The following is a 70,476-nucleotide window of genomic DNA, read 5'->3' as shown; positions in this document are numbered from 1 at the left end:
CTTTTCATTACTTAAATCAATATTTTAGCACTTTAAGTGGGATTTAGAGATTTTACCCCCAAATATTTTCCTTAGTCTTTCTCCCCAGTTACCTTGTGTCTCTACATACATGAAAAATTTCATTGGGCAGCATTATAATTTTTGCTTTCAACCAGAAAATAGGTTTTAAGAAACTCAAAGAAGAGAAATAGTCTATTATATTTAACCCAGATATTTAACATTTTTGTTGCTCTTTCCTTTCTTTATTTCTGATGTCCCAAGTTTCCTTCTGGGGTCATTTCAGAGAAATGGTGACAGTGAATTATCTTAGTTTTTCTTCAGCTGAGAATGTCTTTATTTCACCTTCATTCTTGAAGGATATTTTCATTGGACAGAGAATTATGGGTTGAAAGTTCCTTATTTCAACACTTTAAAATATTGTTTCCCTTCCTGCCGTCTTATAATTTCTGATAAGAAAGTCACAGTCATGCAAATTGTTGATTCTCTATAGTAATGTATCTTTCTTTGGTTTCTTGCAAGATTTTTGTCTTTGTCCTTTATTTTCAGCAGTTTGACTGTGTTGAATATGGGTTCCTTTATGTTTATTTATGTTTATTCTATTTGGGGTTTGCTGAGCTTCTTGATTCTATAGATCTTTGCCAACTTTGGGGAGGTTGGCCAAATTTGAAGTTTTCTTCAAATATGTTTCTATACCACATTTTTCTCCCTCTCCTACTGAGACTTGGATGATGCAAATATTAGACCTTTCGGTATTATCCTACAGATTCTTTAAAGAATTGCTTTCCTGAGCCCCTCCCTTTCTGTCATCTCCCTGATGCATTCTGATTCCTTGAGATTCTTGATCCCTTGGCCAAAAAACTTATTTACCTTGAACTCTGTGATGTACTTCCTGTGACCATGCCTGCACTGGGGAGGGGCAATGGGAAGACAGAGAGAAGAAAGAGTATCAGAGATTCATTCTACCTTCCCGGGAGCATAGCTCCTCTGACTGGAGAGGAAGGTTGCCCTCCCTCAGAGTTCTAGGATCTCTCTGGCCCCTTCTCCTGCTGTTGCCGCTATTACCAAGGATTGCTTGGAACTGGGGTGCAAGATAATGGAGAAAAGAAAAAGATAAAAGTGAGACATCTCTGTACTCTCTGAACATTAGGAGATCTCTTTCCTGCGACTGAAGCCAGATCCAGAGAGTTTTCTCCTGGAGCCCCCCCTGTCCCCATAGATGCCCATATTGGGTTTTGGGCTGCACTGAATTCAGGTTGGGGGATACCTTAGGAAAAAATACAGTAAACTCACTGCTACTTGGGTGGTATGTTCAAATATATTATTCTTCTCCAATCTGCCTGCGTTGATTTACTTTTTTTTTTTTTTTTTTTTGAGGCGGAGTCTCGCTCTGTCGCCCAGGCTGGAGTGCAGTGGCCGGTTCTCAGCTCACTGCAAGCTCCGCCTCCCGGGTTTACGCCATTCTCCTGCCTCAGCCTCCCGAGTAGCTGGGACTACAGGCGCCCGCCACGTCGCCCGGCTAGTTTTTGTATTTTTTAGTAGAGACGGGGTTTCACCGTGTTAGCCAGGATGGTCTCGATCTCCTGACCTCGTGATCCGCCCGTCTCGGCCTCCCAAAGTGCTGGGATTACAGGCTTGAGCCACCGCGCCCGGCCGATTTACTTTCAGAGTCTTTATATAGTTGCTCCATGCTCTCTGTACAAAATTTATAGCTGCATTCATTGTGAGAGAGACAGACAGTGTGGAATGTGTTTATTCTATCTTACCTAGAACTGGAATTTCTTATTAATATCTTGATTGTGATTGCATTGAATTATAGATCAATTTGGGAATAATTGACATTTTCACAATATAGAGTCTGCTGACCTATCAAAAATCATATCCTTCCATTTATTTAGGTCTCCTTTAATTTCTCTTAGCAATGTTTTGTTGTTTTCAGTATCAATCTTGTATATCTTTTGTCAGATTTATCCCTGTTTCATATTTTTGATGCTGTTAAAAGTGGTATTATTATTTTTATTTCAGTTTCTGATTTTTTTTTTTTTTTGCTAGTATATAGAAGCACAGCTAATTTTTGTATTTTGGCCTTGTAGATTCCTTTACGTAGATTCCTCAGAATCATATATATATGTGTGTGTATCTCTGTGTGTGTATGTAGATATGTGATCATATTTTATATAAGCAAAGACAGATTTCAAATTCTGATCCCTTTAATTTCCTTTTCTTGTCTCATTGTACAGCACAGACTCTCCAATACAATGCTGAATAGAAATGGCAGAAGCAGACATCTTTGCTTCATTCCCAGTCTTAGGGAGAATGCATTCAGTCTTTCACCATTAAGTATCAAGCTAGTGATATCTTTGTTTGTAGATATCCTTTGTCAGACTTGAAGAAGTTCCTTTTCATCTTAGTTTGCAAAGAATGTTTTTGTTTGTTTTTGGTTTTGGGTTTTTGAGACAGAGTCTTACTCTGTCAACCAGGATAGAGTGCAGTGGTTCAATTTCGGCTCACTGCAACCTCTGCCTTCCAGGTTCAAGCAATTCTCATGCCTCAGCCTCCTGAGTAGCTGGGATTACAAGTGTGCGCCAGCATGCCAGGCTAATTTTTATATTTTTAGTAAAGACGGAGGTCCGGGCGTGGTAGCTCATGCCTGTAGACCCAGCACTTTGGGAGGCTGAGACGGACGGATCACCTGAGGCTGGGAGTTCGAGACCAGCCTGACCAACATGGTGAAACCCCACCTCTACTAAAAATAGAGAAAAATTAGCTGGGCGTGGTGGTGTGCGCCTGTAATCCCAGCTACTTGGGAGGCTGAGGCAGGAGAACCACTTGAACTCGGGAGGCGGACGTTGTGGTGAGCCGAGATTGCACCATTGCACTCCAGCATAGGCAACAAGAGTGAAACTCTGTCTCAAAAAAAAAAAAAAAAAAAAAAAAAAGGAGTTTGCCATGTTGACCAGCCTGGTCTCAAACTCCTGACCTCAAGTGATCCGCCTGCCTTGGCCTCCCAAAGTGCTGGGATTACAGGAGTGAGCCACCGCGCCTGGCCCAATGCTACCATTTCAATCTTTGTTAGTGTCTGGCTTCATATTAGTAAACCAATGTAAAAGTAATCCAAACCTATTGATTAAGTAAAACCAAAGTTTGCTACTTTGCGGGATTGTGGTGGAGGGAGAGATTTTTAGTTCTTTCATGATAAAATTATTTATATTTTCCTTGTAAAACTTTCGGAAGAGCACTGAGTATGAAGCAAAAGGCTCTTGTTCCTCAGCCCTTTCAGTTCATTCCCCAGATGTAACCACTGTTAATAGGCTTTTGTGCCTGCTCTCAGAATCTTTATGTGTATGTAAAAACTTATGTGTGCATGTGTGTGGTGCCTGTGCACATGTGTGTCGGTGTGTTTTGTATGAATCACAACATGCTGTATATAATGTTTTGTAACTAGTTATTTTCTTTTGGCAACATTTCTTGCCATTTTGTTCTTTTTCTTTTTTTCCAATCAGTTTTCTCAGCTTGAATCTTGCTATTTTGCTACAAATAGATCTCCCTTTGTTTTAAAACCTGCATAAAACACATTTACCAGGATATACCACAACCTGGCAAAACTTTTCTGATGGACATTTGGCTTGGTTCCAGTCTTTCGGTTGTTGCAAATGAGGCGGAAATGAACACACTTGGGTAGGTATCTTTATGCTTTCGTAAGAATGTGTCTGAAAGATAAATTCCTACCTGGAAGTAGAATTGCTGAGTCAGAGCATTTTGGAGTTTGACTGACATTGTCAGATTGCCATCCCATGGCATGGGGCTAAGCTACACTTATTTTTTTTTCACATCCTGACTGGCGCTGGGGTTTTCAGTCTTTTCTATTTTAACTAATCTTATTGGTGAAGACGCTATTTAATTCTTGTTCTTTGAGTTTAATGTTGCTTGTTTTTAGTGTCTTTTGTAGAACTTTGATTAATGGAAGCTTACCCCCTCCCCAAATAACCACAAATATAAAGGGTGGAATAACTGAAAAACCATTAAGCATTTGCAAAATCACAGAATTTAACTTGTCTTAACTTTTACAGTACTGACCTAAGCATATTTGAAAACCGAATTTGAAACTAAAAAATTTTGAAAATTCACTCTGTTTTTTCTTTTCTTTTTTAGATGGAGTCTTGCTCTGTCACCTAGGCTGGAGTGCAGTGGCACGATCTCAGCTCACTTCAACCTCCGCCTCCTGGGTTCAAGCAATCCTCCCTCCTCAGTCTCCCAAGTAGCTGGGATTACAGGTGTGCACCACTATGCCAGGCTAATTTTTGTATTTTTTCAATAGAAATGGGGTTTCGCCATGTTGGCCAGGCTGGTCTCGAACTCCTGACCTTGTGATCAGCCTGCCTCAGCCTCCCAAAGTGCTGGGATGACAGGTGTGAGCCAGCACACCTGGCCGAAAATTCACTCTTTAAAAAAAATATATCTTGGCCGGGCTCAGTGGCTTATGCCTGTAATCCCAGCACTTTGGGAGGCCGAGGCGGGTGGATCACGAGGTCAGGAGTTCAAGACCAGCCTGACCAACACGGTGAAACCATGCCTCTGCTAAAAATATGAAAATTAGCATGGTGTGGTGGCATATGCTTGTAATCGCAGCTACTTGGGAGGCTGAGGCAGAATAATTGCTTGAACCTGGGAGGTGGAGGTTGCAGTGAGCTGAAATTATGCCACTGCACTCCAGCCTAGGTGACAGAGCAAAACTCTGTCTCAAAATGAACAAACAAAACATTATATCTTCATCAAATAGAGAATCTAACCTTTCTGGAAAGGTCGGTTAGAAATGTACAGTGCTTTTCACATAAATGAATCTACCTTCTATATAAAACTAAAAGAATAGAATCCCATTGCATTTTGTTTTCTTTAAGAATACTTACCTTAGCTGGGAACAGTGCACACACCTGTAGTCTCAGCTACTCAGGAGGCTGAAGCAGGAAGATTGCTTGAGCTGAGGAGTTCAAGGTTGTAGTGTGCAATGGCTGTGCCTGCGAATAGCCTGGGCAACATAGTGAGATCTCGTCTCCATAAAAAAAAAAAAAAACAAGGGCCGGGCGTGGTGGCTCACGCCTGTAATCCCAGCACTTTGGGAGGCCAAGGTGGGTGGATCACGAAGTCAGGAGATCGAGACCATCCTGGCTAACATGGTGAAACACCATCTGTACTAAAAATACAAAAAATTAGCCAGGTGTGGTAGCGAGCACCTGTAGTCCCAGCTACTCGGGAGGCTGAGGCAGGAGAATGGCATGAACCTGGGAGGCGGAGCTTGCAGTGAGCCAAGATTGCACCACTACACTCCAGCCTGGGTGACAGAGTGAGACTCTATCTCAAAAAAAAAAAAAAAAAAAAAAAAGGTAAAGAAAGAAAAGAAAAAAGCTTCCTTTGAATGTTTTTAAGGTTAAACAAAAATACTTGTAAGATGTCACAAGTTCTGTAGAGAAACTTAATGACCAAATTTTCATTTTTCAAAAAGGAAGTGCTTAGGAACAAACCTAACAAGAAACAAGCAAGCCCTATATGGGTAAAACAATAACATTTAAAGGAAAGATACAAAAGAAGACAAATGGAATGATACATTGAACTACTCAAGAGTGTAAACTCCATGGGAGCAAGTAATTGGTTAACCGCTGTATCCCCAGGACCCAGAACAGTGCTGGTGCCTGGTAGGTGCTCAGTACATATATGTTGAGTAAATGAATGAATGTACAGGGATAAGAAGACAATATCACACAGATATCAATTGTTACCAAATTTATGTATAAATTGAATGCAATATCATTAAAAATCTCAACAGGATTTTTTATGGAACTAGACAAACATTCAGAAGTTTTTAAGCAAGAGTAAATATGTTAAAATGCTAAAGATTGTTTTTAAAAAGAATGAGGAAGGATAATTTATCTCACCAGTAATGAAAACATATTAGAAAGTTATAGTAATTGCAATGATTAGGTATTGACATAGGAATAGATAGACTACTAGGAAGGTAGAGTAGAACAATCAGAAATACACACACATTTATGGTCAGTGACAAAACTAGCATCTGAATTCAGTGGAGACATGACAGAGTATTCAATTAAACGCATTGGGACAACTGATTATCTGTTTGGCAGAAAAAAAAGAGATGGCTCCCTACCTCATACCATTCACACACACAAAATTCTGGATGGATTTCAGACCTGGGTGTAAAAAGCAAAGTGTTAAAGTATTATAAGGATGTACAGGAAAATATGTTTGTAATCTTGAAGAAAGGAAGAGCCCCTTTAAAAAAAAGCTGAAAGAGCGAAATACAAAATAAATAAATAAAACAAAAGCAAAATCCTTAAAAAAAGATTGATACATTTGACCACCTCAAAATTAAGACACTATAAAAAACATAAATGAAAAGCGACGTACTAAAAAGAAATTTAGAATATACGTAACAACTGAAGGATTTTAGTACTTACCCAGAATATGGAATACTTGTTACAAATCAATAAAAAGAGTGACAACACCATAGAAAAATTAACAAAACAAAACACAGGAAAGTTGCAGAAGATATAATTCAAATAAAAATATGCTCAACCTCACTATTAACCAAAGAAATAAAAATTGAACCAATAATATGATTCCATTCTTTGCCCATGAGATTTTTGCAAAGTTTCGAGGACAGTTTAGCAATATGTTTCTGTTTATATTTTATTTATTAGATACAGGATCTTGCTTTGTTGCCCAGGCTGGAGTGCATTGGTGTGATCATAGCTCACTGTAACCTTGAACTCCTGGGCTGAAGTGATCCTCCTGCCTCAACCGCCCAAGTCATTGGGGGAGCATCACCATGCCCAGCTAATTTTTTTTTTTTTTTTTTTAGAGACAGAGCCTCATTATATTGCTCAGGTTGATCCCAAACTCCTGGGTTCAAGTGATCCTCCCACCTCAGCCTCCCAAAATGTTGGGATTATAGGTGTGAGCTACTGTGCCAGGACTTAAATTTTTTTTTTGAGATGGAGTCTCACACTATTGCCCAAGCTGGGGTGCAGGGGTGCCATCTTAGCTCACTGCAACCTCCACCTTCCGAGTTCAAGCAATCTTTGTGCCTCAGCCTCCCAAGTAAGCTGAGATTACAGGTGTGCACCACCACACCTGGCTAATTTTTGTATTTTTAGTAGAGATGGGGTTTCATCATGTTGGCCAGACTGGTCTTGAACTTCCAACCTCAGGTGATCTGCCCACCTCGGCCCTCCAAAGTGCTGGGATTGTAGGAGTGAGCCACAGCGCCCAGTGTTTTTATTATTATTATTATTTTTGAGACAGAGTCTCACTCTGTCGCCCAGGCTGGAGTGCAGTCATTGCAATCTCAGCTCACTGCAGCCTTGACCTCCCAGATTCAAATGATTTTCCCACCTCAGCCCCATGAGTAGCTGGGACTACAGGTGCGCACCACCATGCCCGGCTAATTTTTGTATTTTTTGTAGAGATAGGGTTTTACCATGTTGGCCAGGCTGGTCTTGAACTCCTGACCTCAGGTGATCTGCCTGCCTTGGCCTCCCAAAGTGCTGGGGTTACAGGCATGAGCCACTGCATCTGGCCTTAAAAATTGTAAATAAACAAAACCTGTGGTCCACTTCTTCATTTTTACCACGGAGAACACTTGTGTATATGTACAAGGCCTCTCGAGGCATTGTTTTTTTTTGTTTTTTTTTTTTTTTTTTGAGACAGAGTTTCGCTCTTTGTTGCCCAGGCTGGAGTGCAGTGGCAGTGGCAGTGGCACGGTCTTGGCTCACTGCAACCTCTGCCTCCCAGGTTCAAGTGATTCTCCTGTCTCAGCTTCCCGAGTAGCTGGGATTACAGGTGCCCGCCACCATGCCTGGCTAATTTTTGTATTTTTAGTAGAGATGGGGTTTCACCATGTTGGCCAGGCTGGTCTCGAATGCCTGACCTCAGGTGATTTGCCCGCCTTGGCCTCCCGAAGTGTTGGGATTACAGGCGTGAGCCACCATGCCCAGCCAAGGGATTGTTTTTAATAGTGAAAAAAATAATGTTAAAATGTCAACTTCCATTAATAGAGCAATGGCCACAAAATGGAGAGACAGGCCAATATCATGCAAGTTAAAAAAGTGTGATCCTACTCACGAGGCTGAGTCAGGAGGATGGCTTGCGTCCAAGAGTTCCAGGCTGCAGTGTGCCACTGCACTCCAGCCTGGGCAACAGAGAGAGGCCCTGTCTTTAAAAAACACCAAAGACCAAAAAACTTAAAGAAAGTGAGATCACGCTCTAAGTGATACATGATAGATCTAAAGATGTACTGAGTGAAAGAAACACATAGCAAAACAATACGTATAATGTGATATCATTTATGGAGAAAAATCAGGAAAAAAATATTTCTCACAGATCCATAAATATGAATGAATGTAAAGTATTACTAAAAGATTGGGAAGGTCAAATACAAAAATGTCAACAGTGTTTACATCTAAAGAGTGGAGGAAGGGGACTGGAATTGGGAATGACGCAATAACCTAGTCTAAAAGGAGCTTTAGCCTGGTCTGTAACTTTACATTTTATTCCAAATATATCCAGGTATTAACTGTAGAATTCAAAATTAATTAAAACCGTTATAAAAAGAGATAAAACAAGATCTATGGGCTGGGTAAAACTGGTGTGTCTAAGCAGCCGCTGCCTCTCCCCTCTCCCCAGCTTCCATAGCCTTCTGGGGGTGCCTCTTTCTCTCCAACCACACACACAGGAAATCTGGCTGAAATCTCAACTGAATTGTTTCCTAAACAGCACTAAGAAGGAACAAGCTGTTTTGCAAGCAGTAGCAGAAGAGGGTCCGTTATCCCACCAGCAGTTGGGCTTCACCCTGGAGGTGGGGATATTTGGGAAATCTAAGTGGGCAGAAGAGAGGGCAGTGGGGTGTGTGTGTGTGTTGGATGCGGGGAGCTCTCTCAAATGACTATAGTCTTGAGATGTAGCAGTTCCAGCAGTACCCTCCAGAGGCTACCCCCAGGAAGGGGAGCTGGCAGGTAACTTACAGGGGGCAAGGCTTATTTGAAATCCCTCCCACCCCCTGGAGCTGCATTCTCCTGGTTACTCTGCATGCTGAGAAGCCCTTTGAGCCTCAAACACACCTGGCCCGACAAATAGGGCCTAGATGAGGGAATGACAGAGGTGCAGACAGGAGAGGCTGACCCCCTTGGGGTGACCTCAGGTGGGTCATTATCAATTGGTTGGAAACATGTCAAGTCACAGCACATCTCTAGCCCTGGCACACACTTGTGCACCCCCAGACCCACCCCCGGGCCAAAGGCAGGGGCTTTGGGGAATCTACATCTTGAGAGTGTTCTCACCTCTATATGTGGGTGGAGCACTCAGGGAGTTTAAATGTCATTGTTGGAAAAGTATTTTCAAACATCCCTGGCCTGATTGCTGCCTGTGAGGAAGCAGAGCAAGCCTCTTTACAGGTGAATCACTGACATGCTGCCTGCCAGGTCTCCGTGTCTGGGCCTGCCTTTCCAGTGCACTGTCCACACTGCAGCCCGAGCGGGTGAGCTCTCTAAAGTAACGTGGACCATGCACTCCTGCTTCACACACCTCATGACTCCTTGGGGCTTCGGGACAATAATTTCTCATTAGGTCTGCGAATATGTTGTATCCTGGGCCTCTGCCTGGCCCACCAGCCTCACCCTGTCCACCCTCTCCCTGTGTTGAAACTGAGTGAGGCCGACAGTGTCATTCTCTGGGCCCGGAATGCTCTTCCCTCTCTGTGTCTACTTGGTCAGCTTTGAGACATTCTTCAAGACAGTCTGCAGAATCACCTCCTCAAGAAAGCCTTCCTTGACCTCCCCCAGTTGATCCAAGGCTCTTTGCTGCTCCCTAAGATCCCTGCATGGGCTCTTGGGGTGCCATTTGTTTGCCTTTCTGCCCCCCTCTGTGAGCTCCTTGAGGATAAGGCTCATGCTCTGCCCAGTGCCCAGTGCAGCACCTGACAAGGGCTCAGTAAATACTTGTTGAAGAAATCATTGAATGAAAGGTCAGGAATAGGTGTCCAGGGGCTACTGGGTAAAGAGCACTGGTTTGGAAGTCAGGGGACCTGGCATGGAGGTTATTCTGAACTGTGCCACACTGTCGACCTTGGTCAAGTCATTTCCTTCCCTGGGCTCCTTCTTTCTCAGCTCTGCAATAAGGGGCTTGCATTAAATGTCTCTCCCCTCTTGAGACTTGACAATTCCCTTAGAAGAGGCAAAGGACACTCAAGGACACTCAAGGTTGACAAGGGTGACAGGGGACAGGCACTCTCATGCATGGCTGATGGGAGGATGAAGTATAATCTTCAGCAGGCCATTTGACTATCAATATTAAAAAGCCCTAAAACACACATACCCAAATATGCAGGAATTTTACTTCTTGCCTAAGGAAATAACTGAAGATGTGGTTACAGATTTAACTCCATGGATGCTTATCCTAGTACTACTTATAATAATGAGAATCAGAACCCTAAGAATCTAACAAGATAGAATTAGTGAATAAATCATATAAAATAGTTATATGAAATATTATACAGACATAATAATGAAGCAAACCTATGTTTATTGACACAGGGAGATGCCCAGACTAAAATTGTTAAGTACCAAAAGAAGATGGTAAAACAATATTTAAAGTTCTTCTTATCAATATTTAAAAATATATGTCTACATATAGGATATCAAAATCTTAAAAGAGGTATTGGTGAGTGGTGAGATTATGGGCAATTATTTTCCTTCCTACTGTTTATTTATGTGAAGACAATGATAAACCTTGAAAGAAAAAAAGTACCCACAATCTCACTTGATGTTAAGTAATTTTGATTTATTTTTATTTTTGCATACTCGTATTCTCAAACTTTTCATCAATGAAAATTATATTACTTAAAGGATTGAAAAATCATTTCCAAAAGCCCATAAAATTCTAGAGCCTGATTCACAAAGAGCCACTTGACCAACTGCACACACAGCAAGTCACTGGCAGGGCAAAAACTGGATTCCCCTTCCCAGCAGGGGACAGAATCCCTGGACACACTGGGAAGATGTTCTGGATGTTGCTGTCCCTTGTCCCTTGGCCAAGAGGTGGTCTGGGCATAGAAGACAAGAGTGGGCTGGTTGTGGTGGCTCATGCCTGTAATCCCAGCACTTTGGGAGGCCGAGGTGGGCAGATCACAAGGTCAGGAGTTTGAGACCAGCCTGGCCAACATGGTGAAACCCCATCTCTACTAAAAACACAAAATGTTAGCTGGGTGTGGTGGCAGGCACCTGTAATCCCAGCTACTTGGGAGGCTGAGACAGGAGAATTGCTTGAACCCGGGAGGCAGAGGTTGCAGTGAGCTGAGATCACATCACTGTACTCCAGCTCAGCTGACAGTACGAGACTCCGTCTCAAAAAAAAAAAAAAAAGAAGAAGAGTGGGTGGCATGTTGCAGGAAGCCAGGGACCCCAAACAGAGGGACTGGCTGAAGCCATGGCAGAAGAACTTAAATTGTGAAGATTTCATGGACATTTATTAGTCACCCAAATTAATACTTTTATAATTTCTTACACCTGTCTTTACTGCAATCTCTGAACATAAATTGTGAAGATTTCATGGACACTTATCACTTCCCCAGTCAATACCCTTGTGATTTCCTATGCCTGTTTTTACTTTAATCTCTTAATCCTGTCATCTTCTTTGTAAGCTGAGGAGGATATATGTTGCCTCAGGACTCTGTGATGATTGTGTTAACTGCACGAATTGTTTACAGGGCAGGTGTGTTTGAACAATATGAAATCTGGGCATCTTGCAAAAAGAACAGGATAAGAGCAATCTTCAGGGAACAAGGGAGATAAGACTTAGAGCCTGACTGCCAGTGAGCCAGGTGGAACAGAGCCATATTTCTCTTTTTTCAAAAGCAAGTAGGAGAAATATCTCTGAATTCTTTTTCTCAGCAAGGAACATCCCTGAGAAAGAGAATGCACCCTGAGGGTAGGTCTATAGATGGCCCCTTAAGGTGACCACCTTTTACGGTCGAAGCTGAAGGGATGAAATAAGCCCAGGTCTCCTGTAGTGCTCCCAGGCTTATTAGGACGAGGAAATTCCCGCATAATAAATTTTGGTCAGACAGGTTGTCTGCTCTCAAACCCTGTCTCCTGATAAGATGTTATCAATGACAATGCATGCCCAAAACTTCATTAGCAATTTTAATTTCGCCCCATCCTGTGGTTCAGTGATGTCTCCCTGCCTCCACTTGCTTGGTGATATTTTTACCTTGTGAAGTATGTGATTTCTGTGACCCACACCCTATTCGTGCACTCCCTCCCCTTTTGAAAATCGCTAATAAAAACTTGCTGGTTTTATGGCTCAGGGAGCATCACGGAACCTGCTGACAAGTGATGTCTCCTCCGGATGCCCAGCTTTAAATTTCTCTCTCTTGTACTCTTTCCCTTTATTTCTCAAACGAGCTGAGATGCTTAGGAAATAGAAAAGAACCCATGATAAATATTGGGCATGGGGTTTTCCCCAATAGTGGCAGGAAGGTGGCTGAAGGTAGGAGGGGGAACCTGAATGGGACATGGGAGGCATGGTTGGCACAAGCTCAGCCTGACCAGGACTCAGAGAGGTACATTGATTTGGTTGACAGTCGTAGTACTTTTCCTGCCTGAGATTGGTGGCCCTTTTGCTGGGCTTTCTCAAGCAAGAAATATCCTCTTCTATTTCAGAATGATTCTGAATCAGTAACCCAAGTCCTCCCAACTGCACTGATCTTGTCCCAGAGAGGCCCTGGGCTGCATTACCCAACTGATCACTAACCACAACCAGCTCTGCTCTCTCCTGGTTCGTGAAATTCAGGAACAGATGGTGGTGGGGAGGAGGAGTCTGGAGACAACCCTCTACCAGAAGCCAAGAAAAAAGGGGAGTGAGGAGGAATAGAGGAAGTTATCTTGGTCCTGCGCCCACAGCCCGGAGGGTCCTCTTTCCTGTGAAGTCCAACGGTCTCCAACCAAATTTCCTGTTCCCTTAGCCCCACCAAGAACCAGAGGCTGCCCACCAGGGTTGGCTGTAGAACGCAGGTTACTGTTGGAGTGGGGGATGGCCAACTGAGGCCAATTGGGTCATTTTTACTCCAGGTCTCCCTTTCATCCTCCTGTCTTCCCTGGGGGCACTCTATTCCCCGCAGTTCCTGGGCTACCAGTTCCTGACTTTTGTTCCTTTCAGAGGAACCCTGGATAACCAATGTAACCAGAATTTCAGAGGGGTTAGTTGTGTGTATCCCCTGGGGGCAGCACTGGTATAGGCACACAATGGTGAGCTGATAAACTTGGGTTGGAAGTGCTAAATTCAAAGGCTGGGGACAGGCTGGGCCCAGTGGCTCACATCTGTAATCCCAGCATTTTGGGAGGCTGAGGCGGGTGGATTGCTTGAGGTCAGGAGTTCAAGACCAGCCTGGCCAACATGGGGAAACCCTGTATCTTACTAAAAATACAAAAATTAGCTGGGCATGGTAGTGGGCACCTGTAATCCCAGCTACTCGGGAGGCTGAGGCAGAAGAATCGCTTGAACAATTGCACACCAGCCTGAGCAACAGACCAAGATAAGGTCTCAAAAAAAAAAAAAAAAAAAAAGACGGGGCAATGCTGGTCCCTCCTTTTCTGCCCCTTCCCCCCGTTTCAGGGGCCCCTCTGTGTGTACCTTCCAACCCCAGTGGGGGAGGAAAGAGAGTTCAGTCTCCAGGATCAGACCTTCCTCTGCCTCACCCCGCCCCCAGCTTACAGGACATAAAAGCGCAGATTGAGCTAAGAGGAGCTGCCAATATCAGGTGAGCTGTGGAGGTGGGGTCCTTGGAGACTGGATGACAGCAGCTGGAAGGGGATAAGGGTGCAGTGAGCCCCTCCCTCAAGGAGGTCTGGCTTTATCCAGAGACAGGGCCCTCTGAGGTGGGGCTGAGGTAAAAAGGGGGATTGAGCAGCCCAGGAGAAGAGAGATGGGGGTTCCCTTCTTCCCTTCTCTCAGATGCACAGTGGACTCAGGACCTTGCTGGGCTGGGGGTGTCACTGCAGAGATGAAGCTGCTTCTGGCCTTAGCAGGGCTCCTGGTCATTCTGGCCGTGCCCCAACCCTCTGAAAGTGCTTCTCCAGGTAACAGTTCCCAAGGTGGGAGAAGATGGTGTGTTGGGGTGGTTGTGTTCCAGAGGCCCCTTTTCTCAGAGCAGGCCTTCTTAGCTCTGGGGCCTGATAGGGGGTTGGGGCCCATTCCTGACTTTGTGATCCCTGCTCTGGGCAGCTGTCCTGGGGGAGGTGGATACCTCGTTGGTGCTGAGCTGCATGGAGCAGGCCAAGCAGCTGGTGGATAAGGCCTACAAGGAGCGGCGGGAAAGGTGGGGCACGAAGCACTGCCCAGCTCTGGGCAAGGCTGTCCCAGGCCTTGCAGAGAAGGAGCAGACAGCAGGGAGCTTGAAGGTGGGAGAGGGGCATTATGGGGACCCATGTGGACTCCCTTTCTGTATGTCTGTCCCTGTGTCTCTGGATGGGAGAAAAGTTTAAAAGCCATCCTTCCCAAAGCCTTGCCTGTCTGGACACCCAGGTCCATAACCTTTTTCTAAAAGGACGCCTTCCTCTCACCCGTGGACCCATCTGCATGGTCCTGCATGTCTGCCCCTGGGCTGGGGCTCTGCTGGGTGGGTCTGCACCCCTTCTCTGGCCCTCACTCCTCCTTTCTCCAAGCAGCATCAAGCAGCGGCTTCGCAGTGGCTCAGCCAGTCCCATGGAACTCCTATCCTACTTCAAGCAGCCTGTGGCAGCCACCAGGACAGCGGTGAGGGCTGCTGACTACCTGCACGTGGCTCTAGACCTGCTGGAGAGGAAACTGAGGTCCCTGTGGCGAGGGTCATTCAACGTCACTGGTACTGTTGCCCATCCCACCCCAGGCCCCTGCTCCACTAGTGACTCCTCCTAGGGACCACAGCCATCTCCCAGTGATCCCCTCAACTTCTTCCTCCAGGGAGTCTCAGGGGTCTCCAGGGCTCCTCAGCTTCAGGTTGCCTGGGATAGGAAGTGAGGCGGCTCAGCTTCCCCATTGCTCTTTCCTTCGGCAGATGTGCTGACGCCCGCCCAGCTGAATTTGTTGTCCAAGTCAAGCGGCTGCGCCTACCAGAAGGTGGGGGTGACTTGCCCGGAGCAGGACAAATACCGCACCATCACCGGGATGTGCAACAACAGGTGCGGCTGGCAGGGGGTGGCTGCAGGACCCGGGCTCAGAGAGGTGTCCCGGATGCCTCAGGCCTCCTGGTGTCAGCGCCCTGTCATCCCCTTGCAGACGCAGCCCCACGCTGGGGGCCTCCAACCTTGAGTTTGTGCGCTGGCTGCCGGCGGAGTATGAGGACGGCTTCTCGCTTCCCTACGGCTGGACGCCCGGGGTCAAGCGCAACGGCTTCCCGGTGCCTCTGGTGAGCGCAGGGAGGCAGAGGGGGCGAGGCCCAGCCACGCGGTGCGCGGACCCAGGCGCCAGCTGACTCCGTGTCCCGTAGGCTCGCGCTGTCTCCAATGCGATCGTGCGCTTCCCCACGGATCAGCTGACCCCGGACCAGGAGCGCTCACTCATGTTCATGCAGTGGGGCCAGCTGTTGGACCACGACCTGGACTTCACCCCTGAGCCGGCCGCCCGGGCCTCCTTCCTCACTGGCGTCAACTGCGAGACCAGTTGCGTGCAGCAGCCGCCCTGCTTCCCACTCAAGGTGGCCCTGCTTCCCGCCCACTGCCTGGGTGGGGAGAGGGGCGATTGTTTCTGGAAGGGGCCATCTCCTTTCTGTGCCCAGATTTCCTTTCCCAGCCGCTGAGGAAGGCTGGCCCTGCCTCCCCTCTGTCCAGAAGCACTGGCTGCTCAGCTGTGACCTGTCTCCTTCCTGTGCCTGGGTTCAGCCAGCTGGCAGCCAGGGCCGTCCATTTGCTCACTGCCTCTCGCAGGCCAAGGGAGAGACAGTTGTTCCCCCCTGGCTGACAGGAGTCCTGTTGGTGGAATCACTGGCTTTTTGTTAGGTTGGGAGAGGGTTCTGGGAGGAGGACCTTCCCAGTGCCCCCCAAGCCTCCATGCTCAGTCCTGTTTCCTCCCCACTGAGGGGGCAGCCCCAACCCCCATCACAAAGAAGGAGAGAGTCTGGGGGTCTGGTCGGTGCCGTGGGATAGGGCTGGGAGTGGGCAAGGTAGTCAAGTACCTTGCTGAGTACGCAAGGAGGAGGAGAGAAAGGAGAGAGTGCCTGAGAGAGGGAGAGAGACAGACAGGAGAATGTCAGGGCCAGAGGGAGAGCAGGCACAGCAGAGAGAAGGGGAGAGAGACAGGCGAGGCTTTAGAGAGGAAGGGTTGGAGGCCTGGCGGTGCCCAGACCCAGGGGCTGCCCAGGTTCCCAGTTCAGTGTTCTGCTCATTAACCCTGAAGGTCAGAGGCTGCTGCTGGTGGCGCCCTAGGCAGCGATCCCGTTCGGGCCTCCAGAGGCCTCTACAGCTTGAGGGTACCAGAGGTCCTGAGGGCAGGGGGAGAGCCACTTCTGCTGGGGCACCTTCCCTGCCCTCGGTGAGCCAGTCTAGCCTCTCTCTGTGCCTCAGATCCCGCCCAACGACCCCCGCATCAAGAACCAAGCCGACTGCATCCCGTTCTTCCGCTCCTGCCCGGCCTGCCCCCAGAGCAACATCACCATCCGCAACCAGATCAACGCGCTCACCTCCTTCGTGGACGCCAGCATGGTGTACGGCAGCGAGGAGCTCCTGGCCAGGAACCTGCGCAACATGTCCAACCAGCTGGGGCTGCTGGCCGTCAACCAGCGCTTCCAAGACAACGGCCGGGCCCTGCTGCCCTTTGACAACCTGCATGATGACCCCTGTCTCCTCACCAACCGCTCGGCGCACATCCCCTGCTTCCTGGCAGGTCAGCGTTGGGGTGGGGACCAGGGGTGGCATAGGAGGTGTTCCCTGTTGGAGCCACAGTGAGTCTGTTTGTGAACAGCTAGTGGGTTTGTTCTTAGAGAGACTGTCCTCACCAGCCATTACTATCAACTTCGTGATATTAATCCAGTTGCCTTGGTAACAAGTCAGATGGAGCCAGAAAAGCAGAAAAGCAAACAACCTCTCCAACCCTAAGATGGAGACCCAGGGATGGACGAGGAGCCTCTGTCCATCAGTCCATTGCTTTCTCCGTCCCTCTTTTCCCTTCTGGACTCTGGAAGAGAGGAGAGTTGAGTCCCTCAGGAGCGGGGAACTAAAGGACAGAGAGGGCTGTGGTGTCCTTGCCCTCTAGAGCGACACTATCCAATGTGGTAGCCACTAGCTGCATGTGGCTATTTTAATTTTAGTTATTTTAAGTTAAATAAACCCCGTTTCTCAGCAGTGCTAGCCACATTTCAAATGCTCAATTGCCTTACAGTCTAGTGGCTCCCCCTAATGTGTGGTAGAGATGTAAAATATTTTCATCATCTCAGAAGGTTGAGTTGGACCACACTGCTCCAAAATATCCCCTCCTGCGCATCTTAATTGCCCATAATAAGAGATGATGGAATTTTAAATGTAAACAATTGGCAGTTTTGGAGACATGATTGGGGCAATGATAGCAGCCATGACCAGACATTTTCCAGCGTTTTTTGTTTGTTTGTTTTTTCCCCTAAGACGGAGTCTCACTCTGTCACCCAGGCTGGAGTACAGTGGCACAATCTTGGCTCATTGCAACCTCTGCCTCCTGGGTTCAAGCGATTCTTCTGCCTCAGCCTCCTAAGTAGCTGGGACTACAGGCGCCTGCCACCATGCTTGGCTAATTTTTTGTATTTTTAGTAGAGACGTGATTTTACCATGTTGGCCAGGCTGGTCTCAAACTCCTGACCTCGTGATCCGCCCGCCTTGGCCTCCCAAAGTGCTGGGATTACAGGTGTGAGCCATTGTACCTGGCCATTTTCCAGTGTTTTAAAATGTAAGCCCAATAGTGGACCTCAGGCCCTTTCCTCTGGCCTCCCTCTGCCTCCTCCTAATGGTTCCTGCTGGTCTCTCCCTGGCTGGGACCCTGGGAGGAGGCTCCAGGTTGGACTTTCTATAAGAGAGGCCCGACCTCTTCTGGGCTAGTTAGGCAAGGGCAGCCCTCCTTAGCCAGACTCAGCTGCCCCCAGCCTGGCTTTGATGAGCCTCGTATCCCAAGCCTGGGTCATTATGACCTCTAGCTGCCCATGGATGGAGATGCTGCTCTCAGAGAATTTCCTTTCCACCAGCTTCTAGAGTTGGCAAGGACTGACCCTAGTGTCCTGACCCTAGCCCTCTGGGCCCTGCAGAGAAGAGTTATGGGAAGACTAGGGGAACCAAGGGGGATCTGCTTAGTTTTCTTGAACAGTCTCAGGTGTGGACGCCATACATCTCATGTCCTAGCCCCCTCCCCTGGAGCAGGCTGCACCATTGGCATGTAGTAAAGGGCAGGGCTGACAACTCTGTTGAAACGGTAGTGGCTTTCTGGAGTCCTGTGTTGAGAAGGATTCTGAGGTAGCATCCAATTTTAGCAGGAAAGAGTGCTGTGATCATTAGCTGCATCAGACATGGGCGTGGACGTAGGCTGTGCTGACAGGCATGCTTCTTCCCAGACACTCCTTGGAATCAAGAGAATCAATGAACCAAGCAGTGTTCATAAGTCTCATACTTTGTAGCAGGCACTGTGTTAAGCCACATGTATCCATATGTGTGCTAGGAGGGAGGGTAAAATATAAAAAGGCACAAGCCCTGGTCCTGTGCTCAAGGAGCTCCCCGTTTCAGGTGCAGGAAAGTGGCACATCATGTGTTGGAAGTGATGCCTACTGAATGAGCATCCCCAACCAGCAGTGCCCCTGAGCTGAGGCAGAAGCTATTATTGTGGACTGGGGCATCAGGGTAGGCCTCCTAGAGGAGTGTAAATTGGGGATGGTGTGAAAAGACGGATGGGGAGGAGGGTTGAGTAGGAGGCATTTCAGGCCTTGGCTGGGGAGGGGGTTTCAGTGGAGCAAATCTTTTCTGGGATGGAGGACTCAGGAATGACAGTGGCTTTTGCCTCCCTAAGGGGACACCCGTTCCAGTGAGATGCCTGAGCTCACCTCCATGCACACCCTCTTACTTCGGGAGCACAACCGGCTGGCCACAGAACTCAAGCGCCTGAACCCTAGGTGGGATGGGGAGAGGCTCTACCAGGAGGCCCGGAAGATTGTGGGGGCCATGGTCCAGGTAGGCTGTCTTGAGCACCGGGCACACGGGATCCAGATGTGCCCCTGCAACATCCTAGCTGTGTGACCTTGGGCAAGTTCCTAACCCTCCTGAGCCCTGCCTTCTTCATCCATGAGGCTATAAGGATTATAATACATATATGAAAACACCTTTCAGATAGTAAGTGCTTGACAAAGGCTCCTTCCCTTCCCTCTCCTTCGCAGGTTTGCTCCCTGCAGTCTTCTTTCCTGTGGGTCTGTGTTGGTGTTGAGAGGGTTGAATGTTTGACTTAGTGCCTGAGTAGCTGTTCAGTAAATTCTTCTTCCTTCCATCTCACTGTCGCTCTTAGCTCCTTTACCCACTCACATCTTCTTTTTAAAATTAAAAATATTACAGGGCCAGGCGCGGTGGCTCATGCCTGCAATCCCAGCACTTTGGGAGGCCAAGGCGGGTGGATCACGAGGTCAGGAGATTGAGACCATCCTGGCTAACACAGTGAAACCCGGTCTCTACTAAAAATACAAAAAATTAGCTGGGCGTGGTGGTAGGTGCCTGTAGTTCCAGCTACTTAGGAGGCTGAGGCAGGAGAATGGCATGAACCCGGGAGGCAGAGCTTGCAGTGAGCTGAGATGGTGCCACTGCACTCCAGCCTGGGCAACAGAGAGAGACTCTGTCTCAAAAATAAATAAATAAATAAAATTTAAAAATTATTATTATTATTTTATTTTTATTTTTTGATACAGGGTCTTACCCTGTTGCCCAGGTTGGAGTGCAGTGGTGCGATCTTGGCTCACTGCAATCTCCACCTTTCAGGCTCAAGCCATTCTCCCATCTCAGCTTCCTGAGTAGCTGGGATTTCAGGCACGCGCCACCATGCCCGGCTAATTTTTGTATTTTTTGTAGAGACGGGATTTCAACATGTTACCCAAGGTGGTCTCAAACTCCTAGGCTCAATTGATCTGCCCTCTTCGACCTCCCAAAGTGCTGGGATTACAGGCATGAGTCACTGTGTCCGGCCCACTCACCTCTTCTTTTCGGCTCTGTCATAATCCACCCAACATCCTTAGCCTCATTTACTCCTGGGGCAATGTTCCCGGTTCTGTCTCTCAACATCTGGTGCTTCATTGCTCCCACCCTCTCCCTCAGAGGCAGATGCAGACACACACACACACACACACACACACACACACACTCCTAGATTCTGGAGGAGAGAGTTTCCGGTGCTAAGGGTGAGTTTTGATTTACACTAAGAACGCAAGTGAAATTCATTTACACTCCAAAAGAACTTCTAGAATCTAGAATGTAGAGTGAGACTGTTCCATGTCTTCACTTTTCACAGGGAAAATCATGCCAGATGGTCCTTCGTTCCTTCCTGCCTCCCTGCTTTCCACAAACCTAAACTGAGCCCTACTGTGGGCAGGCACTTGGTGGGCACTGTGAAGTATTTCAACAACTTCAATTTCCCTTGTTCTCAAGGACTTTATAAGATAGTTGCAGAAATGACAGATTAATAACGTGAGGACAAGGAAGTTATCACAATGACTAAAAAAGTGATTTGCTATTTAGTCCTCTAAGGCAGAGGGCAATATAATTATCCTTAATGTACATTTGAGGAACTCATACTCAGAGAGGTTAATGACTGGTCCAAGGTCACCCAGCTAGCAAGCAGTAGAACTCTATTTATGCCTCTCAGTGCCACTCTGTTAGGCCCAGTTCCGGTATTGTGGGAGGTTATTCCCTGACCATAGAGGGATGGGAGGGATTCCCCAAGCCAAGAGCAGGCAGAGACTCTGGCCCTCCTGTGCTGCCAGGCAGCATTTGCAGTGGAGGAGTGGGTAGAGAGGCCATTCCAAATGACTTGTCTTTAGATCATCACTTACCGGGACTACCTGCCCCTGGTGTTGGGGCCAGCAGCCATGAGGAAGTACCTGCCCAGGTACCGTTCCTACAATGACTCAGTGGACCCACGCATCGCCAACGTCTTCACCAATGCCTTCCGCTACGGCCACACCCTCATCCAACCCTTCATGTTCCGCCTGGACAATCGGTACCAGCCCATGGAACCCAACTCCCGTGTCCCCCTCAGCAGGGTCTTTTTTGCCTCTTGGAGAGTAGTGCTGGAAGGTAAGCAGGACCTAGGCCAGGAGTGAGTGGGCTGGCAGCTAAAGGTGGGGTGGGGGTCACCTTGGCTCTAGGGAGCTAGGGTGGGGAGCAATCTGCTTTCCTCCCATCTTGGAGATCTGGTCTGACTCTCCAGCCTCAGTTCCCCTGACTCTACTTCCATATCTGATAATAAAGAGTGGGAGTGGGGATGGCTGTCAGAGGTAACTGGCTGCTTCCTATGTGTTGTGGCTTGCTGTGACCCAGGATGCCAGGGCCTGGGAGCATCGCAATCTTGCAAGTCTAAATGGCATAATCTCCTGAGACCTATATGTCCCTGGATCATGTAGTGACCGGTGAGGACCTGCTCACTGGAGCCACCTTGGTACCAGGCACTGCATGTGCCCAGCCCTCTTCTCGAATACTCTTGACCTTACCTGGACTTTTCCCTGACTCCAATCTGAGCTCTGATACTGATCCAGATACTTCCTTCCCCTGAGCTGGCTCCTCTGGTCCCCAGGTGGCATTGACCCCATCCTCCGGGGCCTCATGGCCACCCCTGCCAAGCTGAATCGTCAGAACCAAATTGTAGTGGATGAGATCCGGGAGCGATTGTTTGAACAGGTCATGAGGATTGGGCTGGACCTGCCTGCTTTGAACATGCAGCGCAGCAGGGATCACGGCCTTCCAGGTGAGGGGCTGCAAGAGTCTCCCCTGACACTCTCCTCCCCTGAGCTGCCTCCTAGGTAGCCCATCACTCCTCTTCCCACTCTACAGCCCCTGCCCACTCCAGAGCATATTAGAGGCACTTTGCTCTCAGGAAGTAGTCTGAGACCTGGCCCCTGCCTTTCCCTGGACCCATCTGATCAATTTCCAGCTCCTCTCAGCCTCCTTTTGCATGCTGTCATTCTCATCTTAGGGGCATCATCATCATAATGATAACCCACAGTCTGAAAATCTGTCTCTGTCATCATTTCATTTTGCTTCATTGTACGTTAACTCTGGGGGAGGAGATTATTGTTGCCTTCATTTTACTGATGAGGCAACTGAGGCTTGACGAGATTCAGAAGCTGGACAGGTTCTTTAGTCAAGTCAGTGGCAAAGCTGAAATTTGAAGCCAGATTAGCCTAACCCCAAAGCCCGTGCCTATGTTATGGGGTAGCCCATGTGGCTGAGGCTCCTAGACACATTTCACCTCTCATGGGTCAGAGACAGACACATTGTGCTGTTCTGGAGGGGGACAAGGAGATGTACCTATTCTTGGACCCAGCAGGAACTGTGGCAATTTAGGGTTTGCCTTACGGTAGGAGGGCAAGAGAAAGACAGAGATGGTCCCAGAGAGGCCCAGTTGTGCTCCTTGGTCGGAGCCAAAGGTTCAGGGTTCCCTGATGTGAGGTCCTTCCCTCCCTCTATGACCTTGGTTGTGTTGGGAAGGTGGGTTTTCTGGGCTGCTGGCAGATATGTGAATCTTCCCGGCTGTCTCCAACGACCTCCCCACCTTGAGGCAGAGGGACCTGCCCACAGCCACCTGTCCCCTCCCCTACGCAGGGTACAATGCCTGGAGGCGCTTCTGTGGGCTCCCGCAGCCCAACACGGTGGGCGAGCTGGGCACGGTGCTGAGGAACCTGGAATTGGCGAGGAAACTGATGGCGCAGTATGGCACGCCCAACAACATCGACATCTGGATGGGCGGCGTGTCTGAGCCCCTGGAGCGCAATGGCCGCGTGGGCCCACTCCTCGCCTGCATCATCGGCATCCAGTTCAGGAAGCTCCGGGATGGTGATCGGTGAGGAGGGGCAGGCGGCGTGGGCCGCTGGGTGGCTGTGGGCCTATCCCTGACTCTCTCAGAGCCCAAATTTCCTCCCGTCAGGTGAAGGACTGGAGGGAGTCAGTGATTTTCCAGTGTGTTCCAGGAATCCTCCAGATGCCCTGGAGTGCCTCTAATGTGCCCTGAACCTGTTGGGGGTGCAGCAAGGAGAGACCTGGACCCCTGGTTGTAAAGGGAGGAAGATAGAAAAATGCCACCCTTAGCTACTTATTCCCGTGGGTTTCACTGTGCAACCACGGGGGTGTCAGCCACCAGTGGGCAGTCCCCTCCCAGCTTTCCCACAGCTCCCCTTAGTGTCATTTCATCGTGGTCCTGACGTCTTCATGTCTAGTTCTTGCTTAGCCTGTACTGCACCTTTGAGAAAATTAGAAAAAGGTGGCCCTCTCTGGGTGAATGAATTATAAACCACCCCCAAGATTCTCTCCCACTCTTGTGGATGCAGCCCCTGGCCTGGGCACAGGGCTTCAGGAGTGTGTGTGGGCCCGGGTCCCCCTCCAGCGTGGCGCTCTGGAGGCTGCCGGGCTAGGGATAAGGGAAAGGCCACTGGGCAGCTGTGCTTTACTCTGCACAACGAGTGGAACATCACTTGTGTGAAGGCCCCTGAACTGCCCAAGGGCCTGGGGCCCTCCTGTGCTGCCAGGTGGCATTTGCTGTGGCCTTGTTATATCCAGGGAGCAGCACAAGCCCACCGATGCCCTGCCAGCCCAGAATATCCTCAGGCACAGTGTCCATGGGTGTTCCCCATGCAGGTTTTGGTGGGAGAACGAGGGTGTGTTCAGCATGCAGCAGCGACAGGCCCTAGCCCAGATCTCCTTGCCCCGGATCATCTGTGACAACACGGGCATCACCACTGTGTCTAAGAACAACATCTTCATGTCCAACTCGTATCCCCGGGACTTTGTCAACTGCAGTACACTTCCTGCATTGAACCTGGCTTCCTGGAGGGAAGCCTCCTAGAGGCTAAGTAAGGGGGTGCAGCAGTGAGGTGTATATCTGGGCTGGCCAATTGGAACCACGGCCAATTGGAACCATCTGGGCTGGCCAATCTCCTTGCCCTAGGTGAGCCCAGCCCTGTTCTGGGTGCAGCTGAGAAAATGAATGACTAGACATTCATTTGTGTGCTCATGTATCTGCAAAGTATATAAATTGGCATTTCATGTGTGTGTGTTGTCTGAACATGGGGAGTGTTTCATGGGTTATGTGTATGTGCCATTTATGTGAGTGTGTATTTGTGCCGATGAGAATACTGAGTATGTGGAAGGCAGCAGAACGGACTGGTGAGGCGCACAGCTCAGGAATTAGACTGCTTGGGTTCCCATCCTGACTCTGTGGCTTGCTAGCTTTGTGAACTTGAGCAAATTACCCTCATTAAACAAGAGTTTTCTTCCTTGTAAATTACATCTGTCATGGTTTCTTGGAGGGCCCACTTGTATCCTCTTGTTCTTCATTTATTGAGCACCTACTACATGCAAGGCACTGTACTGGGCATGAGAAACATATAGAGACAAGAAAGAGATACCAAAATGCCATCTGTGTCTCGGTTAGCAGAGCTGGACCAGTGGTGCCCTGGAGGGATGAGCCAGCCGCAGCTGGGCTCTGTGGTTGACTTATAGGCCCAGCCAGCCAGGCTCAGGCCATGGCTCCCCTTTTCCTTCCTCACCCTGATTTCTTGCTTATTCACTGGAGTCCTCCTGAAGAGGAACTGGGCCTGTTGTACTTTCTGTACCATTTATTTGCTCCCAACGTTTATGATAATAAAGGCACCACCGATGGGGACCTCCACTCTGTCCGTGTCTGAGGAGGAACTGGCGCTTTTGCAGAGATTTACTCTGGGCTTTGCACTTGAACCAGTGTGGTCTGTGCTCAGGGCCCTGTGTTTCTGAACTGAGGGTGAGGGTGTCAGGGAGTTTTCCCTTGAGAGCTGTACGTGCAGGGCAGTCATCTCTTGGAAACATGGAGGGCAGGGCACGCGGTGCAGACCCTCCTCCCTCACCTCCGCCCCTGCCAGCCTGCAGGGGACTGTGGTCACCAAGCCCTCATGTTTGTTAATTGCTCTAGCAAATGTTTGCTATGTGTTCACTCTGTGTCAGGCCTGTGCCAGGGGCTAGGAAGTGGAGGGGACAAAATGCTGTGTGGTAGGAGAGAAAGTGCAGGGACCTGGTGAGGAGGCAGGCCCTTTCCCGATGAGAGGGGCCTCTGCATCCTGCATCCCGGCAGCCTGGCACAGGGGTTCAGAGGCCCTCAAGACAGTAGACTCCTTCTCACTTATGGTGCACATGGCCCCTGGAGCAGTGAGAGCAGATGGCTGGGCCCAGAGAACAGGGCCAGCACTGAGGGAGGGGAAGGAGTATATTTCCCTAGTAGTCTTGCCTGGAGCTTGAACCCTGCATCTGACTGGAGGACTCCCTCCCTCTCTCCTTCCTTCTCAAATGTGGGGAGGGGCCGGAAGTGGTGTAGGATGGTGGAGTCTAATGTACTCATGGGGCCCTTGGTAACGTTAGGACCTCACTGTGGTAAGCAGCAGCATAAATACTGCTTGTCCTCATTTCCACGATGAGGAGAGGGCTGCTCAGAGGAGTGAAGCAACTCGTCCAAGGTCTGGCAGTGCCAGGCTGCAGCTGAGGTCATCTGGCTCCTGGGCTCTTCCCACAGGATGACTGGGTGTCTCCCACTCCCACCCCACCAGTCGGGGGATCTGGAGGCCCTGGCTGGAGGCCCTAATCTTTCCCAGGGGGTCATTTTAAAAGAAGAACATATGAATATGTATTGGGCAGAAGCTCAAGGAATGTTCTGGAAGTGCCCCTTCAGAGACATCACAGGATCCCAGGACCACTCTAGAAGACAGTATTTCTCAGAAGGGCCACTGGAAATGATATTAGCTTCAGCTGTGGGGGACCCAGGCTTGGTTTTCCTTCCTGTTTTATCCCTTGGTACCGCCACCTACCATCCCCCCCATGCCCTCTCTCTTGCTACTCCACAGCCAGTGCTTCTTTTCCCCAGGAGCCCCCGCCCCTCCCCTTTCTTTGAGAGCTCTTAGAAATCCCACCAAACCATCCCCTCTCACCCCAAGACCTATGTACACGCCATCTCAGTGGTAAGACATGTATGGCCTATAAACATTTAGTTACTTATTTGGCAGTGATTCCAAAGTCCGCTTTGCATCTTTAGTCAGTCATCAGATGTTTTTGAGCACTTCTAATGTGCTGTGCACTGTGCTAGGTGCCACGGGGAACCCTCGGAGGCAGGCTGACATCCTGGACTAGGGAGCTTACAATCTAGGTGAGAGGACAGGAGGAAAGATAAAGGTCAAGGGCCAAGACTTGTGGAGGGAAGAGGACAGGTAACATTCAGCAAGCTGGAGCAGAAGCGCACCTCAGAGGGGCTAAGTCTTGACAGAAAGGAGAAGCCACAGGAGCCGAGTGTAAGAGCTGGGAGGGGCCGGGCGCGGTGGCTCAAGCCTGTAATCCCAGCACTTTGGGAGGCCGAGACGGGCGGATCACGAGGTCAGGAGATCGAGACCATCCTGGCTAACACAGTGAAACCCCGTCTCTACTAAAAATACAAAAAAAACTAGCCGGGCGAGGTGGCGGGCGCCTGTAGTCCCAGCTACTCGGGAGGCTGAGGCAGGAGAATGGCGTAAACCCGGGAGGCGGAGCTTGCAGTGAGCTGAGATCCGGCCACTGCACTCCAGTCCGGGCGACAGAGCGAGACTCCGCCTCAAAAAAAAAAAAAAAAAAAAAAAAGAGCTGGGAGGGCTGAAGCAGTCACCCTGGGGCCTGAGCAAGCTGTTCACCCAGGGATGTAGAGAAGCCCAGCTGCAAAGAAGGGCTGGGACTTGGGTGTGGAGCTCTAAGGGACCAGGTCATTGAACTTGCTTGAAATGGCCCTGTGGACCAAAGGAAACTTTTCTGTGCAGCGCAGGCGGTATTGGAGCCCAGGCCCCTAATTCTTCACTGAGGCCCAGGGTGACAGGTCCAGCTTGTCGATGGCTGAGCAATCCACGAAGTCATAGGGGTAGCTGTTGGCCCGGAATGGGTCCCGTGGGACCTTGGTGATGCGGGTGTTGTCACAGACAAGGCGTGAGAAGGACAGTTTCTGTAGAGAGTCCTTCTGCTCCTTCGTGAAGACCCCAGGGTTTTCCCACCAGAACCTACAGAGACAGAAGTAGAGTCACTCCACAGTCTGGCCGCTGGCCCCTCCCCACTGTGTCACAGGGGAAGGAAAGGGTCACAGGAACCATGAAAAGCCCTACTCACACTGAGATCTGGAGTCAGTGCTTATGCAGGACGTTGGGACACCCCTCCCTGGCTGAGGACGCACTTGCCTGTCTCCATCGCGGATCTGCTGGAACTGCCTGCCCAAGAGGCAGGCCAGGAGAGGTCCCACCCGACCCCTTTCCACCAGCGGCTCAGCAATGGCCCCTATCCAGATGTCGATGTTGTCAGGGGTCCCGTAGAGACCCAGTAACTTCTTGGCCAGCATCTTGTTCTTCAGCACTGTGTTCAACTCCTCTAGTGTCTGCGGCTGTGAGAGGTCGCAGAAGGCTCTCCAGGAATTGTACCCTAGGGTGGAGAGGCTGAGGCTGTCTCATCCCAGGGACTTCCTGTTCACAGCCCCCTTTGGAGCCATGTCCACTCCAGCTCTATCAGCCCTTCGTTGGTGATCTCTTTTTCATTTAAGGAATGCCAAGATGGTACCAGATATATGTTCTTTTCTCTGCATTAGGGGAAATGGAAGATTCTGCTTCATAAAGGAACAAAGTGGGTTTTAGAAATGGCCTGGGGCTGGACATGGTGGCTTGCACCTGTAATTCCAGTGCTTTGGGAGGCCAAGGTGCTTGAGGCCAGGAGTTTGAGACCAGCCTGGGCAACATAGCAAGACTATGTCTATGTTAAAAAAAAAAAAAAAAAAAAAAAAAAAGCTGGGCATGTGGCACACCTGTAGTCCACCTACTTGGTAGTCTTAAGCAGGAGGATTACTTGAAGCTAGGAGTTTGAGGCTGCTGTGAGCTATGGTTGCACCACTGTACTCTAGCCTAGGCAACAGAGCAAGACCCTGTCTCAAAAAAAAAAAAAAAAAAAAAAAAACCAAACGAAAAAAACTGGCCTGACTTTTGTTTCAGAATTGATCTGATGATCAGATCCTCAGGGTTATAGAAGAGAGTCTCCAGGAGCCCTAGAAAGTCAGCTAAAATTTCCCCGGTGCAGGCCAGACTTCAGACCCACTCACCAGGTTGCCCATGGTCCCGGCAACGCTGTGTGTTGATGGCAGCCAGGTCAAAGCCATGGATCCTGTGAGTTGGCTGGAAAAGCTTGTTGCGCAGCTCTCCAGTCATCATTTTATTCTGTTTCATCAGCTTGGATTTCTTGGCCAGCAGGCCCCGCACCAGAGGATCAATTCCACCTGTCAAGGGAGACCCAGAAGCCACGCTTAGGATGGGGGCAAGGTGGGAACATCATCCATGGCTTGCCTCTGCCTCCACCAGACATTTTCTCTTGGTTGAATGTGGGTCAGCTGGACATCCCAGGCTGGAAGGAGGGAGAGAAGAGCACAGTGCAGCCTGAAGGGTACGCTCAGGGAGACAGGGGCATCCAGATTGTCTCCTGTGGGGGTGGGCAGAAAGGGGCATTCATGGGATGATGGCATGAATATAAACATTGAGATACTTTTTGGCCATGCATGGTGGCTCATGCCTGCAATCCTAACACTTTGGGAAGCCACGGTGGGAAGATTGCTTGAACCCAGGAGTTTGGGATCAGCCTGGACGACATGGCAAAACCCCGTCTCTAAAAAGAAGGCAAAAAAATTGGCCGGGTATGAGGGTGTGTGACTTGTAGTCCCAACTACAAGGGAGGCTGAGGGAGGAGGATCAAGTGAGCCCAGGAGGTCAAGGCTGCAGTGAGCAGAGATTGTGCCATTGCACTCCAGCCTGGATGACAGAATGATACCCTGTCTCAAAAAAAAAAAAAAAAAAAAAAAAGATATTTTTAAAGCCCTAGTTCATGGAGTCAGCTTTTTCTTCCATATGTTCGGCTGAGGAACATTGCATAATGGGAAAAGTTTACATAAATCTCAAGGAAATGGCCTTGACTTGTTAGGCTTTAAGTAAAGTTAATTTCAACACAACATAGCCTAGGGATAAAGGAAAGTTGGGTCCAACCTCTGGCACCTCTATGAAGTGAAAAACTCTAGAGGAGATAAACGAGCAATGTATTTACCAAACCCATGAACTCTTTCTGTAGGAGTCAGAGCCTAGGGCAGGGGAAGGAGGTAGGGAAATCCCAGTCACCTTAGAAGCCAAGAGGAAAGAAAGAATAACTAATACTTATTGATCACCTCCTGTGTGTCAGGAACCATTGTAGGGTGCTCCACATGTATATCTCATTTAATGTTTTGGATAGCCTCGTGCGATGGGTACTATTATTGTCTCCATTTTATAAATGAGGAAACTGAGGCTCAGTGAGGTGAATTCACTCGCCCAAGGTCATGTAAAAGTGCTTGGAATCTGACTTCCAAGACAAGTTTCCCTACAATAGGCTGCAGAGTGGGAGACCCAGGTGACAGTACTTCCCTGAAAGGGCATACCATCTTTGACCATCCTCCAAGTGTTGAAGAAGAGGGTGTGGAGGGGGAGTTCTGGTTCTGGCCCCCATGGCTGATAATTCTCATCCAGGCGGGACACAGAAGAGGGGACCTCCAAGTGGCCAAAGCGGAAGGCGAAGGTGAAGACATTGGAAATTCTGGGATCCACAGATTCATTGTAGCCTTGATATGGGGGTATCCACTTCTGCATGTAGTCACCTAGCAAAATGGGTAGGTAGTCCCTAAAGGTGATAATCTGGAGGGAGAATAAAATCAAGAGGAAAGGGTGTAAGAAGGCTGAAACCTCTGCAGAGGGAGGCTGTGAAAGAGCTGCAGCCAAGAGTGATGAGCTGTTGAAAATCAAGGATGGCAAATGGATAGCATATGTGCCCAGTCCCCTTCCTATGATCATAGCAGACATTGCTAATCAATCATGACATTTTTTCTGTTGATCTCTTATGATTTGTCTCAACATAGGCTCTACTAATCAGTCATTTGAATTTGGCATATGAAACATACTCTCTTTGTCATCTTTGCGCTAAGTTTATGACCTTGATGCTAAAGTGACAGTCTTTGTGTGTCACTTTAATGTAACAATGTCAGGGCAAGAGGAATGATAAACCACAGGAATGATTCAGGGGCAACTGAGGAAAGTTCATCCAATCTCCAATTCTGAAAGAAATACAGCAGAATGGAAAGACTGGTTTCTGGTTTTCTTTTACATAAAAACACAATGAACTACCACAAATAAAAAATCTTCAGAAAAGAAAAATGCCTCCACATAACCTAATAATTATATTAATTTTTATTCTTGTAGTCTTCGCCTATATGTTACCCACTTTTACATAGTTACAATCCTACAGAATGCATACCTGTGCATTCTGCTTTTTCACTTCACGTTTTCCACATTTCTATCTAGCTTTCACAGTGAAGCCCTGTGTCTCTTTGCTCTTAACCCAGTGCCATTAGGAGCTCAGGTGCAGCAGTTCCTGTTCCCCTAGAAGGTTGCTCAGCAACAGCAGCCAGTCGGGGAAGTACTTTCCTGCCTTGCAGACAGCACCAGCAGGGATTGAGTGGGAAGCCCCCAAACACCAGAAGAGTGAAGTAGACCAGAATAGCATTGCAAGGCTCAGGAAACTAAGGTTTGGTGGACCTAAAGCCCACAAAAGCAGTCCAGAACCTACATGCTAAATCTAAACAGGGTAACTATGTGCTAAAATAGAAGTGCTTTTTTCTTTCTTTCTTTTTTTTTTTTTTTTGACAGGGTCTCACTTTGTCACCCAGGCTGGAATGCAGTGGTGCCATCTCAGCTCACTGTGGCCTTGACCTCCCTGGTTTAAGTGATCTTGCCTCAGCACCCCCAGCTAGCTGAGACCACAGCTGCATGCCACCAAGCCCGGTTAATTTTTGTATTTTTAGTAGAGACGGGATTTCACCATGTTAGCCAAGCTGGTCTTGAACTCCCGACCTCAGGTGATCCACCCACCTGGGCCTCCCAAAGTGCTGGAATGACAGATGTGAGCCACTGTGCCTGGCCTAAAATAGAAAATTTAAATAGGATCAAGGGTCTCCTAATATAGTAACCAAAATGTCTAAGATACAAATGAAAATCACTCATAATACCAAGAACCAGAAATGCCACGTTTTTAGTAAAAAGGACAATCAACTGATGCCAAGGCTGACATGAATCACATGCTATAATTATCTGATAAAAATTTTAAAGGCAGCCATTATAAAAATGCTTCAATAATCAATTACAGATTCTCCTGAAACAAATACAATATCACAGCAAAGAAGTAGAAATTATAAAAAAGAAACAAATCAAAATGACAGAATTGAAAATACACTAACTGAAATTTTTAAAAAGCTTGAATAGACTCAGTAACAGAGTAGGAATGACAGAGGAGAGAATTGGAGACAGATCAACAGAATTTACTCAATCTGAACAACAGAAAGAAAATAGACTTTAAAAATTGCTCAAACAAACCAGAGCCTCCGGGTTCTGTGAGACCATAACAAAAGATCTGGCATTCTTATCAATGGAGTCCCAGAAATAGAGGAGAAAGGGGGTGAAACTGAAAAAGCATTTGAATAGTGCCTGAAAATTTCTCAAAATTGGTGAGAGGCACACATTTACAGATTCAAGAAGATGAATGAATCCCAAACAGGATAAACATAGTGAAATTCACTCCAAGGCATATAATTAAATTTCTGAAAACTAAACATAAAGTATTAAAATAGTCAAAGAGAAATGACACAGTACCTATAAAGAAACACCAATTCAAATAATGGTAAACGGCTGGGCGCAGTGGCTCACGCCTGCAATCCCAGCACTTTAGGAGGCCGAGCTGGGTGGATCATCTGAGGTCAGGAGTTTGAGACCAGCCTTGCCAACATGGCAAAATCCTATCTCTACTAAAAATACAAAAAGAATTATCCAGGTGTGGTGGTGCGCATCTGTAATCTCAGCTACGCGGGAGGCTGAGGCAAGAGAATCGCTTGAGCCCGGGAGGCGGAGGTTGCAGTGAGCTGAGATGTCACCACTGCACTCCAGCCTGGGTGACAGAGCGAGACTCTGTCTCAAAGAAACAAAAACAAAACAAAACAAAACAAATATCGGTGAAGCTCTCATCTGAAACCATGAAAGCCAGAGGAAGTGGTGCCACATTTTTCATGTGCTGAAAGACAAAAACTGTCAACCCTGAATCCAATAGCAGGTGAAATGATTCTTCAGGAATAAAGAGGAAATAAAGACGTTCTCACACAAAGGAAGACTCAGAGAATTTGCTGCACACAGACCTATCCTTAAACCATGGCTAAAGGAAACTCTCTAAACACGAAGAACGGGAACAGAAGAAGGACAGGACCCTCAGAAAGGAAAGAAGAACAATGTCATGGGTAAAAATAGAAGTAAACATCAATTCTTTTCCACTTCATGTTTTTTTTCATTATATTTTATGGTTGACGCACCATCTGATGTGGTACAAAATGTACTTAGAAGAAATGCTTCAGACAATTATATTTCAAAAGTGAGGAAGGTGAAGGGACCAAATGGAAGTAAGTTTTCTACATGTCACTTGAAATGATAAAGCACGACACCAATAGGTTGATACATCGTAAATCCATATCTCTATCTCTGTCTTTATTTCTTTTTTTTTTTTTTTTTTTGAGGCAGAGTCTCGCTCTGTCGCCCGGGCCACAGTGCAGTGGCCGGATCTCAGCTCACTGCAAGCTCCGCCTCCCGGATTTACGCCATTGCCTGCCTCAGCCTCCCGAGTAGCTGGGACTACAGGCGCCCGCCACCTCGCCTGGCTAGTTTTTGTATTTTTAGTAGAGACAAGGTTTCACCGTGTTAGCCAGGATGGTCTCGATCTCCTGACCTCGTGATCCGCCCGTCTCGGCCTCCCAAAGTGCTGGGATTACAGGCTTGCGCCACCGCGCCCGGCCTCTATCTTTATTTCTATATCTGTCTACCTATCTATCCTGAGAATAACCACTAAGAAAATTATACAAAGCAATATGTGATCAACTGGACCTTTAAAAAATGTTCAATTAACCCACAGGAAGGCAAGAAAAGCAATATTAGAGGAACAAGAAACAGAAGGAACAAACAGAAAACAAATAATAAAATGAGAGCTATTGGAAATTTAATACCTAACATGTTAATAATTACTTTAAAGATAATTTAAAAGTAATGATTACTAAAGGTCAGAGATTGGCGGAGTATATTTCTTTTCCTTTTTTTTTTTTAAGTGACCCAACCATATGCTGTCTAAAAGAAACTCACTTCAAACATAATGACATAGGTAGGTTGAAATTGATGGAATAAGAAAGATCATGGAGACATCAATTTTTAAAAGCAGGGGTGACTATATTAATATCAGATAAAATTGACTTCAGAGGACAAAAGTGGAAATTACATAATGAGAAAAGGATCTATCCATCAAGAAGATGAAGCAGTCCTAAATGATATGGATCAAACAACAGCACTTTAAAGCTTTAAAATACATGAAGCAAAACCTGACAGGACTGGAAGAAGAAATAGGCAAATTCTCCTTTATAGCGACAGATTTCAACACCTGACTGTTAGTAAATGGGAGAATTACTAGACAGAAAATTAGCTGGAGTACAGAACTGAATAGCACCATCAACCAACAGATCCAATTGACATTTACAGAGCATTGCATTCAACAACAGCAAGATACACATTATTTTTAAGAACTCATAGAATAGTCAACAAGATAGTCCACAGCAGAGTTTTATAAAACAAATCTTAACAAATTTAAAATAATTGAAATCATACAGAGTATAGTTTCTGATCATGATGGAATTAAACTAGAAATCAATAACAGGAAGGCAACAGGAAAATCTACAAACACTTGGAAATTAAATAACACACTTCTAAATTATACATAGGTTAAAGATGAAGTCTGAAAGGAAATTTAAAAAATACACACTGAATGAAAATGAAAACACAATATATCAAAATTTGTGGGAGGCAGTCAACTCAGTGCTAAGAGGGAACGTTATAGCACTAAATACATTAGAAAATAGAAAAGATTGCAAATCAATCATCTAAGTTTCTACTTTAAGAAACTCAAAAAAGAAGGGCAAAATAAATCCAAAGCAAGCAGAATAGTCTAAAGGATAAAAATCATATGATCCTATCAATTGATGCAGAAAAACCATTTGATAAAGTTCAACATCTATTCATGATAAAAACTCTCAGTACACTAGGAATGGAGCAGAACTTCCTCAATCTCATAAAGGGCAACTACAAAACATTTATAACTAATATTATACTTAATAGTGAAAGATTGAATACTTTCTCGATTGGGAAGACAAGGATGCCTGCTTTCTTACTATGTGCATTTAATATATTATTGGAAGTTTGAGCCACTAGGAAGTTCTAGGAATTGACACGTAATAAGGCAAAAAAAAGGAAGAAAAATCATATAGATTAGAAAATAAGAAATACAACTGTCTTTATTGGCATATTACGTGATTACCTGTGTAGAAAATGCAAGCAATCTCCAGCAGAATGCCTAGAACTAATTGAGTTTAGCAAGGTCACAGGATACAAAATCAACATATTAAAAAAAATAAATTATATTTTCATACACTGATAAAATAAGTAGAAACTGCAATAAAGCTGTAATACCATTTATAATTCCTCCAAAGAAAATGAAATACTGGACCGGGTGTGGTGGCTCACGCCTGTCATCCCAGCACTTCGGGAGGCTAAGGTGGGCGGATCACGAGGTCGAGATTGAGACCATCCTGGCCTCAGAGATGGTGAAACCCCATCTCTACTAAAAATACAGAAATTAGCTGGGCGTGGTGACAGGCGCCTGTAATTCCAGCTACTCGGGAGACTGAAGCAGGAGATCGCGTCACTGCACTCCAGCCTGGTGACAGAGCGAGATTCCGTCTCAAAACAAAACAAAACAAAAATGAAATGCTGAGGTATAAATCTAACAAAACATGTACAGAATCTGTGTGATAAAACTACAAAATGTTGATTAAAGAAATAAAAAATTCTAAAGATTGGGGAGACATACTGAGTTTATGGATTGGAAAACTCAACATTGTAAAGATGTCAACTCTCCCTAAATTTATATATAGTTTGAATGCAATTCCTATCAAAATTTCAGTAAGGTTTTTTGGTAGACATACACAAACTTACTTAATAATATGTATGGAAAGGGAAAGATCCTAGAATATCCAAAACAACTTTGAAAAAGAAGAATAAAGTGTTTTAAGGCTTACTGTAGAGCTACAGTAATTGAGCACTGTGGTATTGGTAGAGGAACAGACATACGTGCAAACCAATGGAAGAGAATAGACAACCCAGAAATAGATCCATGTAAATATGCCCAAATAATTTTTGCCAAAGAAACAAAAGCAATTCAATGGAGAAACAATAGCCTTTCGATAAGTGGTGCTGGAGCAATTTGACATCCATAGGTCAGAAAAAACAAAAAAAGCATCTTGACCTAAACCTCACACTTTATGCAAAAAATTTACCCAAAATGGATCATAGACTTAAATGTAAAACATAAAACTATAAAACTTCTAGAAGGAAAAAGCAGGAGAAAGTCTTTGGGACCTAGGACTAGGAGAAAAGTTCTGAGACTTGACACCACATGCACAATCCAGGAAAGGAAAATTTGATTAAAAGGACTTCATTAAAATTAAAAGCTTTTGCTCTACAAAAGACCTTCTTAAGAGGATGAAACAAAAAGCCCACCAAATTATAGACTGGGAGAAAATCTCTGCAAATCATATATCTGACAAAGGACTTGTGTCTAGAATACATAAAGAACTCTCAAAACTCAACATTACAAGTCAAATAGTCCAATTTGAAAATAGGCAAAATATATGAACAAGTATTTTATTGAAGAGGATACAGAAGTGGCAAATGAGCACAGGAAAAGATGTTCAACATTACTAGCCATTAGAGAAATGCAAATTAAAACAATGAGCTATTACTACACACCTATCAGAAAGGATAAAACAAAAAATGGTGATGACACCATCAGGATGCTAAGAAATTGGATCATGCATACATTGCTGATAGGAATGTAAAATGGTACAGCCACTCTAAAAAATAGTTTGGCAGTTCCTTTTAAAATTAAAAGTAGAAGACTCAGAGTAGCCAAAGCTATGCTAAGCAAAAAGAACAAAACTGGAGGAATCACATTACCTGACTTCAAGTTATACTACAGAGCTATAATAACCAAAACAGCATGGTACTGGCATAGAAACAGACACAAAGACCAATGTAACAGAATAGAGAACCCAGAAACAAATCCACACACCTACGGTGAACTCACTTTCAACAAAGATGCCAAGAACATATACTGGGGAAAAGACAGTCTTTTCAATAAATGGTCCTGGGAAAACTGGATATCCACATGTGGGAGAATAAAACTAGATCCCTATCTTTTACCCATATATAAAAATCAAATCAAAATGCATTAAAGACAAATCTAAGACCTCAAACTGTAAAACTACTACAAAAAAACATTGGGGAAAATCTCCAGGATTGGGCAAAAATTTCTTGAGCACTTTTCTACAAGCATAGGCCACCAAAGCAAAAATGGACAAATGGGATCACATCAAGTTAAAAAGTTTCTGCACAGCAAAGGATACAATCAACAAAGTGAAGAGACAACCCATGGACTGGGAGAAAATATTGATATTTGCAAACCACCCTTCTGACAAGGGATTAATAACCAGAATACATAAGAAGCTCAAACAACTCTATAGGAAAAAAATCTAATAATCCAATCAAAAGATAGACAAAAGATTTGAATAGACATTTCTCAAAAGAAGACATACAAATGTCAAACAGGCATATGAAAAGGTACTCAACATCACTGATCATCAGAGAAATGCAAATCAAAACTACAATGAGATATTATGTCACCCCAGTTAAAATAACTTATGTAAAGAAGACAGGCAATAACAAATGCTGGCAAGAATGTGGAGAACAGGGAATCCTTGTACACTGTTGGCAGGAATGTAAATTAGTACAACCACTATGGAGAGCAGTTTGGAGATTCGTCAGAAAACTAAAAATTGAGCTGCCATATGATCCAGCAATCTCACTACTGGGTGTATACCCAAAAGAAATAAAATCAGCATATCAAAGAGATACCCGCACTCTTATGTTTGTTACAGCACTGTTTACAATAGCTAAGATTTGAAAGCAACTTGTGTCCATCAACAGATGAATGGATAAAGAAAATATGATACATATACACAATGGTGTACTATTCAGCCATAAAAAAGAATGAAATCTAGTCAATTGCAACAACATGGATGGAAGTGGAAATCATTATGTTACGTGAAATATGCCAGGCACAGAAAGACAAACATGGCATGTTCTCACTTATTTGTGGGATTTAAATATCAAAACAATTAAACTCATGGACATAGAAAGTGGAAAGATGGTTACCAGAGGCCGGCAAGGGTAGTGAGGGGCTGTGGGGGGCGGAGGTGGAGATGATTAGTGGGTACCAAAAAATAGAATGATGGCTGGGCGCTGTGGCTCATGCCTGTAATCCCAGCACTTTGGGAGGCCGAGGTGGGTGGATCACTTGAGGTCAGGAGTTCGAGACCAGCCTTGCCAACACGGTGAAACCTCATCTTTACTAAAAATACAAAAATCAGCAGGACATTGTGGCGGGCGCCTGTAATCCCAGCTACTCAGGAAGCTAAGGAAGCCTGGGCGACAGAGCAAGACGTCTCAAAAAAAGAAAAATTAAAAATAAATAAATAAATAAGTAAAAGAGTAAGACCTACTAGTTGATAGCACAACAGTGTGACTATAGTTAATAATAACTTAATTGTACATTTTAAAATAAGAGTGTAACTGGATTGTTTGTAACTCAATGTATAAATACCTGGAAGGATGGATAACTCTTTTTTTTTTTTTGAAATGGAGTCTCACTCTGTTGCCCAGGCTGGAGTGCAGTGGTGCGATCCTGGCTCACTGCAACCTCCACCTCCTGGGTTCAAGCGATTCTTCTGCCTCAGCTTCCTGAGTAGCTGGGACTACAGGCACGTGCCACCACGCCCAGCTAATTTTTGTATTTTAGTAGAGATGAGGTTTCACCATGTTGGCCAGGATGGTCTCGATCTCTTGACCTCATGATCTGCCCACCTCGGCCTCCCAAAGTGCTAGGATTACAGGCATGAGCCACCGCACCCAGCAGGATACCCCATTCTTCATGAAGTGCTTATTTCACATTGTATGCCCTTATCAAACCATCCAATGTACCCCATACATATAGACGCCTACTATGTACCCACAAAATTAAAAACATTAAAAAAAAATTTTAAAACCCTAAAAATGGACTTAGCATGTGACCTAACAATTGCACTCTTAGGCATGTATCTCAAAGAAATTAACATTTATTTTCATGCAGAAACTTATGTTTGAATGTTTATAGTAGCTTTATTCATAACAATCTCAAACTGGAAACTATCCAAATGCCCTTCAAAAGTTGAATGGTTAAACAAACTGCAGTTCATTCATACCGTGGAATACTACTCAGCAACAAAAAGGAATGAACTACTGATATACACAACAGCATGGATGAACCTCAAAGATACTATGCTTAATGAAAAAAGCCCATCTCAGATGGATACATGTCGCATAATTCCATATATATAACATCTGTGAAATAACATAATTATAGAGATGAAGAACAGATCAGTGGTTGCCAGGGGTTATGGATATAGGGGTGAGGGTGGATATGGCTATGAAGAGATAGCATGAGGGAGTTTTGGGGGGACAGTACAGTTAAGAGTTTCTATTGTGGTGGTTACTTGAAGCTGCATATATGATAAAACTGCATAGAGCTGTGCAGACACACACACACATATAGATGATTGCATTTATAACTGGTGAGATCTGAGTAAGCTCTATGGTTTATATCAATGTTAACCTCCTGGTTTTGCCATTGTATCTTGGTTATGTAAGACATTAGCACTGGAGGAGACTGGGTGAGGGGTGCATGGGACCTCCTTGTACATTTTTTAAAGATTCCTGTATAATTCTTAGAATCTAATCATCTGCAGGGAGGGAGGCCCAAAAGCCCTGCCACCGGGGCCCACCTGACTCCCACTCCTGGCTCTGCCCTCTGCTCGCTGCTGGGCCTCCAGCTACCTTTTCTGTTCCCAAACCTCTGTTTCCCCCAGCCTCTCTGCTGCTTCTCTCCTATTGTCTCATCCTTTGAAACCCCCCTCCTATTGCAATATATTAGAATCTATAATTATTTCAAAATAAAATGTTTAAACAATATGTGCACGGTTAATATCAACACATCAACCTTTGTAAGTCTCTTCTAGTTAGTTGATCAGCCAATCAACAATATCTGTTGAGTATGCCCATGAGATGGGCTTAGATGTAGACAATTAAAAAGGAAGACAATCAAATCAAAATAACCCAAATTACTGCGGTGTAGCAGTCCCGGAAGTGAAGGAGCCTACAGTCCCAGTGATGGCACCGGGCAGGCACACTGAAGGGACCAACGCACAAGTGACTTTCCAACACTCTGAATCCAGAGATTCATTTTGAGACAGAGAAGCTGAAGAAATGAAAGGAGGGGGATTTCAAAGGATGAGACAACAGGAGAGAAGCAACAGAGAGGCCGGGGAAATGGTGTGGGAACAGAAGAGGGAGCTGGAGGCGCAGCAGTGAGCAGAGGGCAGAGTCAGGAGTGGGAGCCAGGTGGGTCTGGATGACAGTGCTCCTGGGCCTCCCTACCTGCACGAAGGCTCCCAGGATTTTCCGGGCTTCCTGGTAGAGCTTCTCTCCGTCCCACTGAGGGTTGAGTCTCTTTAGTTCTCTGGCCAGCCGGTTATGCTCGCGGAGAAAGAGGGTGTGGGATGTGGCCAGCAGAATATGCTCTGAAGCTCGAGAATCTCCTGAAAGCCCAGAAGACAGGAAGGTAGATTCTCCCTAACAGCCCCAGGACCCAGTAACCTGCACAAAGAAATGATGGTGCCCCACAGGACCCCTCCATCAACAAGCCCTCCTTCCTGTCAGGTGGAGAGGGATGGGGAGGGGGTGCTGAATCATAGGTTTGACTCTCAGTTCTATATACACACTTTTTAGCTGTGTGACCTTGGACAAGTTACTTAACACTGCTGAGCCTCAGTCTTCTTACCTATGAAAATGAGAATAAAGCCTATCATAGGACTGTGACAAAGGCTAGTGGTGACACACTACACAGTAACATTTTGCTAATTATAACCCAATCGCCTTTTAGGAAGGGGGGCTTCGAATGAATGAAGAGCTTTTTGCTTCACAGAGCAACTTTGAAGGTTTTAGGAATGCAGGTTTGAGGTGAGGAGCTTGGGTAAGGCTGAGTTCCTCTGGGTAATAAAGGGAGAATAATCTGGAGATGGGGGCCTATAGTGGGAGGGAGAGAGGAGTAAGGATGGGGGAGCAGTTAAATGGCCAAAGACCAGGTGTCTCATAAGGGGATAAGGAACTTCTCCCTGTGCCCTCTAATCTTTAGGGGAGTCTATCTATCTATCTATCTATCTATCTATCTATCTATCTATCTATCTATCTATCTATCTATCTATCTATCTATCTATCTTAGACAGTCTTGCTCTGTTGTCCAGGCTGGAGTGCGATGGCATCATGTTGGCTAACTGCAGCCTCAACCTCCTGGGCTCAAGTGATCCTCCTGCTTCAGCCTCCAGAACAGCTGGGACTACAGGCATGTGCCACGATGTGTTGCTAGTTTTTAAATTTATTGTAGAGACAGGGGTCTTGCTATATTGCCCAGGCTGGTATTGAACTTGTAGCCTCAAGCAATCCTCCCACCTAAGCCCCCCAAATTGTTGGGATTACAGGTGTGAGTCACTGTAGCAGGCCAGGAAAATCTATTTAAAATTGCAAATTCTTGGTGTGAGTGCATATTTTTATGAAAAACAAAAAAGAACTCAGTTTTGTGTCTAGATTGATGTGGGGTACATGTGAATGCAAAATCCAAAACATCTATAAAGGTAGCTTGGCCTATGAGCTGGCCTTCTGCATTGTCACGGTGGCCAGGGGGTTTGTCCTAAGAGAGAGGATGTTTGAGGGTGAGATGCCCTCTAGAAGCTGGAAACAGAGAGGACCAGGAGGGCACCTGGAATGAACAGAACTGGCAGGCCTTTGGTCATGCACAGGCTGTATGGAGTGGGGGTTTTGTGCCCAGGTTATAAAAAGCTTTAAAAATATACATTCCTCTTCATCTAGAACTTCCTCTTCTGGGAAATTATCTTAATAAATGTATCAAAAATGAGAACAAAGATTTATCAGTGAAGATATTCCTTACCTAAACAACAGCAACAAAACACAGAAAAACTGGAAATAACTAAATTCCCCCAAGTGGGGTTGAGGAAATGAATGATGGTAATATGTGTCATGCAATACTAGGCAGCCATTAAAAATCATGTCATAGAAGAACAGTTAATGGCATGAAGTAGATTAAGTGAAGATGTCAGGTTTTGGAGCATTATTTATAGTAGGACCCGATTATGTAAAACAATGTAGAACTGTATCTGTGATAGGAAAAACACTGGAAAAATAAGCATTAAAATGTTAATGATGATTATTGGTGGGTAGTGGGATTGTGTGAATTTTTTCTTTTCTTTTCTTTTTTTTTTTTGAGACGGATTCTCGCTCTGTCGCCCAGGCTGGAGTGCAGTGGTGTGATCTCGGCTCACTGCAAGCTCCGCCTCCTGGGCTCAAGTGATTCTTCTACCTCAGCCTTCCAAATAGCTGGGACTACAGGTGCCCACCACCACGCCCAGCTAAGTTTTTGTATTTTTAGAAGAGACGGGGTTTCACCATGTTAACCAGGATGGTCTCGATCTCCTGACCTTATGATCTGCCCACCTCGGCCTCCCAAAGTGCTGGAATTACAGGCATGAGCAACCAGGCCTGGTACTTTCTATTTATTTTCTTTGTTACTTTTCTGGACTTCCTGATGTTGTTTTACAGTGAATTCATGTTCTTGAATTCTTTATTCATCTGGGCCTTTCTGCTAGTCCTGGACCAGGACCTGGCTAGGGACAGCGATGGCTCAGTGTGCATTTTTCCAGAAAGATGACAAGAAGGGGGCAGTGGGAAAGCTTCCCTGGATAATCCCCTTGTCCTTGGGCCCTTCTGTTCCCAGGCTAGACTCACCTGCCAGGAAGCAGGGCACACGGGCTGTGGTGTTGATGAACTCACAGGGGCTTGGCTTGTTGCTGTCATAGGGCAGGTAGGGTAGCCCATGGTCTGAGACCTCCTGGTTGACAGCCATGAGGCCCAAGGGGCTGCTGAGGTTGCGGAGGCGGCTGGCCAGGCTTGGCTCGGAGCTGTACACAAAGCTGGCATCCAGGAAGGAAGTCAGAGCGTTGATCTGCTCTCGGGCCAGGGACTTGTAGGGTGGAGTGGGGCAGACAAATCCAGCTCGGAAGAAAGGCATGCATTTCCCTTGAGTCCTCACCTTGGGGTCATTGGGTGGGAACTGCAGAGAGATTGGGCATAGGTGACTGGGCAGGGGTGGAACAGCTGGGCCCTGGCAACCTCTCCCCAGGGCAAGTCTGGATGCAAAGATGCTGATGGCGCCCTCCTGGGACCCTGGTACCAGACACTGACCCCAGACACTTCTTGCTGACATTACACACCCTGGGCTCATAATATCCTGAAGTTCATTACATCCTGTTGTGTGAAAGAGCTGAGGGTAATCATTCAGTCCTCACAGTGAGGACTCCAAATTTTTGGTGGGGAGGGAGTCCTGAGCTTCCTGGACAGGAAAGCAGAACATGAGGTGGGAACAGATTTGTTAATAATTACTACTAATGACAGCTGCCATGTATTTATTTTGGGCTTACTATGTGCCAGGAATTATGCATACTTTAACTCACCTCAGTCCTCGAAAAAACCCTGTAAGGTGGACAATTCAGTTCCATTTTATAGATGAGAAAACTGGGGCTCAGAAAAGTTAAGTAAGTTACCTAAGAACTTACACACTGGAAGGGAAAGATGTAGGATTCAGATCATTGGCTTCATTCCACAGTTTATGCTCTTTATACCACAGCACATAGCCTTGATTTATTCTGTGAGTGAATAAACGACTCTCCAACTGTAACACCCACGAATAATAGGAAAAGATGCATTCCTGCAAGCTCCTCTCCCTTCCAGATGGAAATTCCTACAAATCCCTGCTCACTCGGATTCATCCAGGTTTCAGGTCCTTCTGAGTGGAGCTGAAGTCATCCTCTACAATGATGTACAGCAGCATAAACTTTAACATGCATAAAATGAATCTCTGGGGATCTTGGTAAAAATGTAGAATCTATTTCCTAACATCTTGTGTGAGACTTGAGATTTTGCATCTCTTTTTTTTTTCTTTTTTATTTTTTGAGATGGAATCTCTCTCTGTTGCCCAGGCTGGAGTGCAGTGGCAGGATTTCGGCTCACTGCAACCTCTGCCTCCCAGTTTCAAGTGGTTCTCCTGCCTCAACCTCATGAGTAGCTGGGATTACAGGCATGTACCACCACACCAGGCTAACTTTTGTATTTTTAGTAGAGACGGGGTTTCCCCATGTTGGCCAGGCTGGTCTCAAACTCTTGACCTCAGGTGATCTGTCCACCTTAGCCTCCCAAAGTGCTGGGATTACAGGCATGAGCCACCTCTCCCAACTGAGATTTTACATTTCTAATAAGCTCCCAGGTGTTACCAATGCTGCTAGGTCGGGGATGTAGACAACCTTCGCCAGTGTTCCTATTCTGCTATCAGTAGTTATTTGTCCAATTCCCACACTGGCCCTTTGTTCTTGAGAGCCAGAGCAGTGTCCTTTTCCCTTTGGAATCCTCAGCATTTAGTGCATTGCCTGGTATGGGGTGGTCAATGTCTGTTTACTGAATAAATAAATGAGTGAGGCATGGAAAACTACCAAATCAGTATCCATGATCTATCCAGAGATCCTAGCTGATGAGCTGGGAATGTCTGCTACATCAGGGTGGGCAAGGGGCTAGCTAGTCAGAGACACCCAGCTGCAGGGCCTTACCATGATGGGGAAGCAGTTGTCTCCCTGGATACAGTACTCATCACACTGGGCTTTGGAGTACTCACTACTCCCCATCTCGGTGTCAGGGGCAAAGTCCAGGTCGTGATCTACAATCTGACCCCACTGCATGAAGAACAGGGACCTGTTTTGGTCCAGAACACCCTCCTCATTCAGATAGCCAGCAATCTTGTTTGATACCTCCCGGGCCTATAGATTGAAACAGAAGGGGAGGGCAGATGAGAGGAAAAAGTGCTTTGAGGATTCAGATGCAACTACAGCTTATTAATTACCTTCCATGTTACAAGTACACTTAATCCCTACAAGGAGTTTGTGAGGTGGGTGGTATTAGCCTATTCTGTAGAGGGGGAGATTGAATCCTGGACAGGTAAAGTCAGTTCTCCAAGGTCCTGCTGCTACAAAGGGACAGGGATGGGGTTGAACCCAGATCCGTATGACTTGATGACTTGCCAGGCCAGTGCCCTTTCCACTAAGAGAGGGAAAACAAAGACAGGCTGCTTCTGAAATACGAGCTACGGAGGTGCCGGGTGTCGGGGAATAGAGAGGGGCTTTCGGTAGGGGCTGCCAGCTCCCATAAGGCCAACAAATAGGACCTCCAGGCAAACAACAGCTGATGCACTCCAGGGGCGAGGGTTGGGGTAAGCGCGAGCGGGATGGGGCAGCGAGGCCATCTGCCCGGGAGACCCCAGGGTATCTGGCCTGCGGCGACCGGGACGTGACCACCACGTGGCTGAGCTCCGGGCTCCGAGCTCTGCTGCCCTCTAGCGGCAGATGGGGGTCTGTGCAGATCTCCATCGCGCCCCCCTGCTGCCCGCACCGATTTCTCCTCCTCCTTTCCCTGCGAGCATCCCGTCCCCTCTGACTCCCATCCTTCACCCCCGCCCGGCCTGCCCTCACCAGCGGGGGAGGGAAGCCGTTGCGCGTCTTCCCCGGCGTCCAGCCGAAGGGCAGGGAGAGCCCGTCCTCGTACTCCGCGGGCAGCCAGCGCGCCAGAGCCCTGTTGGCGGCGCCCAGCGCAGGCTTCCTCCTGAAACCAGCACGATCTTCGCTGAGCTTCGGCAGGCCGGCTCCGGGGCTTCAAAGCCCAGTACCTCATGGGGGAAGGAGCCTCTGCTCGAGGCGGAGGGGACGCAGAGAAGGGAGCCTCTCAAATATGTGGTCTCTGAACTGCGCCCACCCCCTGAAGGCGCGGGGCTCCCCCGCCCCCGGGAGTGGTGCCGCTTCCAGAGACACACAGTGGGCTAGCGGGAGAGGGCTGGAGACGCGCGGTCTTGAGAAGGTGGGGAAGGTGGGAACGCCAGCCCAGGTGGGCAAGGCAGTGGCAGATCTGCCTGGAGTGCCCAAGGAGCAAAAGCCTTGGCGGGGCGGGGCGGGCTGGCTGGAAGGATCGGCCCTCATACCCCAAGCCCCGCCACCTGTTGTTGCAGTCTCCGGTGATGGTGCGGTAAGGGCTGCACGGGTCGCATCTCACCAAGGGAGCAGGGGCACCACAGCCCACCTCCAGAGACAGCGAAGTCAAGTCCAGCCTGGGGTCTGAAACAGAAGGGACCCCAAAGGGACTGAGTTCTTTTTCCATTCACAGGCACCCGTGGGAGGCAGAAAATGGAGACCAGAGGTGAACCTGCATGTTTTGGAATGCATTCCATTGTAAGTAAGTGTTTCTCAAGTGGTTTCTCAATTAATCTGACAGCACATTAAGGTAATGAATTTTATTCCCATTTTACAGGGAAGAAAATGAGACTACAGTGTTCAAGAGACTTGCCCAAGGCCACACAGAGTAACTGGTAATATCCCCAGAATTGCTAGTAATTCCTGATATACCAGGTCCAGATTCATTTGAATTGACAGGTCTTTCTTTTAGAATGGAAATACCCCTGGGAGGTTAAGCATATGTTAGTATGAGTTAGTGTGATAAGACCTCTTTCTTCTAAAGCGTCATTTACATCTAAAGTACCCAGCAAGCAGGGACACAGCGAGCACAGATGTTGGGAAGGGACAGGTAATTTTTCAGGGAGGGCAGGGGTTGTGGGAGGAGTGACAGAGGGGCTTTAGGCATCAGAGGGTTCAGTGGGGGCACAGAGTGGAGAGAGATGCCCACTTCTGAACGCATACCCTCATATGCATACCTCATCCACCCTGGCGTCTGCAAGAACAGGGAGGTGAGGGAATCTGGCTCATGGGGGCTTCTTTGGGGGGCCATCTCTGAAAGGTGGCAGGATTTCAGCTCTCAGAATCTTTTGGATTTCAGAGGTCAAAGTGCTTCCTACTTCTTACCCTGTCCCAGTTTCCTTTTTCTGGAGCTTTGGAATTTGCCCAACTCCTAGGCAAGGTATCCCCCCTCGCTTGATGTTTTCCTAGGGAGAACCTGCAGCCTCTTCCTCCTGTCAGGACCAAACCCCTTCCTCATGACCCTCTGTGGGCTGTGGCATTTGGTTGGGGGTGAGAATGGAGGGGATGGAGGAGGCCATGACCAAGCCATCAGTTAAGTGCATTTACTGATAGCTCCATCTTACCCAGAACAAGATGGAAATCTTAGCTCCTGTGACATTATCCCAGTAAATCCCCCTGACACAAGTGGCCTAAATATCCCTTCTACTAGAGGAAGTGGTGACACTGTGGTTTAGGACAAGGAACCCATGTTTATTGACTTTAGCACTTCCTTTGGGCAGAGGCCTTACAGATAGTGTTATACAAAGAGCACCAATGTCCCCTCACTTGGAGTTGGCAGTGTGAGCTTACTAGGTCTCACTTCCTTCCTCTGCAAAAAGAGCATTGCCCTAGCTGTCCTCTAAGCCCCTTCTTGCTCTGCCAGTCTCGTCTACTGGTCCAAGAAGGGAGAGACGGGAGTGTTCCTCTGAGTAGATAGCTCTCAACAGGAAGTGCAGCTTTGGGTGGCCTCTGCTCTCTCCTGTGGGGAGATGACCCCTTCCTGCCACAGTGGGCTGGTGGGTTTTCTGTACCTGTGACATTGGTCAAGGACGCCTTCTGCCCCAGTCTCTTTAAAGACTCCTCCCACACCTGTCCGTTGCGGATGGCTGTACGCGTCCGGCCTTTGGCATGCTTGAGGTATTCTGAGAGCTGTCGGCTGGTGGGAGTCTCAGAGCTCATGGCAGTCTTCAGCCTACAGTGGAGGCAGATGGGGATCATGGCCTGGACCCTGTAGGAAGGGGGCTGGGGGCCGCTGGAGGGGTGGGAGGGGATGTGTGTACCACATGGCCTCATAACCCAGGCTGCTGCACCTTCCAATACAGTAGCCACTAACCACATGTGGCTATTTAAATTGAAACTTATTAGAATGAAAATTAAAAATTCAGGTCCTCAGCAGCACTAGACACACCTCAAGTGCTCAATAGCCAGGTGTGGTTAGTGATGACTCTGTTGGACAGTGCAGGTAGAGAACATTTCATCATCCTAGAAAGTTATCTTGGACCCTGCTAGCCTAAAGTGGGCTTAGAGCTGGACAGACACAGGGGTAGCATCTGGGTTCCACCAGGATTGGTTTAATTATATGACCTCTGAGTGACTTCCCCTCATTTATGAACCGGGAATCACAGTTTTATCCCATCAGAGACTTATGTGTGGACTTTGGGATAGACTGACTGGGACTGGCTCTTGACTGCCACTTTCCAGTTGTGTGCCTTTGAGGCAAATTACTTAAGCTCTTTGTACTCAGTTTCCTTATTGGTATAATGAAAATAATGATAGTAACCTTAGGTTGAACCATGCTGTTTCATCATTTTGGACCTTGAAAATAGCTGTTTCCTACAGTTCGATTCAGCACTGCCTAGGATTTTGGGGAGGAATGAATGTAGAGCCCCCAGAGCTGCATCTGCACAGAGGATGTGCGAGCATCACTGTCACCATCAGCCGGGTCCCAGAGGGGCTGCTGCAAGGTATTTTAGAGTCCCTGACTCACACCATGAACAAAGGCAGGCAGGCCGCTGGGCCCCCTGGGCTTAGCCTGTAAAGTGCAATCCGAGGTTCCAGATGCTCCTTCTTTTCCCGCCCCACCCCGGGCTCTGCATGCTTCCCCTGCCTGGACACAGATTCACCAGGGACTCACCTCCTTCTCTGCCCTGGGGCTGGGCTCTGTTGGGGGCAGGCAGGTCTTGGAAAGACCTCTTTGCCATCTCCACAGTCTCTACCCCAGTCCTAGCCGTCATCCTCTCCCATCTAGACAGCTCTTACTTCCACTCCTGTCCTCTTACCATTCGTTCTCCACAGGGCTGCTGAAGTGATGTTTTTAGCATAAACGCTGATTCAAGTGTTCTAATGGCTTACTCTGGGGCAACACATCTCTCTACTCTCACCTTATGCGTGATCTTCCTTGCCTCCTGCCTCCACTGGCCTTCCTTTTCCTGAGCACCCCACGGGCTTTCCTGCCTCAGACCCTATGCTGTTGCAGTGCCTGGAATGCCACCCCCATGCCCTCTGCCTGGGTGGCTCCTTACCATTCTCCAACAGGCTTCCCTGATCCCTGTGCCTAGAGTGGCATCCCTTGTCCTGTTTATTTCCTTCATTTTCCTTATAAATTGTGAGTCACTGCACTGTGTGTGTACTTGGGTAACAGAATGTTTCAATGTGACTTGTTCTGTCTCTGTGAGGCCCCTGAGTCCAAGGACTAACAAGCGGGGAAGGGCTCCTCCACATTTCAAAGCAGGGCACTGGTTGGCCTGTGCAGGACTTGCAAAGGAGGTGTATGAACACCAGTTTTGTGGCTTTTATGCTGTCCTCCGTCGTGCGGCTATAAAGGGAATGAATTTGAGGAGGGAGAGAGAATTTTCCTTTGGAGACATTTGCAGAAATACTGGTCACTTCCCTCCCACCACCATGAGGCTCCTCCTTTGCCAGTTTAATTCTAGAAAGAAAGGTCTTAGGAAGAGGGCTTGACTGTGTGTCCTGGAGTCCTGGCTGGGGTTTGACACCTGCCCGAAGAGCAGTGTCCTGACAGCACAGAGAGAGGGGCAGGGCAGCTCCGTTGCAGAATCCAGAATCTGCACAGCCTCAACAGCAGGGCGAAGCTGCTAGTATTCTGGAGGCTGCTTAGAAGGGACCTGCCCCAAGACAGGGTGGGGAGGGATGAAGGAGTGGGCCTGATGCTCTCAGGCAGAGAGGGTTAGAGCTGGGAGTCACTGGCCAGAGAATTTTCCCTATCACAGAGTTGGCAGCAGAATCTCTCTCTGAAACCAGGAAAGTACCCAAGGGGAGACAGAGAGAGAGCTTCTGGCCCCTTGAGGACTGAGCTGTTCAGGGGATGTAGACTCACCACCCCTTTTTCCTCCCTCCCTCAGCTTAAGCAAGGAGCAGAATCCCAGGCTGGGAAGGAGGAGCCCCAGAAAGAGGGAGAAGGAGACTGCACTCTCTTCTCCCGCCAGAGGCCTCAAGCAGTTCTGAGCTGAAGGAAGAGAACAGGTCTGGGCTTTATCTTCTTATGCTGACACTTTAATTCCTGAGATAATCCTGGTCTGGGGACTAGAGGCATCCAGAGCATGTTTTATCATCTAAGTCACCAAAAAAGTTATCTGACGGCTTGAGAGTTCATTCAAGGGCCAAGGACGAGTGAGTGGTGGCCCAGGTCCAATGTAAAGGGACAGCGAGAGGAAAGAATAAGGTTACTTTTTTTCTCAATGTCTGCCCGTTCTCTAGAGTGTGCGTTTCCTGAGGGAAGGCGCCCACGTTGCTCCTGCAGAGGATTGGAGGGTGGTTGACTCTATTGGTGCCCTGTGGGCCCTGGGCTCTTCCCCTTGCTGCCACGGGTGCATCTGCTGCAAGCTCACTCCAGTAACCTTGTTGGGCGCCTGCTTCTGAGCCACTGGAGTGGCCTGGCTGGGGGTGCCGGGGAATTCCACAGGTGTGCCGCAACACCTCTCAGCCACCTGCAAGCCTGCAGCCATGTCTGACTGATGTGGGCAGATGAGGGCTCCCTCACTCCAAGATGGGACAGACTCTGAGGAGCAACTTCGGCTCCAGGTTTCCCTGTAGGGTCAGGCTGAGGCTAGACCTGAAGTCACTTTATTTGTCTAACCTCCCCCTTTGCTTCTCCTGCTTCTTCACCCTGTCACAGCTTCCCTGTGAGCATTTGTGTAATATGTCACCTGCATCTGAATGTAGGGCTGGGATTTAGCTTCTGGTGGACCTGGCCTCAATTAGTCCATATCAGTTGGATGAATGAAGAACTTTTACTGAGAGGCTTTCTAGGACTCTGGAATGCACGGCCCAAGGAAACATTGGGCCACGTGGAAGAAAGTCCTTCTAGGCCGGGTGTGGTGGCTCACGCCTGTAATGCCAGCACTTTGGGAGGTCGAGGCGGGCGGATAACGAGGTCAGGAGATCGAGACCATCCTGGCTAACATGGTGAAACCCCATCTCTACTAAAATTACAAAAAAATGAGCCGGGCATGGTGGCGGGTACCTGTAGTCCCAGCTACTCGGGAGGCTGAGGCAGGAGAATGGCGTGAACCTGGGAGGTGGAGCTTGCAGTGAGCCGAGATCACACCACTGCACCCCAGCCTGGGCGACAGAGCGAGACTCTGTCTCAAAAAAAAAAAAAAGGTCCCTCTAGGGTTAGACTAGCTGTCCTCTTCCAGGTGATGTACAGGCTGGGGACTTTAGGAATGTGGGCTATTGCTCCTACTTGTCATGTACTTGGAAGGCTGGGAGGATGGAAAGGCAAGTTTTATCATTGTTCGCCTCACTGGCCTAGATGTGCTTGTCATGAACAGGAAGCCTGTGAAGGGAAGTGTGTGTGTGTGTGTGTATGTGTATGTGTGTGTGTGTCTCACGTACCTGGTTCGGGAGTCCAGGAAGGCCTTGTTGACTTGGACCTTGGCCTGACTCACAGCATCGGAGATGGCAGAGGTTCTGGTGGTCTGTGCTTGGGGTTGGAGTGGGGAGCAGGAAGTAGGTTGTCAGACACGACTCCTTTGCAATGTCTTCTGCTTTTGTCTCCCTCTTTCTCAGCCATTACCCCCACCCCGCAAATCTGGGCAGGCAGGAGATCAAGATTACAAAAGTTTCATAAGAGTCCTTAAGGGGAAAAAGCACAGAATGGGAAGAATACTCTTGGATCTTCAATAAGATGTCAAAATTGCTCTTCGAGATCTCACTAGAATGCCCAGAGATGGGATGAAGAGGGAGTGTGGCCACTCAGGGTGCTTGGGCTGCTGGGCTGTGGGGATTTTTCTGGTTCCTGGTGAGATGGTCTCATGGACTATCACAAGTTCATTAAAGAGGACCCACTGATCACCAGGACCCTGACGTAGAGAAGGGGATGGCATGATAGTAATGGGATTCCCTGTTCCCTCTTGTATTGGTGTCTGGAGCATGGAGGACAGGATCTGTTTTCTCAACAAGGAGAGCATAGTGGGTTAAATAATGGCCCTCCCAAAATTCACATATGAATGGAACCTCAGAATGTGACCTTATTTGGAAGTAGGGTCTTTGTAGATGTTATGAATTAAAATGAGGTCATACTGCCTTAGCGTGGGCCCTAAATCCAATGAATGGTGGTTTTTTGAGAAGAGGAGAGGACACACAAAGAAAAAGGCCATGCAAAGACTGAGGCGGAGATTGGAGTGTTGCAGCTACAAGCCAGGGAACACCAAGGATACCAGGACCACCAGAAGCTGGAAGAAGAAAGGAAGCATTCTTCCCTAGAGCCTTCAGAGGGAGCACAGGCCTGCCAACACCTTGATTTTGGACTTCTATCTCCTGGACTGTGAAAGAATACATTTCCGTTGTTTTAGGCCACCCAGTTGGTGTGCTTTGTGACAGTAGCCCCAGAAAACCCATAAAGGGAGACACTCACCTCTTGTGGCAGATGCTGCAGCCTGAAGCAAGATGAGAGAAGCCAGGAGGGCTGGGAGGCGGAGAAGGATCCTCATCGCTGAAACGAGATGCAGGATCACTCTGTGAGCCTCTCTAGAGCCCAAGTGGCAGGGTTTGAATCACAGAAAGCAGAGAAAGCCCAAGGAACACCAGACACCCTAACACTGGAACAGGGAAGGAGAAGCCACATTAATGAATGAAACATCTACTTTATGCACAGGCCTGTGCTAGGTGCTGGGAGCGACGGAAAGAGGAGAAGCCGTGGTGGAAGGGAAAGAACTCAGGCTTCAGGATCGAAGGCCCTGATTTATCATTCTGCATGTGTTCCAAATAGCTCTGTGACCTTAGGCAGGTTACTTAACATCTCTGGGGTCCTGGCTTGCTATGGGAGGAGGTGAGACCAAGTGATCCAGAATGTCCAATTCTGCCCTGACAGTCTGTGGTCCTGAGACGCTGTGCCTGTCTTGTCACATGTGTGAGAAACGCTGTTACCAAGCCTGGAGCCTGCCTTTGAGTTCTCCTCCCTCCTTCCCTCCAGGATGCATTGCTCCCTGCAAGCCAATTTCCTCTGGCCCAGCCCCAGGGGAGAGTGCCTGAGAGGTAGACACTCAGCGCCTCCCTTCGGAAACCTGGCAGGGGCTTCCCCATCCCTCAAAGTGCCAACTTCATGGCAATACTGAAAGAAAGTTATGACAAAGCTCAGAGCTCCCCTGAGCCCACAGCTGTGCCCCAGCCTGCCTGGAAAGATTCCAGCTCATGGATTAACCCCTTCGCCATGAGCTTTAACTCTGAACGAAAGTCTTTAGACTAAATTTTGTGCAGCTTTGTTTTCTGATGAGGGTCTTCATTGGGCTTAGTGGAGCAGACCCCATATATCTTCTGAGGAGATTCTGGCTCCAGCCCGGGGAGGCAGCCACAGCGTGCAGATGGAATGATTGTGTGTTTAGAACATGGTCCTGAGAGGCTCCTCAGTTTTCACAAGAGCGCATGGGCTCTCCCTGCAGCACAGCGTTCACTGGTGGAATCCAGAAGCACACCAGGGAGAGCAGCCTCAGGTTGTCCCCCAGCCACGTCTCCCCAAGGCTCAGCTCCCAGAGAGAAATTCTGGAGCTCTGCCTGACAGATTTCCCCACCTGTCTTGCAGACCCTCTCCAAATCTTCTCCACTTGGAATAGGCCAGACCAGGAGAACTCTGTATCTGGATCAGGTCATTTCAGCCTCTTTCACCCCTGTCCGCCTCCAATTTTTCCCTCTAATAATTTGTATCTTGTTGGATGTACTTTCTGTAAGCTAACTCTAGAGAAAAGGCAAGGCATGAATAAATACCTCTCTGGCCAAGATTCTTTCTGTTACTTCCCCCTTCCCCAAGATGAGTTCTCAAACAGCTTGACCTCTCAGTGGGCTCTTGTCCTTAGAGTTGTATGGCCCCAAGGAGGAAGAGATTCTGTGACCTCCTATCCCTCTGTCACCATATTTTGCAACTTCAGGGGACCCATTGCAGGGTTCATTGAGTTAGCAGAAATCTGCCCTTCAAACAAACAGAGATGATGGTTTTGGAGGAAAAGGTATCATTGACTTTAAAAAACAAATTGTGGTAAAAAAAAAAAAAAACAAACCATGGCCAAGTGTAGTGGCTCATGCCTGTAATCCCAGCACTTTGGGAGGCCAAGGTAGCAGATCACTTGAGGTCGGGGTTGGAGACCAGCCTGGCCAACATGGTAAAACCCTGTCTCTACTAAAAATACAAAAATTAGCCAGGGGTGGTGGCATACACTGGTAGTTCCAGCTACTGGGGAGACTGAGGCAGGAGAAATGCTTGAACCTGGGAGGTGGAGGTTGTAGTGAGCCAAGATTGAACCACTGCATCCCAGCTGGGTGACAGAGTGAGACTCCATCTCCAAAAAAAAAGAAAGAAAAGAAAAAACCAAAAACCCAAAAAAACTACATAGCATAAAATCTAGCATCCTAGTCACTTAAACTATGTAATACTATAATGTCAGGTATATTCACATGTTGTACAATGGATCTCTAGAACATTTTCATCCTGTAAAAACTGAAACCCTATACCCATTGAACACCAACTCCCTATTTCCTCTTCCCCCCAGCTCCTGGCAGCCAGCACATCATTGATTTTTTTAAGAGGGCTGTGGGCACAAGCATTCATTATGTTGTTCTTTGAATGACTAATGCATTTCATAATAAATGACAAACACAAGGTAAAAAATTAGTCCATTTTTAAAAAAGGCATTATCTGAGACAGCCTGAGGAAGACAAGATCATAGAAGAAGACATGAAAGTTGAGAAAATTAAACAGGAAATATTACTTAAGTACTCATTTCTCCTCTCCTCTTCTTTGGGACCCCCTTCATGCTCTCCTCACTGGAAAGTGGAGGAGGGGGGACTTCAAGGCCAGAGATAAATTATTTTCCCATGTCTTTGGCAATGTTCTTGGTGGGTGTGAAGGAAGGGTGTGAACAAAAATCAGAGCCAGGTAAATACAAGGTCATGTCACTGAAAAGGGGGTATGCAAAAAGATTCTAGAGGAACACTGTCTGCAGCCAGAACCACGCAGGGCAAGAGGGCATGGGGCTTTAGAGTGTAAAAGGCCAAGAAGAGACTTCTGTGATGTGGGGATATTTATCTGCATTCTTATCAACATGGTGAGTGCAGAAATCATTTCCCAAGCCCTTTGGTTTGCAGCAAAGCCTGGAGCCTTCCCTGGGACATGAAGCACTATCTGGAGACAGAGCCACAGCCTTTGCCCCTCAAATGCCAGGCTGGTCCACAATCCCATGCCTCCACTCATGCTCTTCCTTATACAATACCCTCTCTGCCTAATAAACTCCTATTCATCCTTCAAAACCCAGACCAAATGCCACCTTCTCTGTGAAGTTTACCAGTTTTCTGCAGGAAAAGTTAGATCGTTCTTTTTTCTGTCTTCCCACAATATTTCATCCATATCTCATATTACTGTCTTCACATCTGTTTCCCCTATCAGACCATGAACTCCCGAAGGGCTCCATCTTATGTATTTGTTTTCCAGGACCTAAGTATGTCAAAATATAATAGGTGTTGGGTGCATGCTGAATGAATGAAACTCCTAGAGCAGAGAAGTTCGGCATCTGGAGGTTGCAGAGGGAGAGGGCAGAGATGGTCTCTCGGCAAGCCTCTCACACTGTAATGTGCCTACTAATCACCTAGAGATTGGGGTAAATGCAGATTCTGACTCAGAAAGTCATAGAAGGGGCCTGAAAGTCTGCACTTCCCGTAAGCTCCAGGTGATGACGATGTTGCTGGTCTGCAGACCACACTCTGAGTACCAAGACCTTCCAGACTTTGGTTCTCAATGTTGCTGAGCAGTCACCAAAGAGATGGGGGAAGGCCCGAGAAGGGATGAAGTCAGTGAAATTCTCTTCCATGACTGGAAAGAGCCCTGTGGAGGGTGGTGGAGTGAGCCAATAGGAAAGCCATAATTCTTGCCCCATCACCCACAGGAACACTCTCTTGATCTTCTGAGTGGCTCCAAGATCAGGATGAGAATGAAGCGATAGCTCTTATCAAGCCCTCTAGAGCTGAAATAATCTACCTCAACCAAAAGATTTGAGACACACAATTGCATCAAAAACAAATATTATTTAACCATCCCATTCTCCCAAAATGAAGCCTGCCTAGTACTGCTGCAAACAGGTCACACACCTGCTTGAGAGCCAGGTGTCCACAGGGCACTTCAGACAGCTAGGACTGGGCAAACTAGATGGTCGGATCTGCTGCAGATGGCAGGCATGAGATGCTGGACATGAGATGAAGACCTGACAGCTCCGGCTTAGAGAATGCCTTAAAACACTGCAAAATTTCCACTATAGTGGAGAGGCCAGATTTCATCACACTGTCTCAAGAATAGCACAGGGAGCACCATTGTGTCAATGGTTTTCCCTAAATTCCCATATGATTTTGGACACATTAAATTGCTTAGATCTCAGTTCCTAAGCAGGGTGGATAAGAGAGGTCTATGGTACCTTCCAGCCCTAAGAGTCTATGATTCTGTGACATAGTTTTCAGACACAGAAAAGCCTTTTTCCCCTACAGTGGTTGGGGGAGGCTTAATTACATTCTCTCATATACCAAACAAGGGGAGTGTGCCATGGGGTGGCTAAAGCTGGCACCAGAAAATGCCTGATAGAGACAACTCCAAATCCAGTGCTAAGCTTTCTGAGAAGACGTTAGGAAATTTTATCAACTTTGCAGAAACCAGGAAAGATGAAAGTTGACGAGTCTTACCTGCCCAGTGCCTTGTCTTTTTGCAGCAGCCAGGGAGTTGCTCTGCTTGGAGGAGGTGGTCTTTTATACCTTCCAGCAAGAATGTATTTCTGGGAAAGGCCCAGATGGAAAGATTTTGGTGTGGCTTGGAGGAGACGCTGAGGCTTAGCAGGAAATACCATGTGACTCTGGGCACATGCACCAGGAAACTGCAGAATGGCAGGGATTGTTTGATGCAATACCACTGACTGTGGGTGCAGCAGCTCCTCTTTCCATCTTCCAACTTAAATGCATGATCCTGATCTAGTCCTGGAAGGCAAAGCTGCACGCCCTGAGCACATTTGTCCCTCTTAAACTCCTAATGGGATCCGAATAGCTCTTAGAATTATGAACAATTATTAGGTAGATGCAAAAGTAATTGCAAAAACCCCAATTACTTTTGCACCAACCTAAATGGTTCTCCTCCCCATTCATATATTCGCTGCCCTTTGATCCCTCCCTTACTTTCCACCCAGTTTACTGTGGAATCCAATGGATTCATCTTTTGGATTTAAAATGATAATAAACATTAATTTTTTTTGGTCAAAATTTCAAAACACTTTTGGCCACCGAAGGGTGAGAAGAGTCCTCAGGTTGTCATTAGGATAGTGGGTTGCAGTCCCTGCCTCTGCCATTGTATGGCTCTAGGCAAGTCACTTCATCTTCTGGTGTCTCAAATTTTCTAGTAGTGAAATCAATGGTTGGTTTTGGTGATTATTAAGATTCTATGACTTCATGCCTTCTATTGGGTGGCCCATTAAAAAACTCCAGTATCTGGGAGACTGAGGTGGGTGGATGACTTGAGTTCGAGACCAGCCTGGTCAACATGGTGAAAACCCGTCTCTATTAAAACACAAAAATTAGCTAGGCATGGTGGTGCATGCCTGTAATATTTTAGCAATAGCTACCTGGGAGGCTGAGGTGGGAGAATCACTTGAACCTGGGAGGCAGGGGTTGCAGTGAGCCAAGATCATGCCATTGCACTCCAGCCTGGGTGACAGGACGAGACTCTGTCTCAACAAAACAAAACAAAACAAAACCACCACTGTCCTATAAATTATTGACCTAAAGCTCAAGTATAATGTTACATATCTTTCCTACCTCAATGACTTTGGAAATTCAAGCTCATTAGATTCATATAAGAAGGAAATAGGAAGATTCTGAGAAAACAAAATTTCGTGAGAGTGTATTTTACGGACAGACAATTTAAAATATAATAAGCCTCTTTACGAAATCATACTCTGAGTTGAAAATACTCTGGGAGCAACTGTCAAAAATGTATCAACCCTAAACCAGACTTCTTGGTTCACCTTCAAAAAAGTGATATTTCCTTTCTCTAGATGATGGAATATATCTAAAAACTGCTTCTCTTGTGATGAATCCAGGCAAATGAGCTGGGCATCTCAGAAGAAGGCAGGTGTCCAGGAGAGGTGAGTGAGACATCAGGCTCTTCTTGTTTTCTTTGAAACACACTTCATCTCCTTAGCCAAGCATTGTTTCTTTGACCATTCCTTGAACTTTGGCACATGCTTCTCAAGGTTCTTGCCTCTGAGTTTTATGCTTAATGTGTTCAGGAAGTTGTGTCATTAGGCAGATCTTGACCTAGTTGGTTCTGAATAATTTGAAGATGGAACTTCCTTTTAGAAGACCCTATGGGATAACATTGCTTCCTATGTACAAAATACAGTGAGTTATGGAGTCAGGGTAACAGGAAAATACAGGTCTGACCATTCCTGGGTTTTATCATATTATGACACGATACGATATGTCCTAGATTTGGTCTTTCTGTAATGGGTCAAATAGGATGTGGCAGTGTCAACTCCAGCCCAGTAAGGTCCTTCCTTGATATTGGCATGAAGCACACCTGGAGGCAGTCAATCTGACAGTGACATGCCTATTGTCCTATAGCTAATGTTTATTTCAGAGCTTTGCTGACATGTGATGACATGTTGTCATGGGTTTATCTCAGTCTAGTCAAATCTGTAGCACAGGTAGGTGTCTTCCCATGTGGGAATGGCAAATTGGCCTGAGAAATGGAGAGTGGAAGGCAGAAAGTCCAGGAGAAAGCTAAAAAGGCCAATAGCTTCTCATATGACAGTGCAGAGTCCAAGATATTTTAGCAATAGCAGCAGCAGCAGGGAGTACCCAATGAAGATAAGGTCTATTGCTGGCACATGGCAGTACACACACCCACACACATACACAAACATGCATACACACTTCCCAGAAACACACAGTTTATAAATGAGACTGAGTTTGGACATAGCTGGCTCACCTCTGTCACCTTCTAGAATTAGAATGCTGCATGCAGCATACACAACCTTTGGTTGATCCAAAGGATACTCATGGTCAGTAACACAGTGACCAATCTATTTGTGTAAGGTGATTGTAGCTCTCACCCTGGGCCCATGTCAGGTGCCGTCTCCCATGGGCGCGCAGCTAGTCCCTTCCTTAGCTGTCTGTTTTCACCCTTGTCTGCTGGCTTGGCTGTCATTCATAGCTGGGCAGGGTTTTTGTTTTTGTTTTTGTTTTTTTCCTGACTCAAATGCATTTCCTTTTATTGCTTTCCTAGAACACCAAACAAACAGACTTCTTGTCCCAAGGATGGCTTTATATGCCCATGTTTACCCCTTTTGGGATTCATCCACTAGTTCTACCCCAGAGAAGGGAGGAACCCAGGCACTCTGGCTTAAGCTGTCCCTGGCCTCTGGAGGGGTGTGCAGATGGCAGAGCTTCTCTGAATGGTGTCCCGGGGCAGCATGAGCTGTTGGAAGGGATGGGGACATTGCCAGGCAGCCCCCTTTGGAGAGAGGAGGGATTTGTAGATGAGAAAAAGAAATATTTGGGATGGGTTATATGTCTCCCTAGCAGACAGGAGGAGGCTCTGTTACCTTCTCCTAGCAGTTTTTTTTTCTTTTTCTTTCTTTCTTTCTTTCTTTCTTTCTTTTTTTTTTTTTTTTTTGTTTTGAGACAAGGTCTCACTCTGTCACCCAGGCTGGAGTGCAGTAGTGTGATCACCAATCAGTGCAAGGCTCAAGCCATCCTCCCACCTCAGCCTCCCAAGTAGCTGGGACTACAGGTATGTGCCACCATTCCCTACTAGTTTTTAATTTTTTGTAGAGACAGATGTTCTCTACTAGTCCCTATGTTGCCCAGACTAGTCTAGAACTCCTGAGCTCAAGTGATCCTCCTGCCTGGGCCTCCCAAAGTGCTAGGATTACAGGCATGAGCCACTGAGCCTGGCCTCCTGGTATTTTTTAGTGGGAGAATTGATGTGATGCTTGGTGGCTTCTGAGATTGGCATAACATAAGGGTTCCAACTGGCAAAGCTACGATCAATGACTTTTTCCAATTAGCCACAGCATGTCGGGACTGAAGGGCTTCCCTGGGAACCAGCCTGGTGGGTGGGCAGAATGCTGTCTCTTCCTTCTCTTCATTAATGGAAATTTTTTTTTTTTTTTTCAGTTAACGCCATTCACCGATTTCCCCTCAGTGTTCCCTCTTTCCCTGTTCCTCTTAAATATTCACTGAGCACCTAATAGTATGTGCTTCTGATTTTTTTCTTACTCCTAATCCTCTCTCTTCCTAATTAGTTGATAAATTATGAATTTTAATAAGTTTGCTTAAGCAAAAAAGCTGTCAGATCTGTTCCCTGCCTTGGCAGGATAATGTAGGCATAGGGCTGGGAAAGGGGACAGACCTCAATGGAGCAAGACAATCTGACCCTGAATAAATCCTAAGTTGCTCAGAGTAGAGATGGGGCAATAAACCAACTCCCACTTAAGCCACAAATAAAGAAACACAGTATTTTAAACAAAAAACAATCTTGATTGCTATTGTTATTCTGTGAGCAGTCTGATTATATGCTTTGTGATAAGTCCATAAAGAAAATATCATGCCAATAAATGATCTGTTTCTCAAGCAAGCAAGCATGTATATGTGTGTGTGTATGTGTTTGCGCATGCAGGTGCATACAGATGTGACAAAGCAACTAGCGAAAATGCAAGGAGCACTGGATTATTAAAACTCAGCAAGCCGGCCGGGCGCGGTGGCTCAAGCCTGTAATCCCAGCACTTTGGGAGGCCGAGATGGGCGGATCACGAGGTCAGGAGATCGAGACCATCCTGGCTAACACGGTGAAACCCCATCTCTACTAAAAATACAAAAACGAGCCGGGCGAGGTGGCGGGCGCCTGTAGTCCCAGCTACTCAGGAGGCTGAGGCGGAAGAATGGCGTAAACCCGGGAGGCGGAGCTTGCAGTGAGCTGAGATCCGGCCACTGCACTCCAGTCCGGGCGACAGAGCGAGACTCCGCCTCAAGAAAAAAAAAAAAAAAAAAAAAAACTCAGCAAGCCTGGCTCTAGTCCTAGCTTGCTAGTCAGCAGCATGTGACATTGGGGAAATTACTCTTTATTCAGAGGCCTCAGTTTCCTTCTCTGGAAAGAGAAATGGGTCCACTAAGTAATTGTGTTGGTTCCCTTGGGCTGTGATGTTTAAAATTCAATTGTGAATCAGTAGATCTTGTAGGTCCCAGTGCCAGTCAGCTTCTGCCTCATTGTACAGTCTTGTACACATTACACACCTTCAGGTTCTCTTTATATAAAAGGGGGATGAGAATCCTATGTTCTTACTCTTAGGACCAGCTGGGATGGGGCAGGAGGACAACTATCCCAAAGGCTGTTTCTCCTTAGTTCTGAGGGACAACCAGGAACAAAAAAACAGGAAAAATCTTGTTGAGAAAGAAGAAAAATTCTGCTGGGAATGTGATCATTCTCTCAGTCACTCAAGTTGGAAACCAGGGAGACACCCTGGGTACTTCTCTTTTTTTCTTTCCCTCTTTTCTCTTCCTCCCTCCCATCTTCTTGGTCACCGAATCCTGTCCATTTTTCCTTCATAAATCTCTTGCAACTGTGGCTTCCTTGACTTCCCCACATTCTGGTTCTGCCCTGCCCTGAAGTACCTCCATTTTTTTTTTTTTGAGACAGAGTGTCACTCTATTGCCCAGGCTGGAGTGCAGTGGAAATAGCTTGGCTCACTGCAGCCTCTGCCTCCTGAGTTCAAGTGATTCTTCTGCCTCAGCCTCCCAAGTAGCTGAGACTACAGACTTGCACCACCATGCCCGGCTAATTTTTTCTATTTTTAGTAGAAACAGCGTTTTACTGTGTTGGCCAGGCTGGTCTTGAATTCCTGACCTCAACTGACCCACCCACCTTGGCCTCCCGAAGTGCTGGGATGATAGGTGTGAGCCATTGCGCCCGGCCCCAATTTCTGTAATTGCAAAAAATTTACAATTATTTTGCTCCAATGTCATAGCCTTCTCACTAGTCTTCCTGAGTCTGCCCCAAAACCGCATGCCCATTTATGGTAAAGTTTTCTGTACACAGCACCCCACTACCCAGGTCTTAGGTATTAGCCAAGGCCCTATACTGCCTAAGCCTGTATCTATCCCAGCCTATCACATATTGCACCTTTACCCAAGCTTTTTGGTGCAGCCAAGTAAACTATTCATTCCCTGACATGCCGTGCACATTCCTGGCCCTTTGTCTGCTCGCCTGCCATTCTCCATACCGGACTCGTTCGCTCCCTTCTTGTCCAAGTCCAATATCTAGCTCAAGCCTTCTCTTCTCCATGAAGCTATCCCTGTCTGCCAAGCTCCAGAAAGCATTGCACACTAATTCTTTTTCTCCCCTTTGCTTTTCCTATTTATTGTCTCTATGCATCTTTCCTCTTGCCCAAATTAAATCAGAAACTTCTCAAGAGCTGTAAATTACATTGTGCAATCAATAAGATTTGCTTTGATGATAAAGATGATGACACTGGTGTAAAAATTACCTTGGCTTGATTCAGTCATTCAAGTCCAAGTTCTTGACTGTCAGTTCTAAAGCTGTCTCTGAAGACCATTTTCTAGCCTGAATGAAATACTGCACTAAGGTGTAGCTAGGGCTGGGTGTGGTGGCTCACACCTATAATCCCAGTATTTTCCGAGACTGAAGCAGGAGGATCCCTTGAGGCCAGGAGTTCAAGGTTACAGTGGGCCATGATAGCATAGTGCCGCTGTACTCCAGCCTGGGTGACAGAGCAATACCCTGTCTCTTAAAAAACCTTAAAAATAATTTTTTAAAAAATGTAGCTAGAAGGAATAATTTCTGAATTTTTCTCTTTTCTCTTCTATTTTCCTTGATTTAGAGCCCCTACTGCCCATCACAAGCTGGAAAGGAACAGAGAGAGCCAAGAGATCATAATGAACGACTGAATCTTGTCTCATTTACAGTTGGGAGAAAATAACAGTTCAAGCCTCCTTTTCCAAACCTAAGATGGAAATTCAATGCCTATTTCCCAGATGCTGAAAGAATCTTTTAGAAGCAACAGAACTCATGCTTGCTTCGCGCCCAGGCTTGCAAAGCTGCCTTCTTAGGTGTCTATGCTGGAGGGAGGCTGGGGTCCTGAGTAGGTGCCCCGAGAAGGCGTCCTGCCCTGCTTGCTGACTAACCCATAGGCTGGGGCAGGGTGCAGGGTGTGTGCTCCCTAGGACTTACTGTAAATGGCTGAATTCTCACTACTTCCCTCCTGGGGCTCCGCCCTGATGATTTTGGAGTACACGAGGATAATAGATGCTCTGGAAGATTGTGGTGGAGGCTGGAATGGGGTGAAACGCTCCAACGGTCTCTGTCTGTGATGGAATTCCTTCCACTCTGGTGGGAACCTGGGGAGGGTGAAGTGGTTACTGCCTCTCACTCTTCTCACAATGCTAAGAAGGGGACAGAGGCCGGGGAGAGGAAGTGAAGGAATCTTCACTGTCCTACTCTCTTTAAATGAATACAGGCTTTCCAAGAGACCATAAGAGTGCACTGTGGAATGTGCTTCCACTCAGCGAGCAACATGGCCTCTGATATGCCTCTAACAAAAGATAATCGTGACCAGGTACCCCTGAAGGAAACTGAGATTCTAAAATTTCTTTGATATCTTACTTTTGTAAGAGAAAGATTTTTATTTTGGAACAATTTTAGATTTATCATATTATTACAAAGATAATACAGAGTTTCTGTACACTTCACACCCAATTTCCATTATGATTATCTTATTTTACAATGGTATGTTTGTCACAATTAATAAAGCAATATTGTTACATTATTATTAAGTAAAAGGTCAATATCTTACATTTTAACTTTCAAATTCATGCTTTTATGTCCCACTCAATAACTTATCTGTTTGCTTTTTTTTTTTTTTTTTTGAGACGGAGTCTCGCTCTGTCCCCCTGGCTGGAGTGCAGTGGCTCAATCTTGGCTCACTGCAAGCTCCGTCTCCTGGGTTCCTGCCATTCTCCTGCCTCAGCCTCCCAAGTAGCTGGTACTACAGGCGGCCGCCACCGCGCCCGGCTAATTTTTTGTATTTTTAGTAGAGACGGGGTTTCACCGTGGTCTCGATCTCCTGACCTTGTGATTTGCCCGCCTCGGCCTCCCAAAGTGCTGGGATTACAGGCATGAGCCTGTTTGCTTTTATATAAAAATTTAAAATTTACTTCACAGCAACCTACAATGGACACTCCAGGAACGTGAGCCAAATGTAACCTGTGCTCTGTGTTTTCTTGGCCACTATGGTGTTCCCTGGGGGAGGCGTCCAGCTTGGGCCACCGAGAGTGAGTTCAGAGCGGAGTCGGAAGGAAATCTCATAGGGTCCTGATGACCCTGCTCGGTGGCTGTAACTCCAAGGGTCACTCAGTCTCTGAGCCTCAGCTTCCTCTTCTGGCAAGTGGGAGTAGGAGCAGCAGCCCACCTCACAGGGTGCCATGAGGATAAGCTGGGCTCAGGCGTGCAGACACGTAGAGCATGATTCACACAAAGTGATTAGCATCAGGAGCATCCCTGAGACAGGAAGGTGAGCAGTGACTTCAGCATGAGCTGGTTCTTGAGACGTCATGCTTTCACCATGCCAGCCTCCTCTGAATCTCCACTTCCAATCCTGAGGAGGGTCAGAAGCTGAAACTGAAAAAGGAAATGGCTTCAACCCCACGTCCTCATGGCTGGGTTGCATGCCACAGACAGGGGAGAGAGGGAAAGTTTCTTTTTTTGGCTTCTGCTGCTGGACATTCTCTCTGTCCTGGTGACTGTGTGGCTCTCCAATGAGCTGCTTGCTATCTAATGGGAAGAAAAAAGGAGGTGATGGGGGCCATGGCACCACCCTGTCCCCCAAGGAGCCAGCTCTAGTTTTGCCCTCTTTTGGTCACATGGATTTGAAATAGTCCATCTTCAGCCTGAGGACAGCAGCTGGCCCAGGCAGGGTTTCTGCTCTTGAACTCGGCAACCTAGGCTAGTTGCTCTCACCTCTCTGAAGTCCCTGTGGACCCGGCTACTGCATAGCTGATGATGTTTGTCTGCTGAAATAAAGCCTAGCAGAATTTTCTAGCCTGACAGCTGAAAACCAGCCTGCATTGCTTATAGTAACTCATGTTTTCTCTTTTCTCTTCTTGCTACAGATTTTAGGAGGCCCATTTTGACCTCAGTACCTGGCCCCACATGAGGTGACGGCCCCACTGTTAGCTTTCTGTGTCTAAACTCTGAAAACTTGCCCTGAATTTGGATCCAGTGCCTGAGGCACTGCCACTCCTGGCAGTTTAATCATGGTCCTTACTGGATTTCACATCCTACAAATTCAATTGGCCCTTCTAACCCCTGCAGTAGGGTAAAAGTCCAGCCTCTCCCTCCAGCCCCAAGTTCTAAAACCTGGCCCCGGCCTACCTTCATGAACCCTCCCATTTGTGGCTATGTCAAAAGAGAAAATGATGAATGGGCAAGAAAAACAGAAACTGATCAAATCTGCCTGAGATTCTGACCTCCTAGAACTTATAAAATCTGTAGCAATAAAAACTTTACAGCCTCAGATTAGGGATCTGTAATTCCCTGCTCACAGCTGCAATGAGAGCAAGAGACCATGACCTAACAGACTCAACTGGGACGATTCCCGTTTGTGGGATGTTTTCGATGTGTCACACAATCCTAGATTTCCTTGCTATTTTTATCTTTTGAAACATTCTCCAAGAAATCTAATGTGGAAGTTCCTTTTTTTTTAAACATAATTATGTTGTTTCACTTCAAGTTGATGGAGTTCTAGAAATCATTAATTAGGCTACTGTAAGAGGGCAACGTAATTCCAATCTGCAAAAATACAGGAAATGTTAATTCTCTAGAAATGGAGTTAAGCATAGATCTAGGACTCATAAATAACAGGGCAGTGTTTTGACTCTGGTGATATTTGCCAAGTAAATATAGCAAGGGGATTTTAGTCAGCCTGGCTTTGCCTCATCCTGATTTATATTTGTCTGATTCTTTTAAAAAGTAAGCTTAGAGTTTGAACAACATTTAAGAAGCCTCTGGGTCAGTGATTCCCAAAGGCTAATCTGAATCAGTGGAAAGCTTGGGAAAAATACAGGCATCCAGACTCTGCTCCTGGTCTACAGAATTCCAGTTCTGGCATTGGAGTTGGAGAACCTTTATTTCTAATAAATCTCCTGGGTGAGTCTGACATACAGGCAGATTTGGAAACTACTAATCTAGCTGAACTTTCTACCCTCTGTAGGATTCCCCACTACATCTTTGTTCCTCAAGGTATGGTCCAAAGTCTTACAGCATTGGAATATTCTGGGACATACTCAGAAATACAGAATCTCAGGCCCCACCCAGATGTACCAAATCAGAATCTGCATTTTCACAAAATCCCCAGGTCATATTTATTTACATTAAAGCTGACAGATGGTCATCAAGTCACTGCTTGAACACTTCCGGGGTTGGGGAGCTCAGTATTTCCATGGCAACCTGCTTCACTCCTGGGAGGCTCTAATTATCTAGCTCTTTCTTATATTAAGTTCACTCACTCATTCATGCATTCATTCTACAAATATGGGCAGACTCTAAAAGGTTGACCAAGATGTCATAGTCACATGATCATATTTCAGCCATTTTTAAATTGCAGTTCATAGGCAGAGAGAACCCTTTTTTTTCTTTTTCAGACGGAGTCTTACTCTGTCACCCAGGCTGGAGAGCAGTGGCGTGACCTTGGCTCACTGCAACCTCCGCCCCCTGGTTCAAGCAATTCCCCTGCCTCAGCCTCCCGAGTAGCTGGGATTACAGGCACCTTCCACCATGTCCAGCTAATATTTGTATTTTTAGTAGAGACGGGGTTTCACCATCTTGGTGGTCTTGGCTAGGTTGGTCTTGTACTCATGACCTCGTGATTCACCTGCCTTGGCCTCCCAAAGTGCTGGGATTACAGATGTGAACCACCGTGCCTGGCCAAGAGAGAACCTCTCTTAACAGAGATGTATTTTCTTCTTCGTTTTCACATAGGCCAGTGTGAAACTAAGGGCCTGTCTCTGGTAGAACATTACTGAGGGCTGTAAGAAGTTGGTAACACAATCCAACATCCTGAATCTTCCCCACCATCCTCCTAATGCAACAGCCTGCATAGTATATGGTCCCCATTCCCAGGCACATCAGCGTAACTCCTTGCTATCCGAAGTGTGGTCCACGGCTCAGCAGCAGTGGCATCACCTGGCATCCTAACAAGCCTGCATTCTCTCAGGAATGCAGACTGTTAGGAATACAGACTCTCAGTTCCCACCAAATCAGGATCTTCATTTGAACAAGATCCCCAGGTGATATTTTTGCACATTAAATTTCAACAGGCAGAGAAACCAGTTCTATTTCACAATCCTTAAACAGGATCGCTAACTTTCTAGCTCAGGATCAAGCCCTATCTCTTCAGCCAATTCCATCAAGTATAAGCCTGTTAATTGCAGGATGCCTACTTCCAGGCATACATTCCGTATTACTTAGCATATGTTTGCTGCGTCCAGGTCACCAACAAACTAGCTCAAATTGGCTTAACTAACAAGGCAAATTTCAAATTGAATGCTGGCCACATGGATGGTAATTATACGATTTGTTCCATATTTGTGTTGCTGTTGTTGGCATAATTTTTTTTAGTCGTGGTAAAATACACATAATATAAAATTTACCATCTTAACCATGTTTAAGTGTACTGTTCATTTTTGCCAAGTATTCACATTGCTATGCAACCAATAATTGTTCCATATTTTTTGATCATTTAAACAAACAAACAAACAAAAAACACCTCTAACAAGAGTCCAGGGATAGGATTGACTTCAGGGTTGACTTACTTCAATGGGCCTGGCTTCTTTCACCCTGCAGTTCTTCTGGCTTTGCTTCCTCTCAGCTTCAACTCCATCCTTCCCTCACAGGCAAAATGGTACACAACCCTCTGCAGGGGAAGGCAGAGAATCTCACAGAAGAGAAAGAATAGCTTTCCCAAAAATCCTGGCAAGCCTTTTCTTACATCTCACTGGTCTGAATTGGAACATGTGCCTGTTCCTTAACTGGCAAAGAGATTTTATGGGTCATCAGATTATTGCTCTAGACAGATCACTTGGCTTTAGGGTGGGGAAGAGTTGGAGGGTAGGACTGGAGAGAGGAAGGTCAGGAGGCACCCTGTTGCAATGATGAAGGTAGGAACTAATGGTAGTCCTGGTGGTCCTGGAGGTGGAGAGCTGGGGAAGGATTCCAGAGATGTTAATGCGATTGAGATCTTAATTTTCTTCTGTTCAAAGACTAAAAATACCTTTCCCTTCACCCTCTCTCAAGAGAGCAATTAAAGCTTTGTGTCCTGGAGGGCAGAATTTTCTTTGTCTTTAGGAAGATTAACAAGCCTTTGTTTTGAAAAACAAAATAAACAACAAGCAAATATACAATAAACCAAACTAACCAAATAAATAACAACAAACAAAAACACAACTGATAAACAAATATAGCTCACAGGGTGAGGGAGCTCAATTGAGGTGGGCGGGGGCAGGAGGGAGAATGGAGAGGAAACTGGTAGGTTGCTGAAGCCTACAGGATGGAGGAATTGGTAGTTACCCTGGAGATGCAGCACCAAGAAACAGGGAATTTCAGCTCTCATGCAGCATTCCTACATGGGACAGGACCTCTGACAGGGTGGCACATGGATATCTGGGACTGGACTCTATAGGCTGTGGTCTTTGGAGGCCAAGTTAGTCACAAGGAGGAAGATGGACATGGTAAGCAGAGAGCAGCCTGCTCAGCTGGGAGCTTGGGGCATGACCATCCCAGCACTGACCAGCATGGATTGGAGGCCCCTTTCTAGGGCATAGGAACTCTACACTGAGTCCAGGAACTGGAAGGGGCCACAATAACAACTTTGAACATCTCATCAGCTCTGCTGAAGGGGAGCTTAGAGACAGGTTTAATTTCACAACATAAACTATTCTAATTATTCATATATAATGATAGCAACAGGAGGCAGCCAAATGCCTAGACACACAGGGGTGGGTACCAGATGAAACCCCACCTCCAAGTCGAACACAATTTAAAGCCTGAAAGCCAAGCTATAAGTTAAATCCTCAGACTGGATTGAGAACTTGTCCTCCTGTCTGATGTGCTTTCCTCTGATTGATCCCCATCCTTCACCTATTTCACATATATCTAGCTTTTCCTAAGTGGTTTTCTACACTGTCATGCCCACCTTTGAGTGGTGTTTTCACTTTAACTTTTTTTGCGTACTCACAAACCAATCAGCACACACTCCCCATCTTGTGCCTATAAAGACCCCAGGCTCAGTCGGTAGAGGGGGAGACCCCAGACTTTGTGAAGAGACAACCTGACTTCAGGGAAGACGACCTGCCCTTCTCATTGCCTCTCCTGCTCCCCTCTCCAGTGAGCCATTTTTATCACTTAATAAAATTCTTCACCCTCGCCATCCTTCAACTGTCCATGTGACTTCATTTTTCTTGGACCCTAGACAACAGCTTGGGGCCCACCAAGTGCGGGTACCTAGAAAGGTTGTCACACTGGCCCTTTGCCCTTGCTGGTGGAGGGCAGCTGCCCCACGTGATGAAGCAAGGGGCCAACTGAACTGTTAACATATCACTGTCCGTGGACGGTGGAACTAAAGGAGCACTGTAACAATCCCTCTGGGCCTTTGGGATTTTGGGCACCCTTAGTTGGGTGCCTCTGTAGGCCCTGCATGGAGGTTGCTCCTGTGTTGGCACTTGGAGTGGCTGGTTGGACCCCACACTCACTCATTCATGTGCTCCCTCCTGCAAAAGGTTGAGCATGGTGGGCTGAGTAGAGGGGGTACCCCTGCTGTGAGTCCAGTGAAGGGGCTGAGAAAAATCCTGCGTCAGTTTTAATGCAGTTGAGACAAAATACACCCATGCCCCAGCACGCAGCTTTGCATTTCCTGTTTCATCTGCCTGGAATGCTCATTCTCCAGATATCCACATGGCTCATTTCCTCACCATCTTTGAGTACTTGCTTATATATCATAGTCTTAGTTAGTGTTTCCAGATTTCCCTTTTAAAAAATGTCAAACTCTTCTTTTTCTACAATACTTTTTTTGCTTTTTTGAGACATGGTCTCGCTCTGTTGCACATGCTGGAGTGCAGTGGCATGACCACGGCTCACTGCAGCCTTAAACTCCTGGACTTAAGCAATCCTCCCACCTCAGCCTCCTGAGTAGCTACACCTATAGGCATGCACCACCATACCTGGCTAATTTTTTTTTTTTTAATTTGTGTAGAGACAAGGTCTTGCCATGTTGCCTAAGCTGGTCTTGGCCTCAAGCAATCCTCTTGCCTGGGCCTCCCAAAGTGCTGGGATTACAGGTGTGAGCTACTGTGTCTAGGCCTTCCTCCCATAATTCTTATTATCTTTGTTTTCTGTTGCTTATAACAGAATGCATGAAACTGGGTATCCCTATACAGAAAAAGAGTTTCTTTCTCACAGTTCTAGAAGCTGAGAAGTCTAAGGTTGAGGGGCACTCTGGTGAGGGCCTTCTTCCTGGAGGGGACTTTCCTTAGAGTGGTGCAGGGTATCACATGGCGAGGGGCTGAGCGTGCATGTGCCAGCTCAGGTCTCTCCTGGTTCCCCTCCCATGATAACCCATTAATCTATCAGTTCATTAAATCATTAATGCACATTGGGGATTAAGCTTCAACATGAGTTTTGGAAGAGACATTCAAATCATAGCA

General features: G+C 46.8%; 2 protein-coding genes and 1 long non-coding RNA gene across 4 annotated transcripts; 2 read left to right on the top strand and 1 right to left on the bottom strand.

Moving 5' to 3' along the window:
- The first annotated feature begins 13,813 nt into the window (after window positions 1-13,813).
- MPO (myeloperoxidase) lies at window positions 13,814-24,906 on the top strand. The gene is made up of 12 exons (XM_033183634.1): window positions 13,814-14,141; window positions 14,287-14,380; window positions 14,730-14,905; window positions 15,098-15,221; window positions 15,319-15,448; window positions 15,530-15,736; window positions 16,602-16,920; window positions 19,057-19,217; window positions 21,065-21,320; window positions 21,817-21,987; window positions 22,845-23,082; window positions 23,874-24,906. The coding sequence occupies exons 1-12, from the start codon at window positions 13,988-13,990 to the stop codon at window positions 24,079-24,081; spliced, it is 2,238 nt and encodes a 745-aa protein (XP_033039525.1). The 5' UTR covers window positions 13,814-13,987; the 3' UTR covers window positions 24,082-24,906.
- A 1,977-nt stretch (window positions 24,907-26,883) lies between these two features.
- On the bottom strand, window positions 26,884-56,623 carry LPO (lactoperoxidase). 2 transcript variants are annotated; one of them, XM_033183632.1, is made up of 12 exons: window positions 56,401-56,623; window positions 52,103-52,180; window positions 51,082-51,169; window positions 47,256-47,416; window positions 45,711-45,828; window positions 45,193-45,322; window positions 44,278-44,484; window positions 42,407-42,731; window positions 39,986-40,146; window positions 29,710-29,962; window positions 28,354-28,527; window positions 26,884-27,686 (listed from the first exon to the last, which is right to left on the bottom strand). In XM_033183632.1, exons 2-12 carry the CDS (start codon window positions 52,176-52,178, stop codon window positions 27,373-27,375), a joined length of 2,007 nt encoding a protein of 668 aa, XP_033039523.1. In that variant the 5' UTR covers window positions 52,179-52,180; window positions 56,401-56,623; the 3' UTR covers window positions 26,884-27,372. The 2 variants fall into 2 exon arrangements, with proteins under 2 accessions (XP_033039523.1, XP_033039524.1); XM_033183633.1 differs by having other exon boundaries at window positions 52,103-52,286; window positions 56,401-56,528.
- On the top strand, window positions 45,329-46,145 carry LOC117067294. The gene is made up of 3 exons (XR_004430694.1): window positions 45,329-45,509; window positions 45,878-45,942; window positions 46,022-46,145. It is a non-coding gene; the product is annotated as an uncharacterized LOC117067294 (long non-coding RNA).
- Window positions 56,624-70,476: the final 13,853 nt, after the last annotated feature.

Source organism: Trachypithecus francoisi, unplaced genomic scaffold, assembly GCF_009764315.1.
Source record: "Trachypithecus francoisi isolate TF-2019V2 unplaced genomic scaffold, Tfra_2.0 Lachesis_group20, whole genome shotgun sequence".
Taxonomy (NCBI): Eukaryota; Metazoa; Chordata; class Mammalia; order Primates; family Cercopithecidae; genus Trachypithecus; species Trachypithecus francoisi.
The sequence above is the reverse complement of the archived record's forward strand: the minus strand, read 5'-3'. Positions and strand labels throughout refer to the sequence as shown.

What these genes read in the sequence shown, in the direction of transcription:
- MPO (XM_033183634.1), top strand. Translation starts at nt 13,988, where the DNA reads ATGGGGGTTCCCTTCTTCCCTTCTCTCAGATGCACAGTGGACTCAGGA. An exon ending in TACAAGGAGCGGCGGGAAAG is followed by an intron (nt 14,381 to 14,729) that starts GTGGGGCACGAA and finishes TTCTCCAAGCAG; the next exon opens with CATCAAGCAGCGGCTTCGCA. An exon ending in AAGCTCCGGGATGGTGATCG is followed by an intron (nt 23,083 to 23,873) that starts GTGAGGAGGGGC and finishes TTCCCCATGCAG; the next exon opens with GTTTTGGTGGGAGAACGAGG.
- LPO (XM_033183632.1), bottom strand. Translation starts at nt 52,178, where the DNA reads ATGAGGATCCTTCTCCGCCTCCCAGCCCTCCTGGCTTCTCTCATCTTG. An exon ending in TGCAGCATCTGCCACAAGAG is followed by an intron (nt 51,170 to 52,102) that starts GTGAGTGTCTCC and finishes TCCAACCCCAAG; the next exon opens with CACAGACCACCAGAACCTCT. An exon ending in TTCCTGGACTCCCGAACCAG is followed by an intron (nt 47,417 to 51,081) that starts GTACGTGAGACA and finishes CCTCCACTGTAG; the next exon opens with GCTGAAGACTGCCATGAGCT.